Source organism: Urocitellus parryii, chromosome 4, assembly GCF_045843805.1.
Source record: "Urocitellus parryii isolate mUroPar1 chromosome 4, mUroPar1.hap1, whole genome shotgun sequence".
Lineage (NCBI taxonomy): Eukaryota > Metazoa > Chordata > Mammalia > Rodentia > Sciuridae > Urocitellus > Urocitellus parryii.
Window position 1 is genome coordinate 5,059,691 of NC_135534.1, and position 69,280 is coordinate 5,128,970.

Below are 69,280 nucleotides of genomic sequence, written 5' to 3' on the forward strand. Positions count from 1 at the left end.
AACTCAGAGGGCTGCTCTGTATGGCACCGTGGCCTGTCTTTGAGGACACAGCCAACTTCTATTTGTTCAAAGAAAAGAAAGCTACATTGAAAGAGCAGAATAATTTTTTTTTCATCTGCTTTAATGGAACAGAGATGGAAAACATTGATTCATGGAAAAATGGCCCCAAAAAGCTGATTCTGGGTGATTTCTGTTCCCTTCCTAGTGTTGCTCTTCATCAGCACAAAGAGTGGACAGCGCCGTCCCCCACCCGCCGGGTCCCCTGGGAGATGGTGTATCTTGGAAGCCAACAGAGGGCATGAGGCCCGGCTCCGGGCAGGGGACGGAGAACATTCCCTGGGAGCCGGCCTCGGGCAGGGGCCCTCCTGCAGGTGCCCACTGCTCCCCTTACTGAATAAACTACCCCCGAAGCTGCACATGGGGCTGTGCTCCTGCAGGGTCCTGGGGTGGGGGGAGGGTGTCACAGAGACTGTCCACTTACACAGGAAATTGCTCACCGTCAGGCCCTGGGGTGGCTCTCTGGGGCAGGGGTGAGTACCGACCACAGGTGGACGAGAGGCTCCACGCACTGGCCGCTCACACGTTTCCTACCTCATGAGGACGACACTGCCCTGGACTGGACCATCGTCCCCAAAACCTTCATCCACGTCCCAATCCCCAGGACCTGCGAATGTGGCCAAGTAGCTGGTACCACGTGATTGGTGGTGTGTTGGGAGGGTGTTTCTGGAAGAGCACTGGAGTTGGTGGAGGAGGAGAGAAGACCTGACCCGTCCTAGTTGAGGTGGGTGGGCCTCGTCTAACCACCGAGGGCTAGACCCACTTCACGCTGACCTCACATGGAGAGGGGGACAGTGGGATTGGGCTGTGTCTGGGGACAGGTCCTAGGAGTAAATCCTGAGGGAGACCTTGTCCCACCATTTCCCCCAAGTCAGAGGCGGACGGCCACTTGCCAGCACCGCTGTCTGTTCCAGGGCTGGGCAGTGCTTGGCCTCCAGGTGCCTGGGTGACTCACCTGTAAGACCATGCAGAGGCCAGCAGCCTCCAGTCAGCGCTGCTCCTGGGCTGCAGGAGGGCAGCGTGCGGGCAGGGACGAGGACACCGCTCCCTGGCGCTCTCACCGCCAGGCCCTGCGCCTGCTGAGAATCACCGGCTCCTTGGCCACCGGGGAACGACTGTTCCACGTTACAGAGGGGAAACTGGGGGGACCACAGGGGGCCCCTCTGCTCAACGGACCCTCATCTGTGACCACCGGCAACCAGGACCAGCATGCAGGGCTCTGCTCCAGGAAGGTCCCCTGCCGGGGCGGGTCCCCCAGGAGGCCACCTGTGCCCAGCACCCACGCCCACCCCAGGCTCCCACACATCACCTGTCAGCGGCCAGCAAGCCTCGTCCTCCCCGTGTGAGCCTCCACAGAGGCCTCCTCCTTTTCCTCCTGCCCATTTCAGTGGACGCTCACAGGAGGCCAGGAGGTGGGGGAGGCGCTAGGAGGCGCATGGCACCAGGACAAGGCCCTTCAGTGGTGGAGTCTACAGCGTCACTCAGGGGCAGGGCTGGGACTTGCCGTGGTCCCCACTCCAGGCCAGAGCTCTTCCAGGTCAGCCCCAGGGGACGTTCCAACCCCAGCTGCCCCAATATTGCTTCGCCCTCTGTCCCCTCCACGAGGCCAGGGACTCAGCTTCAGGCGAAGCCAGGCAATGGCAGGTGCCCGCCCAGTCCTCTCTGGCCTCTGAGCCCCTGACCCGCCATCGTGCTGCAGCCGAGCCCCCCTGGTGGCCTTCCTGGCGCTCCCTTGCTGGGGAGGCCCTGGCTGGCCACACCCCTACCCTGCCCAGGGAGGCCAGCAGGGCTCTCACTAGGTCCCAAGGGCAGGCACACAGTCAGGAGGGGCTCCACCTGCTCCAGCCTAGCTCGGGGTCCACCTCCCACCAGGAGGACGGAGGCCACCCAAGGCCTGGTGCACGGTGCTCACGGTGTGCTGCTTACAACATCCAGGACGACCGCAGACCGTCCAGGAAAACACGTGGTGGTCTATGGAGCCTTGGAATACCACGTGGCCATGAAAAGGGAAGAGGTTCTGAACTTGCACCCAAGCACTGGTGGTCACAGATGAGGATCCGTTGAGCAGAGGGGGCCCCTCCGGTCCCCCCAGTTTCCCCTCTGGGCACTGGGGTGGCACTGACAGCTCCCATGGAAGGACGCCGCGTCCCCCCCCCCCAGCCCCAGGAGCTGGTGTGCTACAGCTGGTCTCCGGTCTCTGTAGACGCCTCAAGGTCCCCCTCAGTCACACGACAGCGGCGGCCCACGCGGGCTTCGTCCAGTCGGGGGATTCCCAGGCTGGAGCCCCTCTCTTCGGACACCCCTCCCTTCCTGGGAGAAGCTTCAGGAAACCAGAAGTTTCCACGGAGCAGACACCCAGCTCCTGCTGCCCGCTGCGGGGCGAGCCTCGTGGCCCTTGCCCGTGGCCAGAGCTGGTGGCCAGGGACCCTGCCCACAGTGGCAGTCCCTGTCCCCTGGGCAGCTTTCCTGGGGAGGTCAGGCCAGGTGAGGCACCAGCCTCTGGGGCATGTCGCCCCCACCCTGTGGGGCCAGGAGTGAGAGCACGGGCCTCCTCTGAGGTCCAACGGTGCCAAGGACAGCAGAGCAGGCCAGGCCTGGCCAGGGGCAGCCCTCCAACACGGATCCTCCAAGAGAGGACCACGCCTGCAGGCCAGGCCACAGGACCTCCGAGTCCCGGAGCCGAGGGCTGAGGCCCACGGCCACCCCCTCCTGCCCTGGCCTGTTTTGCATCTGGGAGACGGGAACAGAGACCCCGGGCGGAGGGCTGTAGGGGGGTGCCTCAAGCTGTGAGTGTGGCCCCTCCTCCCTGGACCCCTCCTCCCCGGGACAGAGTAGCCCAGACCCCAGGCCCAGGCTGTGGGAAGGAGGCCGAGAGGCCAGCCTGCAGGCCCAGCCGCGTTTCCCTCTGGTGGGTCCAGGCCGGAGGGACCGCGGCTGTCCTTGAGGGCTAGGAGCAGCTCGGGCAGAGTGGGTCCCCCAGTCAGGAGGGAGCCAGGGCCACTCTCAGTGCCTGGTCCCTAAAGCTGCCTTAGAGAGTGGGCAGGACAGGAGGGACCCAACGGTGCTGCGACCCCAGCTCCCTCCCCCGGGGCTGTCCCTGGAAACCTCCTGTCACATGCAGTGCCATCCCGGGACATCCAGGGCGAGAAGCCCTCCTGGGGTGCTGGGGCTGACCGGCCTCCGGTGTCCCATGTCCCCACCCTGATGACCACGTGCAGCTCCAAACGCGGAGGGGCCTGGAGGAGACCAGGGCGGGGCCAGAGGCAGGCAGGACTCGGCACCCTCCTCCCTGGAAGCGGGCGCTGGGACGGGTGGTGCTGGCATCCAGTGAGAGAGGCCCCTGGGGTGGCCGGGGGCAGGAGGCGCTGGGTGACACCAGCCGGAAGGGCGCCCTGCGCGGGGCTCTGCAGGCCAGCCCGGGCCTTTGCTGTTGGCCAAGCTGTCCTGACGCCACCACGTCCCTCCCCAGGCTGAGAGGTCAGATGCCCCGAGGGTCCTGGCTGCGCCCTTGTCCAGGAAGGCAGCCAGGTGGGCGGGCGGCTGCGGCCTCCTCCTGCAGGGGGCCAAGGCTGTCTGGCTTCTGGTTTCCGTCTGGACCCTCTCTCAGGAAGGGCTCTGCGTCCCACACGCCCTGGGAGTCCCCAGGCCGAGAGGTGACTGGTCAGGCTGCATCCCCACCCCACGCAGGCCTGTGCTGAGGGGCCAGGGACCAGCCAGCTCAGTGGAACCGACTCATCGTGGGGGCCTGCAGCAAGTGACCCAGGGGGTTCCATCGCTGGTACAGAGAAGCAGCCTTGGCCTGGGCTCGGCCATCCTCGCGGTCAGGAAGGGAAAGGCCGGGCCACCCTGAGGTCCCTGCTCACAACCTGAATTTGGGGTGCGGAGGGACCTGGGGTGCACTGACAGCTCCCGGGAGGGGAGAGGGGTCTGGCCAGAGGAGAGGCCAGAGGGTCTGGGCCAGGCCAAGGAGGGGCTGGGCGTGTGGGAAAACCCGGCAGCTGTCCGGAGGCTCCTGGGGAGGGGCCGCTGAGCAGGAGGAGGAAGGAGCTGCTCAGAACAGGGCAGTGCCCAGGCCGGGGGCCTTGACCCTCACCCCCAGAGAGTGCCGCTGGGTGGGGACAGATGAGAAACTGCACCCTTGGTCACTAGAGACGTCAGCCTCTGAGGGGGACAGCTGTGCCCGAAGCCCCCATCCCGACCTTCACCGGGACGCGGCACTGTGCAGGGCTGGGGACACCGGCAGAGCAGGAGCCCTGCACTGCCCGCCCGGCCAGGACCTCACTTCTCTCTCCTTCCCCGGGATGGCAGACGCCCTGCTCCACCGTCCTGAGGAGAAGCCCTCCCACCTGGCCCAGGGGCGGCCCCGCCCTGGCCATTTTCACCTGTGTGGGGCGCAGTGGGCAGTGGTCAGCTGGTGTGGCTGCTGGGCTTCTGCATGCAGAGGAGCACTGAGCATCCAGGTCCTCAACCTGGCGATGGCCGACCCCCTCCTCCTCTGCAGTCACCCTGACATGCCACACGCCAGCCCGGTGGGGGCCTGTCCCCCACCCCCGGGCAGTGAGAAGCACTTTGCCCACATGGAGAGTCCGTTGGTGGCCCTCAGGGCCCGGCGCTGTCTCTGCATCCTCTTCCCTGCCCACCTGGTACCACCAGCTGGCTGTGCGTGCCCGTGGGCCCTGGTGTGCACCAGGCCCTGGCCGCTGTCCCTCCTGCTGACCACACTGGCCTTGTACTTCCACAAGGAGCCCTGGAGCCTCCCTGCAGCAGGACTCCACCATGGACACCACCTTCCAGACCTCATGCTGGTGGCCTTCACATCCACCATGACCTGTCTAGCGTGGTCCTCTAGGTCCGGTGGCCCACGCGACTGTCCACAGTCATCCTGCCATCCCCTGTGTTCCCGTCTGTCCCTCTCCCTGGGCGTCTCCAGGCTCGTCCTCCACAGGGTGGACCCACCCCAGTGGACACAGCCTCTACTCAGCAACTGCAGACACCCAGCCTGGGCCCTGGACAGCAGCAGGCCCGCCGTCCACTTCCTCAGGGCACTCGGGGCAGGCAGAGGCTGGGGGAGCCCTGGTGCTGAGCTTGGCCGAGCCCTTCAGGAGGTGCCCGCGCTGGAGGGAAGGGAGTCAGCCTCCTTGGGCCTCCACGAGGGGGGTGGTGGGCAGCACCCAACACCCTGGCCCTGAGACCCACCCTCTCCTGCTCTGGGGCCTGAGCCCGTGGCTCCCCCTTTCCTCTCGGAGCATCCAGTGGTCACTTCACTGGCCAATAGTGTGGCTGGGCGTGGGGTGAAGGAGAGCGAGACCTGGTGAGGGTGCGCGGGGTACTGGGGTGGTTTCAAGTCTCAGCAGCCAGGCGGGCATGGGGACCCACACCTGTCATCCCAGCACCTCGGAGGCTGAGGCAGGAGGACTACCAGGTCAAGGGCAGCCTCGGCCACTGAGAGAGACCCTGACTCCAACTCAAGTAAGAAGGACCGGGCTGAAGCCCAGAGTGGGCTCCCGGGATCAGTCTCAATGTCCAGGAGGTGGGGGCCAAGCCCTGGAGGCGGCTGTCCGAGCCTGACACTGGCCCCGTACCAGGCGCCAGCCCTGAGCCTGCTGGAGCCCGAGAGAGGTCCTGGGCTTGGGGGAGGGGCCCTGGGGAAAGGGCTGGTCACAACCAGGGCAGAGAGCTCCATATGCGGGGTATGTCACACTGAGTCCAGCACAGTGACCAGCTGAGAGCTGGCAATGTGGCTCCACCATCTGAGCCACACAGATGGTCTGCACAGGGCACAGCGGGGCCGGGAGGGGCAGGGGCGTGGCCGTGAGCGGGCGGCACTGGCCTCTTCTCCTGGCTGAGTGGTGGCAGAGGGAGGCAGGGCGAGGTCTGGTGGCCTGGAGGGGAGGGCACCAGGCCACGGGGTCCGTCAGGACCAGGCAGGGCTGCACTGGCCCTCTCCACCCAGAGGCAGGCCAGGAATGTGTAGCTGGGTGTGCCCTCAGTGACCACCGCCACACTGGGCCAGTGTCCCCAGGAGACACTCCCTAACCTTCGTGGGTAGCCAGCTCCGGGCACAGACCACGCATACAGCAGGCATTTAATATGTGCTTGATGATGTAAGAGTAGCACTCCCTGGTGTGGGGCCCGATGGCTCACTGTGCCCTGTGCATGCAGGGTGACTTTGTTCCTCCTGCCTTGGGGACCTCTTTCTGCCTTTCTGCGTGGACTCCTGTGCATCTCTGAGCCTGGTCTCCTCACCTTCCTTCCACCACTCCCTCCCTCCACCACACCTCGGGGCCTTTGCACTTGCTGTTCCACCCAGAATGCTCCTTCCCCAGCATGCACAGCCCTGCCCTCACCCCCTCAGGTCACGGCTCAGATGCTACCTCCTCAGAGGCCTTTCCTGCCCACGGTCCAAGAGACAGGTGGTGTGCGCACACACACACACACACACAAGCACACACACGCACACAGGCACACAGATGTGCCCTCCTGGGCCCTCCCACTTGCTTCAATCCCAGGGTATCACTGAGAGGTACATGCTCCTGTGTTCACCACCAGGGCAGGGACCACACCTGTACTGGTCACTGTGCTGCCTGGGTCTGGGAAAATGACCAGCAAAGAGGGCTCAGGACACATCTGCAGAACACCCACGTGGCAGGCAGTCCCTGAGGCCGAGGTCTGGGAGGTGGAGCAGCCCTGCAGGCGGCTCCAAGGGACCCCCTGGACAGCGCAGCCCTGCAGGGACTCTGGGGTCTGTGTGCACACGGGTGTGAAGACGAAGGACGGTCTGCCTGTGTGCGTGCTGCCCACCGCCCTCCTCGGCCAGCACTGGCCTTCGGTCTCCAGCTGTTGAGGGATTCTGAGGTCCCCCCTCCCCTCCCCCTCCCAGCCCTCCCCCCCACTCCCTGGCGCTATTCAACCTGGACAAAGAACACGATCCATTAGAAACAACCCGGCTTCTGGCATGAGAAAGAAGGTCCCCTCACGCTGCCACTCTGCTTTACTCGTCTGGAGACAATGTCATTAGGACGCACAAATGCAGCTGTGTCTTCTGGAGGAGCTGGAGCTCTGGCGGCAGGTCCAGGACCTCCCCTCATTAGCCCTGTGTCCACCTCGCCCGACTGGTACCACCTGCCTGCTCCCTCGGTTGGCACCTGCCGGTGCCTCCTCTGGCCGCCTTGACTCCCGGCTGTTCCACACCCTCGCCTGGGAGTGGGTCTCTGGTCAACATTCCACCTCGGGCTGCGCTGTGACCTGCGGTAAGCAGGTGCCCACTGCCCGGGCCACCCAGAGTCGGCCATGGGTGGTACAGGTGCAGTGGGAGGGGCCACGGCCCTGGGGGAAGGTCTGACTCGGGATTGCGCCCCCTACGCAATCCAGTCCCCCTTGCCATGTGGGTGACGTATCCACAGGTCTCAGGGAAGGACGTGGACGTCACTGGGGGACACTGTCCTGTCTATCACATGGGAAATGGCCTGCCCAGGAGATGAGACCAACAGACAGCGGTGCGCAGGGCTTTCCCAAGGAGACTCCTGTCCCTGGCGACTCACCCACCCACACCAGAGCTCTGCCAGCTCTCAGTGCCGCGCCCGGGAGAGTAGGAAGCCAAGCATTTCCAGATATGCAGAGGGAAGGGAGTGCGGAGGAGTCGGCGCAGCCCGGGCAGAGGCTGGTCCCAACCAGAGCCACTCCGCCAGTCCCAGCACCAAGGGGTGGGTAAAGAGAAGGTCACCCTTCACCTTCCACTTGCTCCTGAGTGCGGGGGCCGCCTTCCCAGGAGCTGAGCACCCTCTCGGCCGTGAGCCAGGGGTGCTGGTCGGGCAGCGCAGGCCACACGCTGTGTAAAGCAAGGGGCCTCCAACTTCACTCAGCAAGGAAGCTTGCTCTGGCCCTGGACTTGGGCGTCCCCCAGTGGGGTTGGACGACCCTCTTGAGCCCTATCCCCTGCCTACTTGATGAAGAACATTCCGTCGAGGCTCCTTCGCGTGTCCCCGTACAAAAATAAAGAGATTCCGGGGGCTTCTGCCCCAGCTCATGGAGGCTGGCCTTAAGGCCTCGGAGCGTCCACCCTGGACACAAAGACTGCTTCTGGGTCTTTGCTTCTTCCCTGTTTTTCGTGGCTTAACACTGCAGCCGGCTCTTCTGAACCCAGTTCATCGCGCCAGCGTGGTCGACGGCGAGGACTGATGGCAAAAATGAAAAGAGGTCTTTCAGTTTAGGAGATTGTCTGGGTGGGAAATCAGGACAGGACCAAGAAAACCCAGCAAATAAGAAAGATCAAGGCACTTGTCCACTCTAGGAAAAACAAAGAGCTGTCCTCCATCCCAACTTGTCCACCCATGGGCTCACGGGGTAGGGTCACCTCAGAGAGTGGCTGCGGAAAGGTTGCAACAACAAAACACGTGGGAAGGAGCTGGCCTGAGGGCAGGTCCATCAACAGCCCTGTGCTCTGGCCCCTTCCATGCTCTGTGCTGTCCTCTGGGCACTGGCTTTGGTCCACTGGCGTGTTTACAGTCACAAAAGGGCTGCAGGTTTCTAGACATCACGTGTCCCAATTGCATTCAACGTCAGGAAGCATGAGAGAGGCCAGGGCCCCTAGAGCACCCCAAGTAACTCTCCTGTCAGAAAGAAGGAAGGACTTGGCCAGCTGGCCTCCTCTTATCTGTTCGTTGGACAGAACCAGGCTCCCAGCTCCCCCAGAACCAGCAGGGCTCCAGGGGACTGGGCTCGCCAAGACCAGCTCAGACCTCCGACCCTGTGCTGGAGACGCTTCTGAGCCGGGCCGGGCCTCTGACCTGGTGGTGTCAGAAGCACAGAGGGCACCACATGTCAGGGCCAGTGCGGCCCAGAAAAACACTCCCATCAGATAAACACGGGCACTGCCCGAGACGGCCGGCCCGCAGGAGGCTGCGGTGAGGACCAGGGGCTCCCACGGGTGGCACAGGCGTCCTGGCTTCTGCCCATGCTCGGGGCCACGGCAGGTCCCCGGGGAGTTGGGCAGACCCTTCGCAGGCGGATGCCGGCAGCCTGACATCACGGGAAAACCCAGAGCTCTCCCGCGCCGGCACTCTGGGGCCACAGGCCTCCCGGGCAGATCACGGTGACAGAACAGTCGTCATACAGGACGCCCTAGGCCGCCCGTCCCGGAGCCAAGAGCCAGGAACATGCAGATCTTCCAGGTCCTCGCTCCCCACGATCCCCACGGTCCCCACGGTGGGGCAGGCGGAGATTCTGACCCGTGAACACGCCGTAGCCGCCCCAGCCCCTCGTCCGCCCTGACTCTTCCTGGTGACAACTGTCCCCTCAGACGCCTCCTTCACCTATCTTCCCCTCCTCTCTACCCACCCCCTCTCCTCCACCATGAGCCCCAGGCCCACCCCAGCCCGTGGTCCCAGAACCCAGAAGGGGAAGTGGAGGACCAGGCCGGCCAGTGTGGGGCCCTCGGGGACCGGGTAGATGGGGCTGCAATTAGGAGGATGTGGAAAGAAGCCAAGAGTCGGGGACAGCAGAAGGGAGGTCGCCAGGCTGGGGAGGGGTCCTTGTGGTCCAGGGGGACTGTGTCCTCCGGGAAGACGAGAAAGTGCCACCCAGGGATGGCGGGGACGGCTGCACAGCAGTGGGGAGCGCACAGGCCCCAGAACTGTGCACTGATTTTACGTAATGTGCATCTTACTGCAATTTAAAAAGTGATCTGAGGATGCAACCCCCGTGCTACCCGGGAAGCTCCCGGACGCTGGGTTGAGCCCAGGCTGGGGCTCACGAGGAGGGGAGGGGAGGGGAGGGGCAGGGACAGCTGCAGGGTCCCCACCCAGCACCACGCCCTCCTGGGACATCGGGAGCCTGACGTTCGCGAGGAGAGAGGGAAGACAGACTTGGCAACTGCCCAGCTCCGGGCGGGGGCTCCCTCCACAGAGAAGAAGTGGACCCCGAGCCCCGGCACATGCTCCTGCTGCCTGGGTGGGAGCGCGCCCGAGGCCAGCCGGGTTGGGGACGGAGCGACACGGGATGAAGGAGGTGGCAGCTGGTGACACACCAAGGACTCCCAAGAGGGGCGCGGAGGGAGCGGAGGGCGCCTAGACTGGAGCTCAGTGGAAGGTGCTCCAACAACGGGCGGAGGTCATGGAGGCCAGGTGTGGTGGCCGACCCCAAAATAGGGCTGGGGAGCCCCTGGAAAGGAAGCAGAAGGCCCAGAGGCAGAGAGAGGAGGAAACGTGGGAAAGGGTCGGCGTCTCCGTCCAGGGGGGAACCGCGCCAGGGGACAGAGGTCGCCAGGAAGGCGGCCCAGGCTTCCCACAGGAGGAGGAGACCTGCGAGGGCCACCAGGTAGGGGATGCCTCGGCGCTGCCACTGCCCATCAGCAGGAGCCGCACGCGCAGGGCTCCTCTGGCCCCTGTGGGGGCGACTCTCATCCTAAAGACAGAAGTGACGCTGCTGGCCAGGATGCAGGAGGGCAGCCTGCGCATCCATGACCTCGACAGTCCAAGCAGAGCGGCCACCGCCGGCCCCCACGCCGGGTGCCGATGCCAACAGGAGGACATGGGGCTGTGGGAGAGGCCCGGCCACAGGCACCTTCACCACAGCCCAGAAACGGAAAGAACCGAGTGCCGGTCCCCGGGGGGACAGATCAAAACACCAGGTCACACACAAAAAACCAGGAAGATGGTCAGAGAAAGGGACACCGCACGCCCCCCGCAGCTCTCACCGGAGGCGGAGGCAGGAGTGGAGGCTGGGTGAGGACGAGGCTCCGGGCTCCGCGCCCTGGGACAGCGACAGCTGGCCAACATCCACTGTGCCTTTCAAGACAGCTCCAAGGGAGGGCTGTGGCCACTCTCCTTTCAAAGAAATAGGCCTTGAGGACCCGGGAAGGTTCACCGCCCGGCTTCACCGCCACGTCGTGAACACTGCCCCCAGCTCCCATCTTGCCCCCAGTGGATCGGCCCCAGTGAAGAGGAAAACAGGCTGGGGGCACAGCTCAGGGGACAGCACATGCCCAGCCCTAGGCCCCGAGTCTGTCCCCCGCACTGGAAGCCAGGTGTGGTGGCCCACGCCTGTTATACCAGCCCCTCGGGAGGCTGAGGCAGGAGGATCACAGGTCTGAGACCACCTCGGCAACTCAGAAAGACCCTTCTCAAAATACATCAGAAAGGGCTGGGGGTGTGCTCGGTGGTAAAGGGCCCTGGGTTCAACCAAGGACTGGGGGAAAACAGAAAAACCCCGGCTGCCACAAACCAAGGGCCAAGCCCTGAGCCGAGGGGCAGAGCTGTAAGAGGGCCACTTGCAAACCTCGCCCTGGCTCCACGGTCCTCCCTTTTCCAGTCAGCGCAGGCGGGTGGCAGTGCCCGGAGCTTGGCAGCATTTCCAAGGAGCCCTCTGACGGGGTCTCAGTGAATGGCTGGGCCTGCCCTGGGGGTAGGGCAGGACAAAGGGCAAGCTCCCCGGGAGCCTGGGGCGGGGGTCCTACAGGGAGGTCATGTGGGGCACTGCATGGGAGCCCCGGGAGGAAGGAGGGGACCCGGTTCAGGATGCAGAGCCCCGAGCACAGGCCTCAGATGAGGGCGCTGTGGAGGCCCCACGGCTTGGCAGCACAGAAGAAGCCTTTGAGAGGGGCCAACCCCAGTGTGGAAGTGACAGGGGACAGGAAAACACAGGCCCAAGTCCCTCTGCCACCCCGGGCGCCCTCTGGAGGCACAGGAGTCCAAGGACATGGCTGCAGGGTCTTGGCCCATCTTCAGAGAGGGGCAGGGAACGCCGGGTCTGCGGCAGCCGGGCAGAGGCATCGGGCAGGTGAGGGGTGGGGGCGTGGGGAGCCCAGCAAGGCCAGGGCTGAGGGGCTGAGGGGCAGCAGACCCGGCACGGGTGGAAGGCACAGCACCGGGACCTGCAGACGGGAGGGGCTGACAGAAAGCCAGGCGCACGGGACACTCAGGACGCGGACAAGCAGCGGAGACCGCTGCAGACTTGGAAGGTGTGGTCCTGCGGCTGCCGTGACGCAGGGGCCCTGGAGGTGGAGGGCCACGGAGGACCCATCCCGCCACCCCCAGCTCCGAGTGGTTCTGCGCTCCTGGCTGTGGCCACGTCACCCTGATCTCTGCCTGCGACTTCCTCTCTGAGCCTCTGGTAAGGACACCTGTCACGGGCGCAGGGCCCACCCAGGCAGTGATCTCAAGATCCCTAAGTGCAACTGCCCAGGCGCTTTCCCAATAAGGTGGCCTCCACGGCACCAGGACAGGGCGGGTCTTTGGGGCACCATTCAGTCCACTCCCCAGGGTGCTCAGGCCCTGGGTTTGGACGTGGCGAGTGTGACAAATTAAGTATCTCCGTGGGAACAGGTGCACGAAGTCAAAGCTGACCATCGTCACCTTCACGTCATCAGCAAGCAGCTGGCACCGGGCTGGGCCCAGAGCCGGGAGCGAGGAGAGGCGCCGTCCAGAGCAGAGCCCCAGCAGGACGCACTGGACTCACTGGGGACCCCCTCACTGGGCCACAGGCAGCTCCGAGCAGCCATGGTCTCCGCGGGAGACTGGGCCACTCTGGCCCCTCGGGCAGCTCCGGGCCCAAGGTGCCCTCTGCATTGGTGCCCCCTGGAAGCAGGCCGCCAGCCTTTGAGTCCTGTGTGCCCCGAGCTCTGTCCAACTCCCGAGCACGAGCCCATGAGCACGACCAATGGCCGCTTTGTGCCTGGAGTCGGGGAGGGTCATGCAGCCATGGCAGGGCACAGCCTCCTCCCTGGGTGAGTCAGAGCCCCACCCGGGCACCTGGTGCCCCCCTCCAGACGGTTCCTGCCGCCCCTGTGGCCGACCAGGCCAGGACCCAGCAGCCTCCTCGTCCCAGCTGCCCTGCCTCGTCTGGGTCTGGCACAGGGGTCCCTTTGGAGTGTGGCTCCCAACGGCTCCCTCTGTGTCCCCGCAGGGGCCACCTCCACTGGGGGACCAGGGCCCATGGTGGAGCCTGTGGCATCAGGGGGACCCACGGGTCAGGGGGGCGATACTGAGGATCTGGACAGGGTGCTCGAATGCCACCCAATGGGGAAGGACAGGTGCCGAATGCCACCATTCAGTCCACTCGGTGCTGGACCCCCAACATTGCATGCAAAGGAAAAGCCGCCACACGCGGATGTGAGCTGGGACGGATGGCAGGCCTGGATGCCCGCGCTGACCCCACGCAAGTCCACCAGGACGCGCAGCGAGCTCCAGAGCTCAGGCCCGGCCCAGAGGCACAGCCCCGAGAACAGGCCTGGGAGGTGGGACAAACTGGACCCCACGGGGTTAAAACCCTTTATGCTTCTAAAGATGGCATCAAAGTACCAACACCTGCGAGGCAGAGGACAAGGCCTGTGCCCAGGCACCGGATGGAGACTGTCACCCAGAACACAGGGACGCCCCTCAGTGACCAGGCCAACCGCCCACCCAGAGCAGGCACGGGGTGGAGCGGGCGCCAGGTGACACGGGGTCCTGGTTCGGACCTCTTCTGTGAAGTAGCCACTCACGTGGCTGCCAAAAGGGGGGGTGAAAGACGGAATGGACGCTCCGGGACAAGTGTCCTTACCAGAGGCACAGAGAGGAAGTCACCTGAGGAGACGCAGGACGCGGGGCCACTTGGGAGGTGCCCGACACCGTCCGTCTTTAAGGAAAGGCCAGTTCAGACTCCGGCTCCCCCGTCCGCCCAGCGGCCTCGCTGCTTGGCCACTCCAGAGAGCCCCACAGCTTCCTGGACAGTCACCCTGGACACGGAGACACCCCATCTAGAGCCCAGCCAAGAGAAACAGAAAGGGACCCGTTCACACCGGCACGAGGAGGCGGATGCTCACGGTGGCCTGGGTCCCCCACGGGCAGCAGCCCGCGGCTTGCCCATGCGGCAGAAAGCCCCTGACCACGACACAAGCACCCTGCGCCAGCCACGACCGAACTGCAGGCGCAGCCCCGAGTAGAGCACCAGGCCGAGGACGAAGGCCAGCAAGGCCCCAGGAGCCCCCAGGGGACGGGCTGATGGGCGCACGTGACGGATTCCACCTCACTGTCCTCAGGAGGGGTGGGGACTGGGCTCAACGAGCTGCGTGACCAGGGACTCCCAGGGAATCCCAGGAGCCCCGAGAGCCGGGCTGCGGTTCCGCCGAGAGGCCCGCGCCGCTGGACGAGGCAGGCGGCCAAGGCAGGGAAGCAGGCCTGGACAGCACATCCACGCTGGGAGCCGGCCACACGGCTGCCCGCCAGGAGAGGGCTGCTGCCCTGCTGCCCCTTTCCTCCACTCTCAGAAGTTTCCAGACCAAATAAGGCCGCAGCTCCTGCCGCGCTCCTGGCTCCCAATGAAGGTCCCCCTCGGTGCCAAGGCTGTGACAGAACCTCCCAGCAGCCCAGCAGCCCTCGGGCCGGGCCTCCGGGCAGCGCCCCGAACAACCAGGGTAAACACAGCAGGGCCGCTGCCAGCCCGGCCTTCCACGGGGGCCTCCGGCCAGGGCACCCTCGACCCTGCCACAGCAGGACGCCAGGCTGCTCGCCATAGCCCCGCATGTCACCGCAGCCTTGCAGGGTGACGAAGGCGACGGCGCTGGGCACGGTGGCCAGGGCTCTGCACAAAACCTGATCTTCAGAACCACCGTGGGACGGTCCCACTGCCGCCCGGTTTTACAGACAAGGGACCTGGGAAGTACCCAGTCCTGAAGCTGGGGCTGCGACTGTGCTCACCCTCACCACCAGGGGACACGGGCAGGTGCCTCATGGACAGGAGTCCTCAAGGGACCCCTCACCCCCATGGAGCCCAAGCAGCCCACCCCTCACAAGGGGCTGAACTTGGTCCCCAAGATCTGGGAGGCACTCCTTCTTCTGGGGCTTACCTCCCTGCCACCAGGGCACTGTCCGAGCCACCCACACGAACGCCTACCTAGCAAGGTCCCAGGAGCATGCTCCTGGTCACGGCACCCCAGCAAGCAGGGAGGGCACCTCCTATCCCTGTGCCCAACCGCCCTGCACTGAGCCTCACCGTGGACACCTCCGGCCTCCGAGGGACCCTTTGCAAACACTTTCCCCTGTTTCAGGGACACGAGCAGCACTGTGAGCCATCGGTGTGTGACGCTCAGCACCACCTGCACGTCCCAGCCCTGGGTCTTTGCTCACTGAGGCTCTTACAAAGCACAAGGAGGTGCCGCACACAGTGGTGCACCCCTGTGGCCCCGGGAAGCCACCCTGTCCCAGAGCAGTCTGAAGAGGGCCGCCGCATGGCGAGGGGCAGAGCACCCGGGCTCACTCCCCAGTGGGCCACTCAGTCCCAGGGCTACTCTGGGAGCAAGCCAGGACAGCGTCCGGCCCGGGGGAGGCCAGGCTGGGACACTGGGCGGGGCAGGATGGAGAGGGCGGCCTGCACTGGCAGAAGCAGAGTGGCTGCAGCCAGGGGCCTGGCGGGAGGGCCCTGGGGACAGCACAGCAGCCCCCTGCAGGCCCTCGGAGCCCTCCTGAGGCCCGGAGGCGGAGGAGGGAGGCAGCAGCTTGACAGAGCTCAACTCTCCAGTCAAGCCAGGGGCGCCCTGACCTGCGGGCTGCACACCCTGCCCCGCTGCAGCCCCCGCCTGAGGTGCGGTTGGCTCCTCCCACCCCAGGACAGGGACATCGGAGCCAGAAAGAGAAGAGGCTCCTCTCAGACAGAGCAGGCATGCCGGCCGGTGCACAGGTTTTATTTCATCTTTAAATAACTTACACGCCTCGGAAACAAAAACCCGGGTCTTAATGACATCAATGAGATTCTGGCACCAATGAGATTCTGGCAAATAGAGTACGTGGCAGAGAACAGCGGAGCGCGCTCAGAGCGGGCGTCGGCCACGCAGGTGGTCTGGGACGCTCCTCCTGGACCGTCAACCGGGAGCAGCCATTTCACCCAGTCCCCAAGCCCAGCGAGAGGAAGGGCAGGAGCAGGCCAGGAGCCTTCCTGACAGACGGGGGCCCCAAGGTCGCTGCAGGCACAAGGAACAGAGCCAGGAGGAAGGCCCTGGCCAGCGGCTGACAGGACCCACCTCAGCAGCCTCCCCAGCTCTGCAGCTGACAGCTCGAGGTCCAAGCCACTCATCAGGGACATGCTGCTGTCCCAGCCCTGCCCCAGGTCACAGCCAGCCTGGGGACGCAGCGTGGGCCCGTGCAGGTGCTCCCTGGGGCAGGCCGGGTCACGTGCCCCTCTCCTTCCTCCTGCTCGTCCTCTGGCTGCTGAGCTCGTCCAGCTTCTTGTCCAGCTTGCTCTGCAGCTGAGCCCTCTTGGCTGGATCCAGGGACCTGTCCTTGGTCCCGCTGCCCGCATAGAGGACGCCTTCGCGGCTGATTCTCTGCCGGGCGTGGGCACGAGCCTTCTCGCCACAGCCGTGAACCTGAGAGGGACATGAAAGTCAGGGTGGGACAGGAGCCTACAGACCTGCTGCCCAAGGGCTAGGGACCTTGGGAGCCCCATGTGAGGCCCTGGACAGGTTCCCTCCTCCCGGCAGGTCTGGCCTTCACTCTGGAGGCTACAAGCCACCTGGGGCTGGCAGCAGGCCCGTCAAAGTGTGTGGACAGCAAATGGCACCCCTGCTTGACCACACGGTCCCCACGGCCACTTCCTGCTGCCTCCAGCCTCTCCAGGCCGCAGTCTTGCTGCCCAACTTCTCCAGGCCGGCCTGGCCTCTACCTCCCACCTCCACCCAGCCTCAGCCCACCCCGGCACCCCTACTGGTGGGGGCCGCCCACTGCCTCCGTGGCTCCTAGAGTGCTGGGCACTGGCACTGACCCCTGTGCTATTCTTGTTCCCAAGCCAGCACCAGGCCCAGCACCTCCCGAGGCCCCTGCCTGGCCTGGTGCCCACAGCCCCCACATCTGGTGGGGCTTCCTCACCCAGTCGCGCTCAAGGAACAAAATGCAAGTCACCAGGGCCACCGCGGGCCCCACCACACATCCCATGTCCCCCTCCTCTGAAGCAGACTGTCCCATGGAGGAACCAAGTCCCCACCAGCATGGCCATGACTCAGCAGGACGGCCTCTGACCTGGCCCAGGTGTCCACGAGTCTGAGTCCAGGTCTGACTGTTGTAAAGAAAGCACCCCCAGGACAGTGGGGGCTGGGGGAGCAGGCATTTCCACGGGGTGGGTCCCCAAGCTGCCCCCCACAAGAGGGCCACAGACCTCGGGCAGGTGGTGGCTGAGGCAGTAGCGGTGGCCACAAAGCTGGCAGAGCTGGCCGAGGGTCACGACGCTGGCCGAGCACTTGGCGAAGGCACAGGTGCTATCGGCCTTCACGACAGCCGACAGCAGGGCGTCAAAGTCCTCCTCGGCAGGAGCTGCTGGGGCCGCACGTCCTGGGGACAGAGGGGTCACTGAGGCAAGTGGGAAAGACAGGCAGAACAGCCTGCTGGGCACCCAGGCAGAGTGGCCGCGCCCATCCCACCCTGAGCACGGGCTCCTGCCTCCAGGTTTGGCACGGCGCCGACCGTGCTCAGCAGAACCCGCTGGGTACAGGCCACGGGCCCCGCGACTCCACTGGCCCTCGCTCCTTGCTGACCAGTGGCCTGAGCCCTCCTCCTGCTGAACACCCACACAGCAGGGCTGGGAGCGGCGGCCAGCACAGATGGAGTCCTCAGAGGGCCTCACCAGAGGACCCTGCCCCAGGGAGTGCAGCCCGGGCCAGCATGCAAGCCAACTCCAGGGGCAGCGGGGTGACCACGCAGGGCACAGGTGGCAAGACCACGAGACCCTCGACACTCTAACAGGAAGAAACACTCTGAGGTTAAAGGAAGATGTGCACGAGTAGAAAAAGACACCAAGTTACACGTGGGCACAGCCCCGAAAAACACGCGTGTGCCTGACATACCTCCACACTCGGGGACACTGAGTGCTGGCCCCGCAGGCTCTGGGCAACCAGGCAGGCCTGGCCTCCCTGTCCCTGTGCCCCACATTGTTCCCTACTGGCAGGTGGGTGCCCTAAGGTGACCAGGCTCCCAGGGTCAGGATGGTCAGCCTCAGAGGTGGGCGGCACAGGAGACCGTGACCTCAGCTAGAGCCTCACTCGCCAGTGGCTGGTCCCTGGCAGCTGTGCACACCCCCAGGTGCTGCCTGTGCGTGCCCCCTCCTTGCCCACCTCCCCGAGAAAGGGCCGCATCAAGGTTCGCTCTGCTGTGCTCCCACATGGCCCAGTGGCCACCCAATCAGGGGAGAGACAGCGCTGACCTTGGCTAGTCCCAAGGAGCAGAAGCGACTTGGCCTGGAGAGGCCTGGGGAGCCCCGCTGACCTCAGGCTCCCCCTCCCTGCAATGTCCCGTGGCACAGGTGTCCTTGGGAGACCAGGAGGGCAGGGCTGGGAGAGCCCATTCAGGCCCCAGTGGGGGTGACGTGGCAGGGAGCAGTGGGTCACAGAGGACAGCCTGAGGGACCACGGACCACCCAAAGCCAAGGGCACAGCCTGTGCAGATGGCCAGCGCCACCTCTGTCACGGGGGTGGCCCAGGCCTGGCTCCGGCCGCCTCTGCGTCTGGCAAAGCGGGGGCTGAAGACACGCTCCCAGGGAGAGCGGCCAGTGTCCTGGAAAGCGGGCCGTTGAAGCATGGGTGGGCACACGGGGCTCCCCCAGCAGGCAGCTGCCATGCTGCCCCAGGGCCTGGTGCCTGCCCTCAGGGGGGGCCCTTGCTGGAAGGTCGCGCCTGCGGGGCAGGAGCACAGAGCCAGGTCCAGATGAGCTGGACATGCCACGGCCTCCGGCTCCAGCCCCAGGAGGCCGCTCCACACCCATACGCTGAGCACGTGCGGCCTTGCTTCTGGGAACAGGAGGACCGCCAACGAGAAGAACTGTCACCTCCCTGCTGACAGGGATGTGGCTGTGACACGCGGCCCGAGGTGCCCACAAAACCCAGGCTGAGCCAGGCACGCCTGACCACCTAGGGGCCGGTCACCCAGTGGAAGCGGGAGCAGTGCAGGACGGACAGAGCGCAGGGCCATCCTGGGGCTTCAGCGGGGCCACACACACTCCTCCAGGGTGTGTGCTGTGGGTGGGCCTGGCCCCCATGCCCCGGCCTGCAGCGTGGCAGCCCCTGCTGGGGTTCACAGTGAACCCAGGGGCGCCCTCTACTGGGCACTGCCGAGGCTCGGGGACAAGAAGGTGCCTGTGACAGTCACTGCCCCAGGGGAGCCAGACCCGGCTAAAGATGCAACACCTGCAGAACTGCCCAGAGCACTAACTCCCCCAGGGGGTCGGGGTGAGTGGGGACGTGGCTGCTGCACCCCACGGACACCACTCACCCTTCTTCTTCCTCTTGTCTGGAGCCTTCGGCAGCCCCACACCCACGGCTGGTGGCCCCTTCCCGGCTGGTGGCGCCTTCCTGGCTGGCTGCTCGTGGCCACTCTTCTCCAGGGGGGTACTCTCCAGGGACAGCGCCTTCAGATCCAGCTGAACCTGGCTGTGCGGCTGCCTGGGGGGCTGCTCTGTTTGGGAGGCGGGCTGGGGGGCTCTGCGGCCAGCCCCCGCCTTGCGCAGGGTGACTCGCCGCGCCCTGCCCTCCCCGGAGCTCTCGTGCCGCAGCCCGAGCTCCTCGGCTATCTGGTGGACGCGCAGCCGGTCGTGAGAGCTCAGGGAGGCGGGAAACTCCAGCTGCGTCTCCTCGCTGCCCAGGAACTCCATGATCGTGGCCCTGAAGCGCTCCGTGCCCCCTGCGCCTCCTGCTGCCCCCGGGTCCTCACCGTTGAGGTGGGGCTGGGGACAGGCTTCAGGGCCCCCAGGCTTCGGGCCCCGCCTCCGGCGGCTGGCAGCTTGTGGGCCTCCCTCCTGCCGCCCACCTGGTGGGCGTCCAGGTGGCCTGGCTGAGGCGGGGCCCCGGGGCTTCGCAGCCTGGCTGTGGCTCTGGGAACCCTCGTGGGAATAGTTTTCGGGGACGATGTCGTCGAGGTACTCGAAGGCCGTGCGCACCTCCCCGTGCTCTGTGAAATAGTCCACCAAGGTCTTCAGAAAGGCGTGGTTGTGGACGGTCCGGGAATCGCAGACCACAGCCACGTGGCGCCGTGCGCGGGTGACGGCCACGTTGATCCGCCGGTCCTCGGCCAGGAAGCCCACTTCACCTGCAAAGGGCCAGCTCTGAGGGAGGATGGAAGGCCGCCCCCGCGGTCCAGTCGCAGGGCCACGGGCACCCCGCCCTTCGCCTGCCCTCAGCTGGGCTGGGGACGGCCACACTGCTCACCGGCCACGCTCCCCCACAGGCACCCCTCCTCCAGGCCTAGCCAGCCACCGCGTCCCCAGGCCACCTCCATATCTGCTCCCACGCCTCTGGTGAGGACGCTTCACCCAGCCGCTGGCCAACACTGCGCCACCACCAACAAACCCAGCCACAGAAACCTGCCTTGAGGCGGTGACTAGCAGGCCACTGTGACGGCCAGCCCAGCCACCTACCCTCCACCGGCTCCCTGACCCCGCGCTGGGCTCCCTCTGCCCATGACACACGCCCCGTTCTCCAGGCTGACAGGGCTCTTTGTGGAGAGCTCCGCTCAGAAGTCCCCTGCCCAGGCCTCTGCCCCAGGCCTCTGCCCGGCCCCTTCCTGGCGGGTGGTTTGGTCCTCCTGAGCTTCCTGAGGGCAGAGGCTGCCCGGCCACGCCCTGGGACCCGACTCCTTCTGCACGGTCCCCACAGGACTCTGGGGAGGCCTCGCACCTTTCCTATTGGACCTGACGAGGGACAGGACCACGGCCTCCTTCTCGCGGCCCTGGAAGCCATCCACAGACCTGATCTCCAGCCCCGGGTGCCTCGGCGCCAGGCTCTGCCTGAGCAGGTCCACCTGCAACCAAGCAGGCGCGGCCTCAGCGCCCCAAGCCCAGCGGCCTCGGGACCCAGCCCCCGCTCAGCCAGGGCTCCTGCTGCAGAACTACCCCCCCAGGGAGCCCCGCAGAAGCCCAGGAGGTGGTGCCCGCCTCCCCTGCCCGGGCATGGCGTGAACAGACGGGAGCCATCTGCTGGCAGATGCCCTGCCACTGGATGCTGTCATTTTTCCTGGCTCATAACAGCCACCAGCCTCAGCGGTGTGGACACTGTGAGGGGGAAGGGGCACCTGCTTCCTGGGCACTGCCCCACATGGCCAGCAGCTTCTACAGGGCGGGCACAACCTGGCCAGAGACTCGGCCACGGCTGGAGAGGCGGCAGGGGGGCCTGTCCAGCCAGGGCCACTGTGGAAGGCAGCGTCCGCGGAGGCTGCTGGCCACCTGGAGGCCACCTGAGAGCCAGACCCACTCTGGGGACTCAGGAGGAGTGACATGTGGGGAGGGCAGAGTGAGGTGACACAGACAGGCAGCTCTTGCTGAAGTCCTCTGCCTGGCCTCTAGTCAAGCGAGGCCAGGACTAGCCAACTCACAGGCCACTACGTCACCCTTCTCTTTGGGCTTGTGAGTTGGCTGAGTCCCTAGGGACAGAAGGAGAGCAGGGCCCTCACACCTGGAGGTTGTAAGGCGTGATGACAGCAATGTCCCCTGCCTGGACGCCAGCATCCACCAGAGCCTGCACGTGGAGGGTGACGAGGCGGACTTCACCTGGAGGGAGGAGAGCGGCTCACAGAGGGGGGACGAGCCTGGGCACCGGGCCTGCGTGACGCACTCCCCTGCCAGCTGTCCACAGGGCGCATCCTGGGGGCCGGCTCTGGCCACAGGCTCCAGGACTCCGGCTAACCCGCCCTTCACGCCACGGTGACCGCAGCCCATCAGCACCTCGAGGAGCATGGGCTGCCTGAGACTCACCTTCAGGGCGAGACGGGAAGATGTGCCGCCCATGGACGAGGAGCCATCCGCCTGCCCTTGGGAAGAGCAACCACGCTGCCCCCCAGGCATGACCACTCCAAACCCCTGCAGCCCACGGGAGCCTGCTGTCGCCCATCAGCACCTCCAGGCGCTAGGCCATCTGAGTGACCAGCTGGCCCAGACGGCACGCTCACCTGGGTTCCCCCTCGACTGCTCGTCATCGTCCTCCAGCTCCAGCAGCCCACAGCCGGCAGTGTCCACAAGCAGCAGAGGGATGCCCGTCTCCTCCGTGGCCGCCACGCCTGGGAGGTCCCTGGCACACGGGGGATGAGAGCTGTGCTGGACTCCCACACCACAGCACTGGCCCTTCCCACCGGGAAACACAGGGGCTGACCCCTGGAGCCTGTGCTGGGCGCCAAGAGCATGAGGCTGGGCAGACGCAGTCCAGCTCCTGGGCAAGGCCACAGCCCCTTCTAGAAAATCAGTCCCTGGCTGACCTGAGCTACAATCCCCAGGACACGTTCCAGTGGGAGGAGCTTGAGGGGGGACACTCACCTCAGGAGGTGGCCGGCCACGGAGGGGTGGGCGTCGAGCTGCCCGCCGTACATGACCTCGGAGGCCCAGCCCATGATGGCCTGGTGCATGCGGTACTGCACGGTCAGCATCCGCACCGCGCTCGCCCCCTGCTCCTCGGCCAGGCGCTCCATCAGGCTGCGGGACAGCCCAGCCTGCGCGGCCCTGCACGAGGGGGGGAGGGAAGCAGGGCCCAAGCCACCGTGAAGCCACGTGAGCCACCCATCATCCCGTGACTCCTACCCAGGGGGACCTGGGGGTGGGCAGTCAGACCCCAGGATGTCCCCAGAACACGCCCCTCACAGGACCAGAGGAGTTCTGTGGACAGGGAAGGACCCTGGGTCACCGGGCAAGAGCCACAGGGCCAGGCTGCAGAGAGGCAGGAGGGCCAGAGTCACAGGTGCCATGTGACAGGGGCCGGAAGATGCCACACTGAAGACCGGGGGCCACACTGCGGCCCCCAGGGGAGAGAGCCTTGCCACACTCCAGTGTGAGCCAGGAAGGCTACCTGGGACACTGGACCTCCAGAATGGGAAACCACAAACCTAGGCCAGCAGTCACCACCAAGGTGTGCCCAGCTGTCACAGCAACAACAGGAAACCAGTGCAGACGCACCCCAACATCTAGGTGCGCCAGCAGCCGACCCCACAGGGCACCGCCTGTGAGCCAACCCCTCATCCTCACTGGACCTTCCGATCCCCACATCACACAAAGGAGGGGGAGACTGGAGAAGCCAAGGCCCGAGCCTGCCCAGCCAGCTGGCCGAGAGCCAGAACCCACCTGGCCACCCGGCTCCGAGCCTATCCTCTGGCCCCCACATCGACTGGCAGAACCACTGGGCAAGTGCCCAGTCCCTGGGGGTGACTTGAGAGCTGCCCTCTGGGAATGCAGCGGGCCTCTGCGTCCTTAACCACTGCTCCCCAAGGGACTGTCACCAGGAAGTGAGCCTAGGTGAGCTCTGGCCCTGCAAACGCCGCAGGGCCCCACCAGAGCCCCCCAGGTCTCCTTGTCTCTCTGGGGACACACAGGGACCCACTCCCACGGAGGTAGTTCCAGCCTGTCCATCTGATGGCACCCTGGAGGACAGAGCCCCTCTCAGGATGCCTGGAGACCCCTGCAGGACAATGAGCCTCCTCGCCCAGCTTCACCGACTCCCACTTCCGCATTCCCCTGTGCCCCCATCCCACCGTGACGCGCCTGGAGGGGACGACGTCAGTCAGTCCCCGTTTCTCTGAGGCTCCTGGCCGGAGGTCCCAGCCCATCAGCAGGCCCCAGAGGTCCGACCCCTCCTGGCACAGCGTCTGGCCTCCAGCTCCAGGCTGGTAGTGACTGCACCAGAGAAGCCCCAGGTCCAGACAGCAGCCCAGACCAGCCGCAGATGGGGATCTCGGCCCTCTGAAGGACTCGCTCCTGGGCGGCCTCGCTGGACATGGCCTGCCTCCTGGAGCCGGCCACTCAGGGCCGCCTTCACGGCCGACTCTAGGGAGACCCAGCGAGCCGGGGAGGCCCCGTGCAGCATTCTGATGGGCAGCTGCGGTTGGGGCTGCCAGACACCCTGGGGACCGTAGTCTAGGAGGAGTGGGCAGGGAGGCCCACGGAGGCCAGGGTGAGGAGGGGACGAGGAGGGTGGACAGACGGCACCTCCCCACCAGCAGGGCCTGTGTGGGGTCCCGGCACCTGCACCCCTCCATAGGGAGAGGCAGGGTCCCCAGGGCCTCTGCGTTCTCTGTCCAGGGCACCTACCAAGTGGCCTGCTACCCCACCAGGCCACACTCGATGAGCACCAGGGACATGCAGGCCCTGAGCATCATGCCGAGGCCATCAGGCTGGGGCACCCCTTCCCTGCCAAGGAGCACAGTCCAGCGGGTCAGCTGTAGAAGCCAGCGAAGGCATAGCACGGGACGCAGGGAGAGGAGGTGTGACCCTGCACAGATGTCCTGCTGGACCTGGAAGGGGCCCTGGGCCCGGGGCTCCGGGGAGCGGCCTTACTTGTGAGAGACTATAGTGGGCGGCAGCTGCTTGTGATCTCCGGCCAGGATGCACTTTCTAGCCTTCAGCAGGGGGATCCAGCAGCTGGCCTCGAGGGCCTGGGCACACTCGTCAATGACCACCACGTCAAAGTAGCTCTCGGGCAGCAGCTTCAGGGGGCCGTCGGCAGAAGCTCCTGGTTGGGACAGAGACCTTCGGTCTACAGGGTGTGGTGGCAGCTGATCTGGTCCAGCCACAGCTGACAGATGCCCAGCAGCACCTCGCCGGCCAGCCTTGCACAGCACTGTGTGCAGCAGGCTGGCCCCGGGAACACCAGCCGGGGGGACTCGGGACCCCTGTCCCAGCCACCTGGTGCTGATACAGCAGCAAGTGTGAGCTCTGAGCACCGGCCATTCCAGCCTCCGGTCGCTGACACTACCCGCCCTGGACCGTCTCAAGCCACAGAAGGCCCCCGTCTCCGCAGGCCCTGGCTGCAGCGTCTGACAGGAGGCCTTTTTCCTTAGCCACACAGAGGAACTCGTGACTGGCGCCTCCACACGAGGCCGCTGCACAGCTGCTCCTTCCAGGGGCCAGGAGCAGCACAGTGGGAAGGGTCCAGGCTGTGAGCGGGAGGCCCCATGGCAGCCCTGGCACTCGGCAGCAGGCCCCTTCCCCGAGCCACACCCAGGCCTCATCCAACTGTTACCAGAACAGGGTGACAAGTGTGGAAAGTCCCGGAAGGAGGTGGTGGTCCATGCTGGCCCTGCTCCTCCCAGCCTGAGTGCACCACGCTAAAGACACGTGGGTGAGCTTAACACCAAGAACCTTCCTGCACGGACCTTCCAGAGATGGGCGGGACACCCGACTGCACAGGACAGAGCTCCGCTGGCCTTTGGACCACTAAGGATGTGTGCAAATCACGGCTGTGACTCACAGTGCCAAGAGGAACCAGAACTCATTCATTCTTTCTTTCCTTTTCCCTCCCTCCCTTCTTTCTTCCTTCCTCTCTCTCTCTCTCCCTCTCTCTCTCTCTGGTGCTGGGGATGGAACCCAGGGCCTCAAACATGCTAGGCAAGTGCTGACCACTGGGCCTATTGCCCGCCTAAAACCAGACACCTTGATGGACACAGCTCCAGGACCCCATCCCAGTTCCCTTCCCAGCCAGGAGAGGCCTAAAAGGCCACTCAGCCACCAGTGGCCTGTTTGACCTCCAGCAAGTGTAAAGCCAGAGGTGTCTGTGCAAAGGGCAGAGCCACGGCCTCTGGGGACTCTACTCCACTCTGCAGAAAGAGCGCTGGAGGATGGTCAGGACCGGTCTGCCAGACCCCTGGAGATGCACCCATCCTCTCGCAATCCAGGGAGCAAACGTTCATTCAAGGAAAATGGCCGCATCTCAGCAAGGTGGCCCTGTGCAGTTAACCACCCTCTCCACGCCCTGACCCTTGAGACCAGCAGCCTGGCAGCCACTCCTGCAAATCCCCTTCCCAGAGGCTGGCCATCCAGCCTGCCCAGCAGACCCCACTCCAAGAACACCCTGATCCGACCCAGCCCCCCAGACCAACGGCTTCTCCCGCTGTGTCATCCCACGAGCAGATAGTGGGTGCATGTCCTGAGGCAGGGGACCCCAGCAGGAGAAAACAATGGCCTGCAATGGCCAGAGAGCTGGGCCCATGCCCAGCCATGACCTGGAGACCCAGGCTCTGCCCGGGGTTCCCCTTGAGGTTCAGCACAGCAGGAAGGAAGACTAGGAGCTGCACCCAGCCTGGTTCAGAGAGGAGCCCTCGCACAGACGGGGAGGCTGTTCCAGGAGGCCGGAGGCATCTCTGATCACTAGCTGGCCACCAAGAGACTTTAGTGGCCACAAAGGACCACAAACGCGGGCTGTAGGTAGTTCAGAGGTGACTCACCCGACCCCAACGTCAGAGCTGCCTCACTGCTGTGCCTCCAACACTGTTTCCAACAAGAACGCGCCAGAAGAGAGGGTCAAGAAGAGGGCCAGACGCGGGGAAAGGCAGCCAGAGGCCAGCCGGGGCGGGGCGCGGGTCTTACTAGACGAGAACTCTGAACACCAGCTCTTTTAAATACGTTCAAGGAAAAAAGGAACCAAATTCAAAGAAGTATGAGACTCTATTTCACTAAACAGAGTAAAAGCGAAGAAACAAAAATGATTAAAAAAGAGAAGAACCAAGTAGACCCGCCAGCCGAAACGCACACGCGCAGTTCCCCGAGGCCTCAGCAGCAACCGCGCAGGACAGGAGGCGAGGCCACTCAGCCTGAGGAGCACAAAGGGGCTCAGGCGAGTGACAGAGCCACATACGCGTAACACCGGAGAAAGGTGCCGGAAAAATATTTGAAAAAAAATAATGGCTGAAAATTCTCCAAAATTTATAAAAACATGAATCCACACATCCACGGGGCTCCACAAATTCCATACAGTTTTCTCAAAGACATCCACACCTCGACCAAACTGTCCACGTCATGACCAAACCGTCAGAAAAACAAAGACCAAGACTCTTGGAAGAAGAAAGAGCACCGTCCCTCACAGGGGTCCTCAGTGATGTCGGCAGTCGGGGTCTCGGAGGCAGCAGGACGAGCGATGGGACCAAGTGGGGAAAGGAGCCTGTCCACCAGCCAACCACCTCCAGACCCGGACGGAGACAAGAAGACATGGCCAAGCAGGGAAGAGCTGGAATGACCCGTGACTCGCGGCCCCACCCTTCTAGAACACTAGAGTCCGTCCAGTTGAAATGAAAGAACGCTGGACAGCAGCGCAGACACACGTAAAGAAGAGCACCAACGGGGCTCCACAGAGATGGTGTCAAAGTGAGTGTGAGTCGGTGTGAACTTACTTTCATAAGTTAAAGTAAGAACTCACTTTCCTGCAACCTGGTCTGAAAAGACCTCTGGGTAAAGCAGTGACCACGACGCCTGCGAGAGCCTGGCCTCTGCTCCTCAGAGCGCCCATCACCGACAGACGTGACCAAGAGACCCCGGGCAGCCCAGGACCCTGGGTCCCACCGTCACACCTTGCACGACCCTTCCCCTTGGGTGCAGTGGACCTGGCACTTGCTGATAGCCAACAGAACACGGCAACAGTGATGAGCTGCCCCGTCCTCAACGCCAGACAAGATTTGCGCCTTCCTGCTAGGAGACTGTCCTTACGTTCTTCTGAAGGAGCGCCATGTAGTGAGGTCCGCTAGTCAGGTTTTCGTCACTGTAATCAAAGTGCCCAACAAAAACAACGCAGAGGAGGAAAAGTTCATTTTGGCTCACAGATTCAGAGGGCCCACGGTGAGCAGACATCATGGTGGAAGAGCAAGGTGGTGAAGTGCTGCCCCATCATGGAGGCCAGGAAGCAGAGGGCGAGCAAGGGAAGGGGCCACAGGAAAGAGGAAACTCCTGGGCACACCTCCAGTGACCACCTCCTCTGGCCCACCTGCCTATCGTCGCCGGTCAGTCCACTCAAACCAGGACGGCCTGGTGAGGTCATGCTCTCATGATCTGATCATTTCATCCCCAGATCTTCTTGCAATAACACAGAAGATCTGGGGGTCACCTCACATCTAAACCCTAAGAGCAGTGTCCAGCAAACAATCAGCAATAAACTCAGTTCCACAGCCCACAAGGAACTGAAGGCCCCAACAAGCACCTGAGCTCAGAAGCAGACCTGCCCAGGCAAGCCTCGGACGGCATGCAGCCTGCAGACCCTGAGTGGGGCTGACAAAGCTGTGCCTGGACACGGGGCCCACTGGGGGCTGCTCTAGGTTGCTACATTTGTGGTGATGTTGTCAGCAACAATAAAGACTTCAGACACACAGCCGAGCCTGAACCCCCAAATGGCAGGCTGACCGCATCCTCCACACCACCACGAGGTGCCAGGCATTGTCCCACAGCTACTCCAGGGAGCAACAGAGGACCAAGGCTCGTATTATGACCCAGGTGGAGTAACAGGAAGGGCGCGCGCGCGCGCTCTCTCTCCTCTCTCTCTCTCTCTCTCTCTCTCTCTCTCTCTCTCACTCACACGTGTACACACACACACACACACACACACACACACACACAGTCACACACAAAAAAAGAAAACCCGAAATAACACTTCAAGACCCCGGACAAAGGAGGTGGGTGACCCGAGGCTGCCTCCCTCAGCCATCCTCAACACCAAAACAAGTGAGCCCTAGAAATCTCCTGCACAACACTGTGCTGACAGCTACGTATGCCGTATTGTGCACTATGAAGACAGAGCTCAAGACAGGAGTTCTCATCACAACTTTAAAACAGCAACAAAAACACCTATAGCAAAAGAAGCTACCCAAAATGAGAACCTGGCACCCACCCATAATCCCAGGAGGCCAAGAAAGGAGGATCACAGATTCAAGGCTGTTCTCAGCAGCTTAGTGAGACCTTATCTCAAAAAGTTGAAAGGGCTGAGATGTGGTAGAGCAGCCCTGGGTTCAATCCCCAGTAGCAAAAAATAAATGAATGAATAATAAAACACAAAAGAAAGAACACAAAAATATGAAAAAAAAAAAAAAAAAGAATCAGTGAGCTACAGAGAGGTCTCAAGCAAGGAAACTAGAATCTCCCAAACACACGGGAGACAAGGCCAGAATAAGGGGACTGACGACAGATGGCCAGATACACGAAGAAGATGCACTGAAGCACATCAAAATCACCTCACTTGAAACCAGGGACGAGGACAAAAATCTTTAAAGTAGACAAAAAATGACATTATGTACAGAGGAGCAAAGAGGAGGAGGATGCAGGATTTGTCTTCAGAATCCCCCATGCAGATGACGGTGCACAGCTTTAGAACACCGGGAGAACACGTGTCAAGCTAGAATTCACACCTAGCAAAGGATCTCACTCAAAAAGCAGGCCAGATCAAGGTACTGCCAGACACCGCGAAGTCCAAAGAGTAGCAGGCGCGGTGGCCCACACCTGTCACCCCAGCACAGTGGGAGGCTGAGGCAGGAGGATCGCGAGCTCAAAGCCAGCCTCAGCAATGGCAAGGTGCTAAGCAACTCAGTGAGCCCCTGTCTCTAAATAAAAATAAAATAGGGCTGGGGATGTGGCTCAGTGGTCAAGTGCCCCAAGTTCAATCCCCAGTACCCCCACAAAAAAACCTCAGAGTCCACTGAACGCAGACACACACTACTAAGAAACAAAGGGAAGGAGAGCTCGAGAAACCTGGGTCTAAACCGAGGAATGCAGAGCCCCAGGCGGTAGCCGGGTTCTTATTGTCTGAATCTCTTTAAAGGAAACACCCCTAGAGCAGTACCCAGTATCACAGGTTTGTGACAGGCATGTAACAGGACAGGAAGAGCACTCGCACCAGGAGGGGCGCTGTCAGTCCCCACCACAAGGGTCTCGGGCTCCGTGACGACAGGGGGAAGCCCCGGGGTCGGAGCAGCACTGCGGCCGCAGCCCCGGCAACACGGAGGCCCAGCTCGCACGCCCTCCAAGACAGGAGCAGAGACTGGGAACCGCCCCTTGACTCAAAAGCAACCAGAGAGGAGGGAAAGGACTCAGGGCCAAATGGGACACATAGACAACAGAGAGCACAACAAGAGGCTTCAGCTCCTGTACCAGATGCAAGTGCTCGGAACACCGCGGGGGCAGAAAGGACCGCACAGGACAGAAGAGAAAGCCCAACGCGTGCCTGCCAGGGACACCAGCGGCCCCCACGAACTCAGAGACTGCAAAGACACCTGGAAAACTCCACTGTTTAAAAACCACGTGGCAAAAAAGAAACCAAGATTTCAGGAGGGAAAAAAAAGAAAGCAAAAACCAAATCAGCATTTGGAAAGGAATGGAAATGAAAACACAAGATTTCAGAACTTGTGGGAAGCCACAAAGACAGTAGCTAAGCGCTTATGTCAGGAAAGAAGAAAGGCCTCAGACCACGAGCCACTCCCACCTAAGACGCCCGAGGAGAAGAGCAGACGGAGCCCAAGTCACCAGAAAGGAACAAACGGGGAAGGTCGGAGCGCAACCCACAGAACGCAAAGGGAAATGGGGAACCGGAGCCGGCTAGCGGGCGGGGGCACGAAAACCACGGCCTGCAGGTCACCGTCACCGCGTTCTGCAGAGGGTCTTCAAGGAACAGAGAAGTCGCACCCTCCAGAGAGCCCCAGGGCCAGAGGCCACCAGCCCTCAGGCAGGGGGCGCTGCAATGCCACATAGGCACTCAGCACACCCAGCGCCACACACCCAGTGCCACACGGGCACATCAGCACACGCAGCGCCACACACTCAGTGCCAGGTGGGCACACTCAGCACACGCAGCGCCACACACTCAGTGCCAGGTGGGCACACTCAGCACACGCAGCGCCACACACTCAGTGCCATGTGGGCACATTTAGCCCAGCCTGCCCGCCCCGTTCAGGCCGGGGCCGCACCTGTGTTGGTGGCCAGGACCACACTGGCCTGCGTGAGGCTCTCCACCATGGCGGCCTCTTCCCGCTGCTTCAGCTCCTTCCTTAGCAGCTTGATTTCATTCCAAAAATTACCCCTCTCTCTCTTGTCCTGGGTCTTTCTGTTTTTTACCTGCAAACGGAAGCAAAGAGCCCATGACTTGCCTGCTTCGCACTCCCTGCGCTCCGAGCGCCGTCCCCACCTGCTCCAGCACAGCGAGCTCCTCAAGAGGCAGGGAAGGGCGAGGCCCTCTCTGAGGGGCCACAACACTCGGCCTCACACTCCACTGCACAGGGAGGAGAGGGACGCCCATGTCCTGGGGAGACGCGGTGGGGACAGGACGGCCGCCTGCAGGGACCAGCTGTTGCTGCCGGGGCACCACCCACGTTTCTCAAGATCCACGTGTTTCAGCCCATCATCACCCAACCACGCCCACGTTCGGCTGCTCTGCTTATCTGGAATACGCAGCGGGAGGAGGTCCTCCACCGCCTGATTCACTAAGTAGCCAGGCCCGAAGCGCTGGCTTCAGCAGGTACAAGGACACGACATCGTCCACACCAGACAGAGCGAGAACCATCAAGCACGTCCCACCCCACCTTATCCAGCCTCCGTCCACCAGCAGCCAGAGCTGTCCATCTGCACCAGGGCCGCCTCACCTGGGCTGTGGGGCTGGACGGACAGCCTCCCAGCCCCTCCCTGCGGCCATCACTGCTGGGCACAGGGGGCGCTGAGGAGACGGCTGCTGGGGGCAGCAAATGCGGCCAGGGCAGAAACTAGACCAGAAGGCAGAGACCTGGGGCCCTGCCACCCCAAGGGGACCTGCACCCCGGATGCCCCCTGCTCCTGGCTCCGGCCACCAGAGAAGGTGGTGTGGACCAGGACTCCGGAGGTTCACTGCTTTCCTCTTTCTCCTCGGCTGCTTCCCGCCGGTGCCAACACTCTCTGCCAGGCAACGGGAGCAGGAGGGGCACCTAGGAAACGCTGCTTCCTGATGGGTTCCTCGCCCCCGGCAACGCCTGGAGCAGGGCACCCCGTAAATGCCGAGTGCAGCTCGCTGTCAAAGACGAGCATGGCGGGAGAGGGCAGCCCACTTTTTAATGATTCAACGGTGGATGGAGGCGAGAGACCAGGAGGAACAGACTGCAGGCCGAGCCACACGGGGACGCCAGGACGCACCAGGATCCGGTCGATGTCCTTCCTGATGTCTGCGACGATCTGGGTGCTGTCGCTCTGCGCCAACACCGCGTCCAGAGAGTGCTGCTGAATGGACTCCAGCAGGCGGGCAGGGTGCCCCAGGCGCAGGATCCGCTGCTTCCAGCGGGCCAGTCGCTCCACCAGATTGTCCACCGCGATGTTCGAGGGGGCACAGCACAGAACCTGGGCGACGCAGTGGAATCAGGGCTGGGCGACCTTTCCTGAGTCTGTGCTACAAGACAGGAAGGCTTCGGCCACAGAGGAAGGAGCAGAGCGTGCGACAGCCAACCTGCAGCCCCTGGGCCACGGAGGATGGAGCCCTCAGCACCGCACCCAGCACGTCTGCCGCCCGGACCCAGGCCCCCGAAACCTGTCAGTCTTCAAAGCACCAAAACGTCACGTGACTTGCAACTGCAGAAGAAGGCCCTAAGATTCAAGTATGCACTGGAAGACCAGCCACCAAATCCCACCAAGTCATTTTTACATCTGACCAACACAGGGTACAGTGGAATTTCCACTCCACTGCAGGAACCCAAGGCGGCCAGCAGAGGGAGACCCACAGCCCCCACCCGTCCCCCAATCCCCAGGGATGTGCAGGGCACACCCAGCCTCGCTGCTCGATGAGCACAAGGAGCCTGCCAGGCGTGGTGGCGCACACTTACGACCCCAGCTACACCGAAGGCTGAGGCAGCAGGATCGTGTCTGAGGACGGCCTCAGCAATTCAGTGAGACCCTATCTCAATATAAAGAATTAATTAAAAGGGCTGCCGATGTGGCTCAGTGGCAGAATGACCCTGGATTCAATCCTCAGTGTTGCACGCACAAAAAAAGACACTCAATGATAAGCCACCAAAGCCGCTACTTGTTCAGTAAGTACCTTTTCTTGCCAGTTTTTAAACAGCTGCGTAGACACCCATCCACAGGGAGGAAACTTTGGACACTGATTTAACTAAGTGGCAACAACCCTTGCAGCTCTGAAAAGCAGCAGCTCAGGTAGGCACGGTGGTGCACACCTGTGATCCCAGCTACTCAGGAGGCAGAGGCAAGAGGATTGCAACTTTGAGGCCAGCCTCAGCAACTGAGCAAGACTGTGTCAAAATTTAAAAAGGGCTGGGGATGTGGCTGGTGTTGAGTCACTTGCCCTGTATGTGCAAGGCCCTAGGTTCTGCCCCCGGCACTGCAAACAGCATAAGGTAGCAGCTCTGCCAGTCAGTGCTGGCTTTGCTTCTCACTGGCGTGATGGCAGGTGACCCTGTCTGGGTTTCCTTGCCTACACCTGGGCTGCTAACAGTCCCCAGCAAGCAGGGTAGAAGACACCTAGAAGGCCGTGGGTTGGAAGCGGCACCAGCACAGGCCGACCTACCAATGCCGACCACTGCCACGCCAGCTCTTGCCCGGACCATGCTGCCACGTGCCAGGAGGGACTGTCTAACACACGTCCTGTGTCCTCGGGTCAGGATGACTCAGTGCATGTGAAGACCAAAGACCCTTTCTGGACCACAGCAAAGGCAAGGGAGCGAGGACGCGCACCCTGGACAGCCCGCCACCCATGCACTGCGCATGCATCCTGTCCACTAACCAGGCACAGGGTCAAGGGCCTGGTCAGCCACACACCCCAGTATGGGCCTGAACACAGCTGGAGCCAAGGAGCTTGGGCAGGGACACCCACGGGTGGCTTCTGCAGCGGGAAGGGCTCCGGGAGCCTGAGCCACACTGTCCACACAGGGGCTCCTGGGCACTCCCCTGACCCGAGGGGCTGTCAGACATCAGAAGGGCCCTGCCAGCCCGCTGTGTGTGTATGGTCTTGGGGACTGAACCCAGGGTCACTCTACCTGAGCTACACTGGACCTCAGCCCCCCCTTTTTTTAAAATCTTTGTTTTGTTTATTTGTTTATTTTACATGGAGCTGAGGATCAAACCCAGTGCCTCCCGCATGCCAGGCCAGCGCTCTACCGCTGAGCCCCAGCCCCAGCCCCACCCCTCAGCCCTTTTACTTTGAGACGGGGTCTCACTAAGTTGCCCACGGTGGCCTTGGACTTGCCATCCTCCTGCCTCAGCCTCCTGTCTCTGGGATTACAGGTGAGGGCCAGGACACCAGCTCCAACCCTCACTCCTAAAGGTCCAGGGAGGTTCCTGACCAACCCTACCAGAACTGTGGCTGGGATCCCGCCAAGCGCCCACTGAGCACGGCGGGGACCCGCAGACAGTGCCCCACCTTCAGGCCCTGCTTCACAGCCTGCAGGATGATCTCGACCAAGGTCGTGGTTTTCCCAGTGCCCGGCGGTCCGTGGATGATGGCGAGCTCTTTCTGGGACAGCGCAAACAAGACGGCTTCCTTCTGGGAGGGGTCCAGGGTGGCATTGAAGAGCACCAGGGGGCCTGCGGGGCAGCAGCTGTCAGGCCCGGCCCTGCCACCCGCCTGCCAACCTCCTCACAGGGCACACACGGGTAGCACGCTGGACTCGGCTGTCTACGGAGGACTTCCAGTACGGGCCACGGCTATTCAGTTACATGCTGCTGGTGGCTGCCACAGCAGAGGCAAGGCATGGCCCACATGGAAAAGGTCCCCGACCCACCGTCTGGGATAACAGGCAAGAAAGAAAGGTTTTTGGAGACGCGCCGATTTCCGTCATCTCACCCCTTTTAGTTAAATGACAAAAAAAAGAAAGAAAGAAATGCTAACGAATTCCAGAGTGGTGTCTCTACTCTAGATTGGAAAACTAACAAGCTTCTTATGCTCTGTGCCCACTGTGCCCACCTGTGCCAAGTACTGCCCCGTGCCTGTGGCAAAGCCCCTGACTGACACACAAGCACACTGAGCCTGCTGGCCAGGGGCACTGGGGCACTCATGAGAACAAAATGATTTGAGAACAGTCCAGGGGGGTCATGGACAATGAACCCACCACCAAATCTGAAGTCCCCTGCAGAGTCCACTACCCCACACCAAATCCCCTTTCCCTGGGCAACAGCCATGATCAGGACATGCCACAATCCTCACACAGATAAATAAGCCATGAGGGTGGCCGTGGCTGCCATCCCAGAGGCTAAGGCAGGAGGATCGCAGATTCAAGGCTAGCTTGGGCAGCTTGGCAAGGCCTTAGGCTACTCAGCGAGACCCCGTCTCAAAAACTCTAAAGGGCGGGGGATGTGGCTCAGTGGTTTAGTGCCTCTGGGTTCAATTCACAGTACTGAAAAAAAAAAAAAAAAAACTATAGTAAACAAATTTCTGGTTCAGTTTCCAGCCCACAGTGCCCTGCACAAAACATCTGACAGAAATAAAGTATCATTGAAATACGAGTACCTTTAGAATTTCCAAAAAAAAAATGTGGAGAGAAAACGAGTATCCATAAAGCCGTGCCATGAGGAGTGCGGACTGAAGCAGCCGGGTCTGGGCTCTCAGTCTGCTCTGCTTGGCGCTGGGTGAAACCTCGGGGCCGCGCCACCCCACCCATGTAGGTTTTTATTTCGAGATGGTCTTGCTAAGTTGCCCAGGCTGGCCTGGAACTAGGGATCCTCCTGCCCGAGCCTCCGGAGCCCCTGGAGTCACAGCATGTGCCACCGCACCCGGCAGCCCTGTTTCCAAGCTACTCAACAATGGAGTTGTTAGCGGGTACAATGACAGACGGGGCTGGCGCGTGGCTCAGCAGAGGAGCGCATGCCAAGCAGGCGCAGGGCCCTGGGCTGCTGGTGACGTGGCACTGGACCTGACCAAAGCCACCGCTTCACAATCGACAGAAGCCCCCCCCAGTCTTCAGCAGCCGTGCCGAGTAAAGCCCCCTGACAGTGGGCTTCCGGGACGTGCTCCTAATCGCACCCTCACACTCAGGCCCACGGTCAGAGCCTGCTCGACAGCTTTAGCAACAATGAAAGAAGAAAAGTCCTCACCTATGTCACCGGCAGGGCTGGGGGCGGATCCGTGGAAGATCAGCTCTATGAGCGGGGACGCCGGCCCCGAGTGGAACTTCTTCAGAGCCACCAGAGCCCTGTGGGGGAGAGGGCACCGAGAGCTGGGGGAAGGCTGTGAGAGGCTCAGGCCAGCCTCTCACACGGGGCCCGGCCAGGGCCGCAGCCCGGGAGCCCACCTGCCTCCACACTCACGCCTTCAGCCGCTTGTACGTGACGTCATTGGCGAGCTTCAGCAGCCTGTAGGAACTCTCTCGATCCAAGTCCAACTGGAGGTCCTGGGACTCGTCAAAGGCCACAGTGACAGACTTCTGGGTGATACGGGTCAGGATCCCAGAGGCCAGCTGACCACCTTCGTGGGCAGCACCATACAGACCCACAATGTCACCTGTGAAACCCAAGCCACATCGCATAAGAACTGGAAAAAGCGAGGTACTGTTTTGTGTGATAAATTCCAAGACATTTCAAATGTGACGCCGTCGTGACTTTCTCCTCCTGCCTTTGTTCCCTGTGCTCCAGTCTCTGCCTCCCCCGCCACACCCCTGGCCACAGATGGGTCCACAGATCCACCGGGGCCCCAACTGGGCACCTGGACAGAGACCCACAGCCATCAGCTGGGCCAGGCACTGAGGGCGCAGGGGGAAAGCCACGTCTGCGGCCCCAACAACAGGACAAGGGCCCAAGACCTCAGCCTGCCGGGGCTCCCCCAGCTGTGCCCGCATCGCCTCCTCTCTCCAACCCAGCCAGGACCCCAACAACCACTGGGGCCAGGGTCGATCACAGCACTGTCCCCACAGAACAAGGAGAGACTGACCGTGCAAAGGACGTCGTGACAGCCCCCTCCGGGTTCCCTGGGCTGCGGCGTCAGGCAGCAACGACTGACTGTCCCTCCTGTCAGGCTGTGACTCCGCAGAGCCTGCCCAGCAGGGGAAAGTCTAGGAGTCCACAGCTGCCCACCCTGCACACCCGGCCATGGGGACCAAGGCCAAAGCCACCCCTATATGACAAGAGTCACAGGTGACTTCTGGGCCGCCCCTGTGTGACAACGGTCACGGGTGACTCCAGGACACCCCTGTGACAACAGTCACGGGTGACTCCTGGGCCGCCCCTGTGTGACCACGGTCATGGTGACTCCAGCGCTGCCCCATGTGACAACGGTCACGGTGACTCCAGAGCTGCCCCTGTGTGACAACAGTCATGAGTAACCAAATTTCCTAGTAGCTACACTAAAACGTGAAGGAAGCTGAGCATGGTGGGCACGCTGTAATCCAGCTGCTCAGGAGGGAGGCAGGGGACCAAAGCTCAAGGCCAGCCTCAGCCACTGAGCAGGACCCCGTGCCCAGGTAAAATAAGAAGGGCTGGGGGCGGCGTCTGGTCGGCATCAAGATACACACCAGAAGTGAAGCTGTTGCTGGGAAGCACCCCGGCAGAGCCACCCCGCCTGGGCTCCAGGGTGACCAGCAGCCGTCCGTACAGCCCCGTGCGCTGGCTGGACACCTGAAGCTTCAGCAGACACACGCCCCGGCTCTGGAGCTCCTTCAGAGAGATGCTCTCCTGCCAGGACCTGCAAGACACCCAGGTCAGGGCTTCGGGCTGTCCCTCACCAGCTTCTGCTTCCCCGCCCACGTGAGAGAGGGGACAGAGACAGGAAGATAAGCGTCTGCACAGGCACGACTTCTCAGAGAGCCGAGCCTGCCCCACCCCAACTGGCCCCCCCATCCTCCAGGGCAGCTGACGCCAGGACCTCTGGGCTTTGGCTCCCACCACGCCCTGGTCCCCATCAACACTAGGTCCCACTGGTGCCCTCGCCGCCTCTCATCGGCCATCGCTGGCACCACCTAGGGCCACTACTGCTAACCTGGACGAAACTTGGCTCCTAACTGCTTATCTCTGGGCTCTCCCTGCCCAGCTGCCCCAGGGCAGCGCAGTGCCCACCGACCCATCCCCTCAGCTGCCCTCCCTCGCCAAGAGCCATCCCCGGTGCACAGTGGCAGGATGAGCCCCTCGCAGGCCCTCCTGAGCCTGGCCCTTCCCTACTTTCCCTGATGGTCGGCAACAGCCGGGGCCACGTGCAGCCTCTGTGCTTGATGCTGAGCACCTGACGCAAAAGGATGGGTTTGCTCTCAGACAAGGTGTGGGGTGGAGTCCTGCCGTTTCGCAATGAGGTGAGGCAGGCTCAGAGACCACCTGCGAAGCCTACCCACCGTAGTGCAAGAGCAGGGATCCCACCGAGCTCCCAGCCAGCAGGGTCAGAGGCCTCTCAAGCAGATCCTGCCAAGGGATGGGTCTGGAGGCAGACTGCCCCGATCCGCGTCACCCTGGGCAAGCTCCATGGCCCCTCTGTCCCTCCTTGGACAGGACAAGTCACAGCTCTGTAGGGCTGGCAGGAGGTCTTAAGGAGACTGACACCAGGTACTGCTCATCTTGCTTCAAGCAAAGGGATCCCCAACCAAGGCCCACCATCAGGTTGTCCACACCTCCTTCACCACCTCTCCTGGGCACCACCCAACGCTCACTCCTCCTGTGCTCAGCACCGTCCTCCAGGAAGCCCCCCTGATGTCCTCCTAGGGCTCTCCAGCCAGCAGTGGCCATGCTGCTTGGGCACAGGGCTGTTTCTGGTCATGCTTTCTGTGCAGACACTCTAACTTCCTCATCTTCTTCTTTGCTTGGTGGGGAGCAGGAAGGGGACAGGGGTTCCTGGGGTTGGCCAGAGACGGACACACATGTGCCTGCCCTAGTGACTCCATGGTGTGCGGAACAGCAGTCCCCAGGCTGCGCCTGCCCTGAGTGACTCCATGGTGTGTAGGACAGTGGTCCTTAGGCTGTGTCTGCCCTGAGCGACTCCATGGTGTGTAGGACAGCAGTCCTCAGGCTGCGCCTGCCCTGAGTGACTCCGTGGTGTGTAGAACAGCAGTCCCCAGGCTGCGCCTGCCCTGAGTGACTCCATGGTGTATAGGACAGTGGTCCTTAGTCTGTGTCTGCCCTGAGTGACTCCATGGTGTGTAGAAGAGCAGTCCTCAGGCTGTGCCTGCCCTAGTGACTCCATGGTGTGCAGGACAGCAGCTCTCAGGCTGTGCCTGCCCTGAGTGACTCCATGGTGTGTAGGACAGCAGTCCTCAGGCTGCTCCTGCCCTGGTGACTCCATGGTGTGTAGAACAACAGTCCTCAGGCTGCGCCTGCCCTAGTGACTCCATGGTGTGTAGAACAGCAGTCCTCAGGCTGCGCCTGCCCTGGTGACTCCATGGTGTGTAGAACAGGAGTCCTCAGGCTGCGCCTGCCCTAGTGACTCCATGGTGTGTAGGACAGCAGCTCTCAGGCTGTGCCTGCCCTGAATGACTCCATGGTGTGTAGAACAGCAGTCCTCAGGCTGCGCCTGCCCTAGTGACTCCATGGTGTGTAGGACAGCAGTCCTCAGGCTGCGCCTGCCCTAGTGACTCCATGGTGTGTAGGACAGCAGTCCTCAGGCGGTGCCTGCCCTAGTGACTCCATGGTGTGTAGAACAGCAGTCCTCAGGCTGCGCCTGCCCTAGTGACTCCATGGTGTGTAGGACAGCAGTCCTCAGGCTGTGCCTGCCCTAGTGACTCCATGGTGTGTAGAACAGCAGTCCTCAGGCTGTGCCTGCCCTGGTGACTCCATGGTGTGTAGGACAGCAGTCCTCAGGCTGTGCCTGCCCTGAGTGACTCCATGGTGTGTAGAACAGCAGCCCTCAGGCTGCGCCTGCCCTAGTGACTCCATGGTGTACAGAACAGGCTGTGCCTACATCTGCTACTCCATTTTGTAAAGCAATAGTTTGCCATGAGCTGCTCTGTTTTGAATTTAAGTGCACACCTTGTTTGTACAACTAAACACCCACCCTCTGCCTGGCACGAAGTAATCATGCTAATAAGAATGAATGCCCATGAAATCATCAAATTAATTGGAAGCACTTGGATGCACGGGTATATCAAACTCAAACGGGAAAAACCTGACCCACGAGCTTATGGAGCACACTAGACCACCAAGTGACATAAAACCCCTCCCTTAAGACCCTTAAAAAAAGGAGTGTCCCAAGACTGGACACGGTGGCACCCTGACCCCATCACCTGGTCACTTGTGAAGGGCCTTATGCAGGAAATTCTCCACAGGAAGGAGCTTGGGAATCTCTGCCCTCTGCCTTTAGCAGAGCCCGGTGCCTCCTGCCCGTGATGACCACTCAGGCCCACTCACGCTTCCATTGCATGTGCACTGTGAGACTGCGTCCATCAGGACCTGGGCCTAGAACAAACTCCTGTGCTCCTGAAGCCAGAATTAGGCAGGCAGGCAGTAGAGACAGGTAAATTGAGTCTGGTCGGATCAAGGAGGCTAATTTTGAGTGAGTGGGGGAAGTCGGAGAATGTCCCCTGAGGGATTGAAATGTTAGTTCCCGGGAGCCCTTCCTCCACCCTGATCCAGACCCTGCCCCTGCCTGTTGCTGAGGTCACCTGTCCCAAGAGGCCCTCTCTACTGGAAGTCCTGAAGCTGTGGGTGACTGTGTCCAGGCCTGTCCACCCTGCCCTTCCCCCTACCTTTAGGCCACCCCACCAGCACTTCCTAGGCCTAGTCACACCCGCAGGAAGGAGGAAGAGAAGAGGAGGAGAGCAGGAGGACAAAGGACCCCAGGACAGAGAGGGCAGCCTCCCTTCTTGGCACACCAGGGTACAGCCATGGCCCCTTCTCCCTCCAGGAGGAGTCTGTGTTAGGAGTCCAGTGCTTTTTACATAAACCCTGCTTTATGTCCTTGCCTGGCCTGCTGCTCTAAGGTTCAGACTTCAACACGGGGGTGGGGGGAGCAGGGCTCGAACCGGTAACCGGCGGTATCACTCCGCGTCTGGCCGAGTTCTGGGGCCGGTCCTCTCTCTTACCTGACCACCTGCCTTCTGAGCCCTGCGTCGCCCTGACCCCGTCCTACAGCTCCGTAGCCTGCACCTGCCCCCCTGGGGTGTGCCGCGTGAATGGGGTTTGGAGACCACAAACTGAGGCTGGAAGCAGACAGCTGCGCGCGCCGCCGCCAGAGCCCGCGGCCGGGACTCCGCGGCCACCGGCAGGTGCCCACGCTGAGGAGACGCGCACCTGCGGACCGGGTGACACGGCGGGCTCCCCACAGCGGCCTGGCGCCCGCCGCCTACCTGCGCTCCTCCACCTCCGCGTTCCTCTCCAGTTCCAGCAAGTCCAGCTGCTTGGTCACGAACCTCTCCACAGTGGCCGAAGCCATGGCCGCACCGCCACGGACCCGCTGCCGCGCAGCAGCCGCGTTCCCCGCCGGGCTGGTGCGTCGCCGCACAGGGTCCGCGCCGCTTCCACTTCCGCTTCCGGCCGGACCACGCGAAGATGGCGGCGGCCGCGGCGCTCACGGGCCCCCTCGGGCGGCTGGCGTTGGCCTGCGGCCGCAGCATTCTAACACCCTGGCGGCCCGGAGCGGGTGAGGCCCGGACGGCCTGGTGCAGGGAGGGGGCGGCCTGGGCAGGCGACGTCCCCTTGGCTTCCGAGTAGGCCCGGGAGTTGGTGGCTGGCCCCGGCGGCGGCGGGGAGGGACAGGCCGCGGAGCCCGAGCGGGGTCGCCGGCGGCCGGTCCGGGTCGCCGGGTTTCGAGGCCCTGCTGCGGCCGCTGCGCGCGGCAGACGCCCCTGCGTTCCCTCGCCCTGGTGACCGCGCTCTCTTCTTCCCGCAGCCGCGCTCGGGCCCGCCGCGCGGAGACTCGGTTCGCAGAGCCCGTCGCCTCCAGCAGGGTAATAGCCAGATGGGGTCTGCGCCTCGCCTCCCCCTCGAGCCAGGACTCCCCTCGCCCGAGTGTCGGAGAGCGCTTAAGCTCTGACCTTTTGACAGTTTTCTCAGGCCTTAGATTAGTTCTCAGCTCCGCAGAACACCTGGTAGGGAGAATACCAGACCCGGCCACTGAAGGAGACCCCGTCGTCCCAAAGTAAAAAGAGAAGGGGCTGGGATCGAGTTCAGTGGGCGAGCCCCCAGCTCCCCTCCCCAGGCTGCGGGTGTGGGGAGGAGGGAGAAATACACACAGATGTGCCTGCCTCCCGCCAGAATGCTCAGCAGCAGCAGGAGCAGAAGTTGAAAAACTCAATCTGAACCTAGGAAGAAATCCGAAGTGGCGTTTTACTAGAAGTGTCCTGTTATTCCCATATCGCACATGAAAGGTTCTGGCTGTCTTTGCCAGGCCCCATTTATCTGTGTTGTTTTCTTTATGAATATCACACAGGACAGAGACTTAAGAGACTGCTCCTCAAAGTCACTGCCCACCCGCAGATCATGGTGTGTTGTTCCTAGCACCCCTGAAACCAAGCATGGTGGGAAAATGCCCATTAATTTCAGATTTGTGTCAAGTTCCCCTGTGCTCCATCCTGGGCCTAGACATTGGCATGTTTTCCCGTGGAACAGAATGCTTAGGACATTCTCGTTACTAATGATTGATCAGCCACTGCCCATTGAAGTACATCATAGCCCTCGGGGTATGTAGGAGACTCTTCTCAGTATTTGACCAGAGAGGTGGGAGTGGTCCTAAAGGGGCAGTGTTACTGTTGCTCAAGCCCCTCTCCCTCTCCATAGCAGGTTTGCACACACACGCCCACAGCTCTGTAACTCCCAGCACCCGCCACCGGCCAGTACGGCAGTCTCTTTGCTGTGGTGCACATCAATACAGATGTCCAGTGCCTGTGAGAGGATAGCTCATCTTGACCACAAGCGCAGCATCTCTTTCTTGGGGATTCTGAGCTGCTTTTCATGTGCATATGGTACACATTTATGAAATGTTTTCACAGGTATGTTCCTAAAACGTCTCTGAGTTCACCACCATGGCCAGAAGTTGTTCTGCCAGACCCAGTTGAGGAGACCAGACACCACACAGGTAAAGACTTGCAGGGAGGGGGCTGGGGTTGCGGCTCAGCGGTAGAGCACTTGCCTAGCACACACGAAATGCTTCAATCGATTCTCAGCACCACATAAAAATACATAAAATAAAGGTATTGTGTCTAACTACAGCTAAGAAAAAAATATATATATTTTTTTTAAAAATCCTTGCAGGGAGTCAAAACAAGGGGAGGCACCCAACACTGCTCTGGCCAGCAATCAAGGTGGCCACTGCCACAAAGCAGGGTTTCACATCCCAGGTGCTCAAGGGCATAGCATGGTGTGGATCCTCATGTCCATTTTTGCCAGTAAACACCAAAATTCTAAATGCTCGTTCATAACCACACACAGTGGTGCATGCCTGTAATCCCATGACTCAGGAGGCTGAGGTAGGAAGATTGGTAATTCAAGGCCAGCCTTGGCAACTCAGCCAGACCCTGTCTCAAAACAAAAAGGCTTGGGATGTGCTCAGTGGTAGAGCACCCCTAGGTTCAATCCCTGGTACAAAACAACAACCTCAAAACCACCAAATGTTCAAAATGTTGATTCATTCATTCAGCAAATAGCTCTGGAGCAGCTGTCACGAGGCAGGTCCCAGTACCTGCCCTGGCTCCCACCTGTCTCCGTGGATTCAGGAGCAGCTTCTCCCCTGTCTGAAGAGTAACGTTGATGAGCAGAAGTGCTGCCCTGGGTGCTGGAGAAACGTTCAGGGTGTGGGGAATTGCAGCAACCCAGAGCCCACATCAGGAGGAGGAACACCATGGCTGCCACTGTGGTCAGGAAGGAGCCAGATCCTCAGTTTTCCAGAAAGCTGGAAACCTGTGTTGTTGAATAGACCCTTCTGGTATTTTAAAGTATGTTTAGGGTATTATACAGGATAGCCATGCATGGTGGTGCATGCCTGTAATCCCAGCAACTTGGGAGGCTGAGGCAGGAGGATGGCCATTTGGAAGCCAGACTCAGCAGCTTAGCATGACCAGATCTCAAAGATGGGCTGGGGATGTAGCTCAGGAGTAGAGTGCTTATCTAGCATGGGCAAGGCCCTGGGTTCCATTACCAGGTCCACAAAGGAAAAAAGACGGCATACAAGGTGAAAGTAGTCATTCCCCAGTGTCTGTGGGGGATGGGCCTCAGGCTGCCTGCGGGTTCAGAATCCTCAGATGCCCAAGCCCTGAAGTCTGAAATGGCTAAGGGTTCACATGTCACCTACACATGTCCTCCTGAATATGTAAGTCATCTCTAGGCAACTTATAATGTCCAGTGTAACATAAATGCCACGTTAATTCTTCTGTCACTTAGGGAGTAACGGCAAGAGAAAAGGTCCATTATCTGTTCAATACAGATGCAGCTTTTTTCCCTGAATTTTTTCAATCTGAAGTTGATTGAATCCAGGGATTCGAAGGGCTGACTGCACACCAAGACTTCTGCCCTCGCTGCCAGGTGCAGCTTCTGGCTTTGACTCTGTGTCCAGGGCAGGAACTGCCTTGTCCATCCTGTGTGTCCAGCTGCAGGCCAAGCTGGGTGTCTGCTCAGTGAGCCCCTATTCAGAGCAGACCTCAGGGTCTAGCACACGGTGGCCTGAGTTCGAGTCAGGGCTGTGAAGATGGCAGAGGAGCCAAGTCCGAGAGGTGTGGCTGGAGTCTGCCTGCCCCCAGAATGTGATTCTGGGTGCTCCTTGTTGGGAAAGGCTGTCCTTCCCTTCTTGGTTTGGCCGCCCCCTGCCACTGCTCCTTAATGAACAGCAGTGGAAAGATGAGGGTTCTTCCCACCCAGAGCCGTGGACAGGCAGGGGGCTCATGCTCAGGCCAGAGAACCGCAAGAGGCAGTTTGGGCCTGCTGTGGGGCCTGAGGGCACCACCATCTGTCGACCCCACACCCAAGGGGCCGGTGCCTCTGGGAGCAGCAGCTGGGCCTCCTCCTTGGCACCTGTGCTTACAGGGTGGACAAGACAGGGTTAGGCCGCCTGCGGTGAGCTGCCCTCACCAGGTGCCCGCGGGCAGCAAGTGCTCCGCATCACCCTGCGGTGGGGGGTGAGGGTGGGCCACCTGTGCCTTTCCAGTTGGGTGACTGCCGTGCTCTTCCCCAGATGTCGTGAGGAAGGTGAACGAGCTGATCGCCACCGGCCAGTATGGCCGTCTCTTTGCTGTGGTGCACTTTGCCAGCCACCAGTGGAAGGTGACCTCCGAAGACCTGATTTTAATCCATAATGAACTAGATGTCAAGTGTGGGGAGAGGATTCGATTGGAGAAGGTGAGGCTGTTGATTTCTCTGTCTATTCAGGGACTTGCCACCAAACATGCAGTCCCACCCGCTGGGCCAGAATGAGCAGAAGGCCAGCTAGACCGTGGCGCGGGGTGCCCGGGCGGGGCTCAGGGAGGGAGGGCAGTCCCTGGCGGTCTCACTCACAATCTCACAGATGCTCGCTGTCTGGGGTCGAGCAGCCCGTGTGGGGGCATGAGCTCGCCAGGCCCTGATCGTGGGCAGGAATGGCAGCTCCAGGTAGAGTGCTGCCCTGGCGTCAGCTCTGGCTGCCAGGGTGGTCCCCAGCCTTTGCCTGGCTGTGGTGCACCTTGCACTCGGACGGCTGGTCCACCCAGGTGGCTGAGCACATCTCGCCTTTGGTTCTAATTCTGCCTGCTGTGTTTGGGGGGCATTTGTTTGATTTTTGCCTTCTCCGTTTATAAAACTATAAAGGCTGCAATAGACATTTTTCTAGGGTTTCGTCTGGGTTTTCTGCGCTACGGGGGATTGAACTCAGGGCCTCACATGCTAGGCAAGTGCTCCACCACTGAGCTGCATCTCCAGCCCTTTGTATTTTTAATTTTGAGACAGGTTCTCACCAAGTTGCCTGGGCTGCCCTTGAGTGTGGGATTTTCCTGCCTCAGCCTCCCAAGCAGCCGAGATCACAGGCGTGGCCACTGCATTCACCTCTAGGTGACTTACAGTACCTAATACGATATAAACGTGTGCAAGTGGCCAATCTGCTGTGTTGATTGAAGAACAATGACAAGAAAAAACTCAAGAGCTCAATGAAGACAGGGTCATCTTTCCAAGTTTTTCAGTCCTCAGTGACCGACCTGCCTCTGCTGAGGTAGCACCCAGTTCCTTTACCTTGAAATGTTTCCTATAACCAAAAAACGGTGGAAACCCCACCTAGTGGAGGCTGTTTGTATGACTTAGGAAGTCCAGTAGCAAAGAGCACTTCATGCTGAAATTAGTTCAGAAGCTACTTTTGTGATTTGTCATTGTCTGACCTGTGTCATTCGTTGTACTCTCGTGGAACTTTGTCTTCATGTGTTTGCCCCAGCACGCCTGGACCTCTTTCTGATCAGCAAGGTCTTCCAGCATCTAATGCAGACTCCGCTGCTCCTGGAATGCAGAGCACTCCCCACAGCCACACCTTGGCATGGCTGTCCCCATGTGGAACGGGGCCTGTGTGCAGCTCTGCAGTGGTTGAAAGATCACCGCTGGCCTGAGTCTTGGCGCTGTTGGCAGCACTGAGAACCGCCTCCACAGACCCGTGGCACGATGGGGTGCAGTTCAGTGGTGGCCCCTGGACTAGAACGTGTGAGACCAGAGTCAGTGTAGGTGAAGTTTAGACAAGAGCTTAGCAGTTGTCTGGGACGTAACTGTTGCATCAGATGACTAGACTCTCTGCATGCGGCTTCCAAGGGCCCAGGCATTTCACTGGGCAGCCCCACCTGGCTGGCCAGCCCCCACTGTTTAAGTTAAGGCGATATTAGCAGTCAGATCCAACCCGGGACTGCTCCCGCAGTTCCAGGTAACTAGTGCTCCGTGTTCTGCGGGCCCTGGTGCCCACTCCTGTTTGGGTGACTGTGTGCCACATGGTATGATGACTATTCCTCCTTAACTTTTTCAGGTCCTGCTGGTTGGGGCGGACAACTTCACGCTTATTGGCAAGCCTCTCCTTGGGTAATGCAACACTGAGCGCTGGGCAGGGGGGCTGGGGTACAGGCAGGACAGGTGGGCTGGGCCAGGTGGGGGGTGTGCATGCTCACCGTCACAGCTGAACGCAGCAAATTTCTGTCACAATCTGGCTGTCCCATGTCTCATGAGGAGTTGTCCAGCCCAGACTGCCAGCCCATTACCAGTTCGTCATAGCACAAAGGCGTGCAGATGTATTTGAAGCCAGGTGTGGTGGCACACACCTGTCGCACTAGCTACTCAGGAGGCAGAGGGAGGAGGAGCAAGAGTTCAGGGCCAGCCTCGCAACTCACCAAGACCCTGTCACAGAAGACAAAATAGAGGACTACGGACGTGGCTCAGTGGTAGAGCACTTGCCCAGCACACACGAGGTCCTAGGTTTGATCCCAGCACCACAAAATATAGTAATAATAATAAAAGTAAAAGTAAAATTTTAAAAATCAAACCAACACACTCCACAGAAAGTTCTTTTTGTGCTTTTTTATGGTTTTCTGAATGTTTACAGTGAGGGCATATTGCCTTTATAATCAGGAAGGAAGGTAACTCTTCGGGAACTTTGTTAAAGTGTTAATAAAATTTTAGGAATTTTCATTTTAGGAATTTTGCTAAAGTGTTAGTAAAATATTAAAAATAATCAAGAAGCACACGAGGGCTGGTAGGGCACTTGCTTGGCACGTGGGAGGCACTGGGTTCCATCCTCAGTACCACACAATGATAATGTTTTGTGTCCCTGTATACCTAAAACAATAAACATGAAAAATGATTTTCATGGTTGTTTACTTTCCTTCTAGAAAAGACCTCGTTCGAGTGGAAGCCACAGTCATTGAGAAGACAGAATCATGGCCTAAAGTCAACATGAAATTCAAGAAAAGGAAAAACTACAGGAGGAAGAGAAGTGAGTGGGGGGCATGGCCTGCACTCCCCTGCCGTGGCTGTCCCTGGGCGCCCCTGCTCCCTCCTGCAGCTGGGAGAGGCCCTGCCCACCCAGGCCAGGGTGCTTACTGGGCCTCGCTTGGCCAGTCACAGCAGCAACTGACCTGAGGGACATCAGTGGCATCTGGGGTCACGTGGAACCCTGGAAACAGGTCACATCCACTGTGGAGAAAGCTGGAGCTGGTCCCTTGGTGGGGTGTCATCCCGCCTGCAGGGAGTGCGCGAGCAGGGTCTCGGGCTGTGGCAGGACAGAGCCACCCCAGGAGTCTCAGCGGGGGCAGACCTTGGCACCGTCTGTGCACAGCACACACAGCACAAGACGGCCTGGGGGAGCTCAGTGAACCCAGCGTCCACGCTGTGGCCACCCCTGCAGGAGGCCAGGGGAACCGGCAGTAAAGGAGTGGGCAGGAGGAGGAGGGGCTGGTGCCTGTTTCAAGGTGGCTGGTCCCAAAGGCCAGCTGTCTGGCTAGTTGTCAGCTTGTGTCTTACCTAGTGGGCGCTGCTGGGCGTGTCCCTAGCCTTGCCTGTGGGCTATGCTCTGCCCCAACCCAGCTGTAGCCAAGCGCAGCGCCCTCTAGAGGCCATCAGAGAGGGGCTGAGAAGGGCCCCGGGTGGGCCCGAGTGGGTCAAGGGGCTGGGTCAAGTAGCATGGGGGCTCCCCTGGAGGAGGAAGCACTTCTGGGCCTGGAGGTGGGAGAGGCCCAGGCAGTGGCCACCAAAGGGCGCTTAGAGAAGGACGAGGCCAGGGACGTGGATGCCCACGGTGGGGAGCTATGAGGGTGGCTTTGGCACAGGTTGGGGGGGTTGGAGCAGAGCAGCTGGAGACATCAGCAGGTGTCCTGCAGGTGACCAGACAACAGCAGTAAAATAGCTGCAGGGGAGGGGAGGCTGCTGGTGGTGAGACAAGGGCAGGTGGGGTCTGGGGATGACTTCACAGGGTGCCAGCCTTGCCCAGGGCTGCCACATGTTTCCCCATGGGCATGCACAGGACAGGTCACTGAGAGCACAGAGATGACCAGGGCGTGGTTAGTAAGAAGTCCCCAGGACGATGGTCAGCCAGGCTGGAGGGGAAGGGCTGCTGTTGGGCGGCTTTCACAGGCTGCAGAGGGGGGGTGTGGCCAGGGGACAGGAGAGGCACCAGGCTCCTGCATGCCGGTGAGAATGGGCCCCTGGCAGCAGAGCTGGTGTCCCTGTCCTGCTCTGAGGGGCAGTGGGCCATGGAATGGACAGGATGACCTCCCCTGCATCCCAGGCCTGGCCTTGCTGTCCCACTGTCTGCCACCTGCCTTGTTCCGATTATAGGCGCCCGGCATTGCCCTGAGCAGCAGACAGGAGCGTCCACAGGACACCCCATCCCCACAAGATAGCCACCTGAAGGATGGCACCACAGGGCCTGGGACAGCCAGGGCTCTGGCTCTAAATGGTGTCACTCACAGTTCTGTTGGGACAGCTGCTGGTGCTGCTCCATTACTAGTCGAGGATGTGATCATATGTGCTTGTGGGACAGTCTCTCCTGTCTCTCTGACACTCCCAGGTGGCCACAGAATTAGCATTTCACTCCTCATGGTCCAGACCCGCAGTGGATGTGGGGCAGAGGTGGCCACTCTGTCCTAAGGCCTCAGCCTTCCAGCTCTGCTCCTGCTGATGCAGCCACGGAGCAGTCAGCAGCCATGATGGCCCAGATAACCTGACCAGGCGTGGCGGGGCCGCAGCCAAGGCCTGCCTAGGGAGTGCGAGCCAGGACAGAGCCCTGTGCACAGGGCAGCCGCACCGGGCAGGCAAAGCTCATTCCTGGTGGCCAGCCTGGTTGGGCCTGTGACAGTGTCTTCTCTCTCTTCCAGTCATTGTGGTCCCACAGACCGTCCTCCGGATCAACACCATTGAGATCGCTCCATGTTTGCTGTGATTGCCAAGCCAGCGTTGAACCCAGTACCAAATAAGCTCCTGGTGACCTGGGGTGCATGCCTGTCATCCCAGCCACTCAGGAGGCTGAGACAGGAGGATCCAAGATCAAGGCCAGCCTGGGCGACTTATCAAGACTGTGTCTCAAAATAAAAAGGACTGGGAGTGCAGTTCAGTGGGAGAGCACTGTGGAACCCAGCACTGCAAAAAATAAAAATAAAAAATACACTTGTTTCCGAGGAGCCCAAGCTTCTGCTTTGATGTGCAGGGCTGTGCATGCCGGGAAGGTGAGGTCTTGGCCCAAGTGCCTTCTCCACTAGTGGCCACCTTCCTGAGCCAAGGAAGGCCCCTGGGGCGAGTGCCTGTGGAAAATAGTAGTCTCTGCAGCCCTGCCCCCACCACGGTGGGCCTGGGGAACACGCTGAGGTGAGCCGAGGGCAGGGGGAGCACCTGGGTTCCCAGGGGTGGGATGACAGGAGCAAGCCCTCCTCTGAGTCACCCAACACCTGTCCTGATGATTGGCTGCTGAACTCCTCCTTCCTCAGCTTTTTTTTCCTCCCGTGATCCAGCAGGAGGCGCCACCACACAGCATGGGACACTGCAGTGCATGTAGTGGCAGCCAGGAGGGCCAGGCAGGCCAAGGCCCCAGGATGGAGAGGGACAGCTCAGAGACGGGCACAGCACCTTCTGGGGACTGGACACAACAGGAACGAGGACAGAGCAGTGGGCACAGGGGATCCTGGACTTGAGACAGCTGCAAACTACCTGGAAAGTCTTCCAGGGCTGCCAGGTCCAGTGCTGCCAGGGTCAGGCCACTGGGAGGACCTGTTGGGAAGCTAATCCAGGCAAGAAGGGATGAGGTGGTGACCCAGAGTAACCGAGGGGACCAGCAAGAGGGAGGGGTTCTGGGTGTGGGGAGGGCCACCCTTGAGGAGAGAAGCCTGGCCTTCTAGTGGCACAAAAGAACCTGGGCTCGAGCTGGCAAGTACTTCCCTCCACGTTCCCCAAGCGCCCTTGAGGAGCCACCCTGAGCTCTGGACATGAGCAAAGAGGGCAGCCTTCCCACCAGGGCCTCTCTGGTCAGGTGCCCGCGTGCCCTGCTGGTCACTGGCCCTGATCACCCAGAGACAGGAGGATCCAAGTTCAAGGCCAGCCTGGGCAACTTATCAAGACTGTCTCAAAAAGGACTGGGAGTGCAGTTCAGTGGGAGAGCACTGTGGGACCCAGTACTGCAAAAAATAAAAATAAAAAATACTCTTGTTTCCTAGGAGACCTGTGTGTGCAGCAGAGGGCAGGACCCCAGGGCATGGCTCGTCCCTGCAGCCTGAATGTGGAGTTGCTGGGGAGCCAATGGGCTCCCCGTTGACCATGGTGACTCTGGGGCAGCTGCAGGCAGCGCAGCCTGGTATAGAATGGACCCCTGTAACCCAGCCACCTCTGGAACTCGTAAGTTTCCAAGGCTGTGGCACGTGCTATCCTTGCTCCTCTAGACGGCCACCTTCCCTCTCTCGGCCACTCACAGGATGCTGCCACCATGCAGCAGGAGTGACCTAGAACCTTCCTCGGAGTGTGCTGTGCGGCTGGATGAGCTAACGCGGCCCTGGGCTTGGCAATGTGGCCAGTATGGCACTACTGAATGGTGCTGAAGGCCGCCCACCCTCCGCCCCGCAACTTCCCACCCCTCAGTTTTCCATCTCCCATCCTCACCCCCCAGCCCTAGCACCCACCTGCCATTTTTGTTCAAATGAGCCACCACTGGCTGCAGGGGTCAGCTGTGGCCACCCTCCCGTGATCCCCTTAGGCCTCGTGGGGCAGGAGTGTGGCTGCCTGCCCATGTCACCTGTGCACATTTATGGCCCTGGTACATTTGTTCCTGTGATCTTGGGAAAGCCACACAAAGAATCCCAGCATGACCCTAGTTATTACTAATCAGTCTATTAATTACACGGTGGGCTTAATGCGATGAGAAAGGTGTCCAGCAGCCATTGGTCGGGTCTGTAACAAGGTGGCTGCCTGGACAGATGGGCAGATGCTTTGGCCAGTGACAGTCGGCAGAGCCACAGCCAGCTCCGGTGGCAGAGCTGAGGTAGGTCTGCTGTTCCAGCAAGGTGCCATCTGGTCCCCTTCTCTCTTTCCTCCTGCCGTCAGCTGCCAGACAGGGGCCCTCTGTCAGGGCGCAGGACAACTGGTCATAAAGTTCAAGACTAGCAGTGCCCTTATCAGATGTCTCTGGAAATGGCCTCGGAAGAGCAAAGGTCACTTCATCAAGGGATCATTTTAAAGTAAAGTCGGGCTGTTCAGGGGCTGCCACACGTCCCACAGGACACAGTGGGAGAGAGAAGAGGCAGTTCCAGGACACGGCAGGTGCTGCCCGGGGTCTGGGAGCCCAGCTGGGCTCGTCTCCTGGGGCTCGGGTACTGTTGACTGAGCATGTCCTTTGGGCTCTGGGCCAGGACAGCAAACACACACTGTTCCTCCAAACTCCCTGCCCAGAAGCCCCAGGAGAGGGGCCTGGTGACCTGCCACGTGGAGAGAACCCAGGGGACGGCTCGGCCAGCTCACCTCTGGCCGTACTTCAGAGCCCTCCACCTGTCCTGTGCAAACCCCTCTCCGCTGCCACAGCAAATAAGCCCTATTCCCAGGGGCTCAGGGAAACCTGGTGCAGGTTAGGCAACTGTGGCATGATCCAGGTTTCCTGGCGCAGAGCTCCTACCCTTGGGAATTCCTGAGTGACTGGGGTGTCTTTGTTATTTATAACGAGCCCCTGATCAGACCTGAGTTTGTGCTACTGAGGTGACTTGGAGGGGACAGCCAGCCGCAGGATGGGGCCCCTCAGCAGAAAATCAAGTGATTCGAGGGTGTTCGCAGCACCCCCTCAACCCCTGGGAAGGATGGGGCTGGAGCTGAAGCTCTGTTAAACTCTATAAACTCTCCCACAGCAAGCTTGGAAGAGCTCCCAGGGGCAAGACCACGGAAGTCCAGGCCCCTTCACAATGACTGCCGTGTCCCTCTTCCTGGGATACTTGTGAACTGTGTGCCTGGTAACAAACCAGTTGACAGAAGTGAAGTCCTTCCCTGAGTTCTGTGAGCTGCTCCAGCAGATCACCTAACGTGAGGAGGGGCGGCGGGACCCTCTGTTTCCAGCCAGCCAGGGGCAAGCCCTGAGGACGGGGCCGGGGGCTGGCATGTGCAGGGGACAGGCTTGTGGGATGGCGCCCGCCACCTGTGGGTCTGCTCCAAGACCAAGTCCCTAGGACGTGGATCTAGCTGTAGGACACCCAGTGGGTTCTCAGGGGTTGCTTCGTGTGGACAGCCACACATCTGGTGTCAGGTGCGTTGTGTGGGGAACAGAGAGTGGCTTCTCAGACTTACTAGAAGAGCCCCGACTACCAGAAATGTGGCCGGGGGAAAACAGGGTAAAGAGAGAGGCGGAGAGACCTTTGATTCCTGGGCAGCCACATGGTCACCCGGCTGTAGCAGCTATTGGTGAGGTCACTTCTGAAGGTGAAAATTGCTGTGGAATCTAGAGGTGACCCAACTCCCAGGGAGGTGGCTCACTGGGTACATAAGGAGATGCAAACTGGGCAGAAAGCAGTGAAATATCCAGCCCCGCAGTCATTCTTCCAGGGAAAAAGTGAAGCAAAGGTAGAGGAGCGCCCGTCAGGGCGAGGCCGGACCACACCTGGAGACCAGGAGTCTGCGCACTCGGCCTTGGCCTGGGAGCACCGCCACCCCCAAGGCAGATATCAGACAGGACCACAGCAAGTGCATCCAGGACCTCTAGTCGCCAAGGTCCCTTGCAGGAGGGCCAGGAAGAAGGTGACACGAGAGGGCAGGGCGCCAGGAGCCTTGCGCTTGGTCGAGGTGTGCAGGGCTCTGGAGAGCCTCTGTGGACACTGTGGCTGAGGTGGCTCTGGGTGGAGAGCCTGGCACCACCCACATAAGTAAATGAATAAGATGGGTCCTGAGGGGACTAACTGAGGGTCAGCGGTGGGGGACACCGCTGTGAGCTGAAGAGCCTGTGTGGGCGGAGGCAGGAACCACGCTCACCCTCGACCTTCACAGCAGCTGCACACAATGCGGACTCCAAGGTGGCTCTAGGGCCCAGCCAGCCTGGTGCACTAGACAGACACCACTGTGGGTCCATGGACCTGTCAGGCAGGACTGTCCCCTTCCTTGTCAATGCCAAGTGGCTTTCTACGCAGGCCACATGGGGCCTATGATGCCCCAGAGCCACGAGGAATAGGCCATTCCCACATGAAGGCCGCAGCGGGGGCCCTCGCCCAGGCGCCCAGTGACTCCGCAGCCGCAATGGAGCTGCTTCTAATCCAGGAGCTGTGGAAAGGGCCTCTGCTTCCCCGTGGGCAGAAATCAAATGAACAGCAAGAGTCAGGTTAGCCAGGGAGTGGGGAAAGGGCAAAGGGCACTGGGGGTGAGAGAGAGGGAGGGCGCTGAGCCCGCGAGGCCACACATCCCAGACCCAAGTTCCAGGCAGCCTCCGCCACACACAGACCCGGCTCAGAACCAGGAATTGCTCAAGGGGCCCTGGGGTGGCTCCCAGCACAGGGAGAAGAGAAAGGTGTGGAGGAACACAATGGACATGGATAAGATCAAGGCAGATCTGATTCAAGGGTACAGGGACTGTCACCTGGACAGTCGGATGGGATGGCACTCGGGATGGGGGAGGCGGAGCTACAGCTGTAGTCGCAGGATCCCCTAGACAAAGTCACAAAGCAGCCCTCTTCTACCTCGGGGCTACAAGTTGGGGAGAGCGCTGGAGACCCCAGGGGTGTTCCCCAGGGCTGGGCCCGTGGGTTTTCACCAGGCATGTGGCCTCAACCAGCTGCACGGGGGCTGGGAAGGGCCGTGAGGAGAGCCAGGGTGGAGGACGGTTTCCGCCGCACACAGGCGCTCTTCACACCACGGCTGGGTTGGATCACAACCATTGCCCAGGGCCCAGATCTGATTCACTGGGCAGGAGGAAGCCCTCACGGGCCCTTCCCAGCACTGGACCCTTGAAAGCAGTCTACCCACCTGGCGAGGATGTGTCCCCACTTCCGCTTCCCCCGCCCCCCTCCCTGAACCCTGAGCAGATTCACCTCACAGGCCTCCATTTCCTTATCTGCAAAGTGGGTATACAAACGGAACCCGCCCCGACTGGCCACCATCGTCATTGTCCTCCTGACGGTGTGTTCCCAGAGCACACAGTTTTGCAGAGCTGATGGCTTCTTGCCTTCCAGGAAATGCCCTTCACAGATGAGCCGCGCACACCAGGGGGAAGCAGCAGAGACCCGACTTCCTGCTCTTTAACAGCAGACTCCTGGATCCTCAAACTGTCCTCCAGGTGAAAACTGGCATCTCACCAGTTTCTGATGGAACTAAAGAGAACATGTTCTCCTGGAGGCCAGCCCAAGGCCGACCAGAAGCCCAGGGCACACTGCCGGACCCAGCTTGGCACTGCCTGAGGCCGTGGCCCAACTTCTGTAGTTTAGGATGCTGTGCCTCCAGGATTGTTCAAATCAGATTTTAAAAAAATGCTTGATGCTCAAAGAGAAGCATCCAAAATGGAATTATTTCTGGGCTCGGTAGCGCACACGTGCCACCCCAGCTGCTTGGGAGGCTGGGGCAGGAGGATTGGAAGTTCAAGGCCAACCTGGGCAAGTTAGTCAACTTAGTGAGACTCTGTCTCAAAACACAACCAAAAAGAGCAAAGTGGGATTATTCCAGGAGGTGGAACCCGAGGCTGAGGTGTGGAGCCATCCCCGACCTCCTATAATTACCCACCACATGTACAGTTGCCCACAAGATCTTTCGACCCCTCCCCAATTATTATTAATTTTTTTTTTTTTTTGGTGCCGGGGATTGAACCCTGGGTGCTTAACCACAGAGCCACATCCCCATCCCTTTTTTTTTATTTTGAGACAGGGCCTCACTAGTCGCTAGGATCTCGCTAAGTTGCTGAGGCTGACTTTGAACTTGTGATCCACCTGCCTCCGGGTCTGGAGTCACTGGGATTACATGCGTGTGCCACGGTGCCCGGCTCAGACGACTGCATCTTTAATGTTACTATATTCCTTAGTCCATTTTGTGTTTCTCTAACTGAATAACACAGGCCAGGTGATTTATAAGGAAAAGAACCTTCTGGAGGCAGGGGAGGCCCGGATCAAGAGCTGCACCTGGTGAGGGCCTTCATGCCGGTCGACTCCTCAGAGCCTCAAGGTGACGCAGGCACCGTGTGGCAAGACGGAGCAAGGTGGTGGCTGGGATCTCTCTTCCTCTTCTCCTAAAGCCACCTCCGTGACCTCTTCTGCATCCAATTACCTAAGGCCTGCCTCCAAGTTCCACTACCATGTGACTTGGAGAATTAAGTTTCAATTTGAGTTTGGGGGCAAACCCCTAGATGAGGCTCTGCATCGGGGCTGTACGAGGCTCCCCCAGACCCCTCCACACCGCGAGGCAGCTGAGCGGCTCCACTCCCCCCTCAACGCGTGGCCCTGAGCCAGTGGTCCCACCCTCCAAGCTCCAGCTTCCTCCAGCGGTGACACCAGCACAGCCCCATCACGTGCCCTGTGGTGTCTGCCATTGGCTTCATCACCCAGGAAGGCCACCTGTCCCTGGGCACCCTTGATGCTTCTCCAAACCCTGGCCACCTTGTCGGCTGGCCACCGGGGTTCGTCCCCTCCTGGCCTGCAGGAACGCCACTGTTTTCCTTGTGTGATGTGCCATAGTTATTCAGGAAGAGCCAGGCCAGCAGCACCAGGTGCCCGGGGACAAATTAATAAAGAGAGTGCTGAGAACAGCGGCCCAGACACAGTGGGGAGGGACAGAGCCGTCCCCTAGAAGGCCGGCCAGGCAGCGCCTGGCTGCAGACGGGACGTGGGTGGTGGCTCCTGGCATGGGACGAGCTGGGGGCAGAGTTCCCAGCAGAGGAAATCAAAGGCACAGCTTCTCCGTCTCTAGCTGCAGGAGGGAGCTCAGAGCACCAGAGGGACTGTGCTGGGAGAGGTGACCCAGGTGGCCACAGAGATAACTGCCCCTCAGATGGCTCCAGCCCAGTGAGCTGGACGGCATAGACTCCCTGTGGTTAGAGCGGACCTGGGCCACCTTGCACCTGTCCTTGGCGTGCTGGGCTGATTCCTCTATCTTGGGTGGCATCTGAGTAACTCGGAGCCCACGTAACCCAAGGGGCAACCTGGGGCCAGTGACGCCAGCAGAGCCAGCCAGGGCCTCGGGGAGCGTCCAGAGGGTCCGGCTCCCGCTGAGGTCCAGGCCTCAGGACTGAAGTCTAAGAATCTAGTGGACACGCAGGACCCGGGGGCATAACCAAGCTGAAGAGCATGTGGCTCCTGGTCTTGTAACCAAGGTGACAGGCAGGAGTCTCAGACTCTTGCTGAGCCTCTGGGTGCTGCACACAGCCACCCAGTGGAAAGCCACGGGCGAGCCCCGACTGTGTCCTGGTGGGGACGCTCGCTTCTGCTCCTTCTGCTAGCCCAGCCCCGGCACCGCCCCACCCCAGGAGCTGCATCCAAGGCCTCTGGCTACTCAAGCCTAGGGCTCAGGAGGGGACGTCACAGCCCCCTCACCTGAGCATCCAGAGTGGACAGAACCCTGGTGCTCCAGGGCCACCCAGGAAAGGAAGCCACCAACCAGACGTCTTGACAAAGGACCATGGGCTCTGTGGCCCACACCTGCGATCCCAGAGCTGGGAGGCTGAGGCAGGAGGATCACAAGTTCAAGGCCAATCTGGGCAATTTAGTGAGATCCTGTCTCAAAATGAAAATAATAAAGACTGGGGATGTAACTCAGTGACAGGGTGTCCCTTGGCTCAATCCCAGTGTCCCACCCCAAGAAAAGGACAGTGCGGGATGTTGTAGCGGCTTGGCTTCCCCTTGACTCCTGGGTTGAGGTGCTGACCCCAGTCCTCAGGGTGCCACTCTGGTCACTGCAAACACGAAAAGTTCAAATGAGGTCATGGTCAGGTGGGGTGGGTGGCCAGCGTGGCTCGAAGCCTTCTCCAAGCTGGGACCACAGCAGGGACAAGGCCATGCGAAGACAAGTTCCGTTCCACAAGCCCAGGATCTGCCGGAGGGGCCGGCACAGACCCTTCCTCAGCCTCCAGAGGTGGTGGAGCCCTGGCCACTCACTCTTGGGCTTCTGGCCCCCAGCGCTGCAGTGGGTACTTAGTGCAGCCGGGTTGTGGTCCTTTGGGACAGCAACCTTGGAAACCAAGAGGGAGGTGAGAGGAGTCGGGTGACCCCAAGGCCCAGTCTCAGGTCTGCCTTGAACTTGAGCCCAAGCCACAAGGTGTGCCCAGCCCCAGGCGTGGAGGCGAGCCGGGCTAGCTTGTGGGCTCCACCCGGGTGCAGTTTGGTTCCCTGGAGACCGGGTTCCCCTTTGTCCTGGTGGCCTGCCTGACACAGGGCCGCCCCGGGCAAGCCTGCACGCGAAGGGCCGGCCAAGGCAGCCCGAGGCTCTTCCGCCAAGCCACACGGCCCTGGCGCTTGGTCCTGACTTGGGCCCTGGTTCTCAGAAGAAACTTCCACCACAGGAGGAACCTGAATCCTCTTGTCCGACGCCCTAAGGGCAGGTAAGAGCAACTGAAAAAGGACTGACTGGCTGGGTGAGCCGGTAACCGCAGCCACGGGAGGCAGGGGGAAGGAGGATCACAATTCAAGGCCGGCCTCGGCAACTTAGTGAGCCCTGTCTCAAAATAAAATAAAGGTGCTGGGGATACAGCTCGATGTTCGAGTGCCCCTGGTTCAATCCCCAGTACCAAAAACACGGCCTGTGTGTGTGTGTGTGTGTGTGTGTGTGTGTGTGTGTGTGGCTGGGGTCGAACCCAGGGCCTTGTGCATGTGAGGCCAGCACTCTACCAACTGAGCTCTATCCCCAGCCCTCTGTGTTTTTTAAATAAATTACTGTAATTACTGTAACCACTTCCTGTCCCGACAGCTTTGGGGACTTCTGACCCCATCCCTGTGAAAACCATCCTCACTGGGTGGAGTTGGCGGGCGCCAGACTCTCTGGCGCATTTTGGCCTCATTCTAATCACACTGTTTGGGAAGGAACGTCACTCTTCAGATGTCGGAGGCCTTGGGTAGCTAAGGACCCCAGGAACCTCGGGGGTTCTTCCTGAAGCCCTCCTCTCCCCCGAGCTGGCCGCCGGCCATCACTGAGCCCCTCCCCCGTGGTCCCTGAACCTGTCAGTGCTGAGTTCAGCCCCTGGTTTCTCTCTCTGCATCATTTGGTCTCCTCATCCCTGCGTGATCGTCCATCCAAGGCCCTGTCCTGAGCCTGTCCTCCATGCCCAACCCACAGGGGCGCAGACACACCCAGGATCCCTTGGTCTTTCTGTTTAGTGCCTGGTGAGGCCGAGGGGAGCTCACGACCTGCAGGTCCTGCACAGAGCTTGGCCCAGGGCCCCCACAAGACATGAGAGGGACGCGGGGGCCAGTCTCTGACCAGGGCCAGGGAACACCGCTGAGCCGGCACGGAGGTGCTCGCCCAGGCCCTGCCTCCAAGCCCTGCCGCGCCAGCCCGTGGCCCAGGACAAAGCCGAGAGCTCCTCTCCACCCGAGCCTCCTCGTCCGCAGTCAGCATCCCAGAGGAGATGAGGCACCACACAGAGAACGGTAAGTCACACACACAGTGAGACGCACATGCAGATAAACGGGAGCATGAGCGAGCGAAGGAAGGTTGGCAAAGAGAATGGCACACGCTGGTGTTCCCAACAAATGACGTCTGGAATAACACGGAGACCAAGGTCCCCAGCGGTGGTCCCAGCTCTGTCACTGTGTCCAAGCAGAGGCAGAGCCTGTGGCTGGGACAGGCTGCTCTGAAACCAGTGCCCGGCACAGACAGGTGACAGTGCTGCGTACTTTCATTGTCACCAACAGACACAGGATACCTGGGAACCCAGGCTGGCTGCGGAGAGGATGGCGTGGACCTGTTACCTGGGCAGGTGTTACCTGTGCAAGCAAATAAACGAGACTGGCCAAAACTGCTCACCTTCAGATTCTACTTGACACAGAGTCTCGGGTCACAACTCCCAGGGTCTCTGCAGAGCTGCGTGAACCTCCCACGCAAAGGACAGGCGGGGAAGAAGAGGGACAGAAACACAGCCCCCCAGAGCTCAGTGGCTCTGGGCAGGGGGAGGGGAGTATTCCCAGGGACCCCCGGCAGGATGGGTTCAGAGAGCAGAAGGAAGAGGCCAGGCAAATTTGCCCCAGGAAGTAACCATCCCAGGAACGAGCAGAGGTGTGCGCCTGGTGCTCAGAATGGCGGCCCCAGCAGGGGGCTCGTCAAGTACAGGACAGCACGGCTGTGACGCGGAGTATCACGCAACCAGTAAAAAGGACCAGGAGAGGTCAGCGACACCACTGCCACCAATGCCACTGCAGCCTCCGACTACTGCTGCTGCCCCAAGGCCACCACCACCCAGAGGTCCGCTGCCAGGGAGACCCCAGATGTGGTGACACGTGGCCACATCCACCTTGGGATGCCATCCAGGGCCAGGGGCCGGGTTGCCCACAGGTTTGCCACCACCACCACCTCAGGGCACAGCCACCTCTGTTTGGGACTCTGGCCAGGGCCTGGAGTGTCGGGTACCTGGGGAGTGCTGGTGGCCGCCATCTTGCTACCGTCTCCCAGGGTGGCCCTCTGTGCCAGCACATCCCTGGTGTCTCTGCAAGTTGGAGCGGCGTTGAGATCTTGGGACTGCAGCGTGGCCGAGCCTCGGGTATCTGAAGCCCAGATCCACGGGACAGCGGCGGTGTGTGAGAGCCTGTCTGGGCCTGATGGTTCCCCTGGAAGGCAGAGACGGGGCTGAGAAACTTGTGAGCAGACAGAGGCAGAGGCAGCTCGATTTTCCATTGAGATTTATTTTATTTTATCTTTCTATTTGCCATCATCTCTACCATATCTGGAGCAAGGTATTTTTTCTGTGTCAGTTTGTGGAGGACAATGATCCGTGAACAATGTTTCCAATTTTGTTGAATTCTTAGATTTTTAATTTTCCCTTGGTGAGTATTCTTCCTCTCACTTGTCTGTTTTCCTGGACTCTCTTTCTAACTTCAACAGCCAGTCTCTGTCGGCTCCTCTTCCCCCTCGTGAACATCCTGTCCTGCACTACTTCTGTTCTGTCCTTGTCCACCATTTGAAATTGTGAACCCTTTCAGCAATTCTTCTGTTTATATCGTGGACAGTGATGGGACTCATCATTTCTGTTTATTGAAAGTCAGCCCTAGAAACCTGAGTGGGAGCTTTAGGGTTAAGGCTGTATATTGTTTACGATGGGTGCTGTTGATATTGGTCTCCCCCTCAAAGGCGAAGACCTGGAGAACTTCAGGGACAACACAAGTCTACAGGGTGGACTCTGTACAGCCTCAGATCCATACCGCTAGGAGGGAAAACACACAAACAACGAGAAAAAACAAACAAACCAGGATGCTCCAATAACAGAATCCACTGACAGCACAGTAGAAGAAATGTCAGGAGTTCACAGCGTACATAGTTAAGCTGATCTCTGAAGTAAAGGATAGTATAAGAAGTGAAATCAAAGAAAAATACAGGAAATGAAAGATCACCTCAAAAAGAGTTAGAGATTCTAAAAAAAAAGAAGTAGAAATCCTCAAAATGAAGGAATTAATAAACCAAATTATAAATTCAATGGAAAGCATCACCAATAGACTAGACCACTGGGAAGATAGAACTTCAGGCAATGAAGACAAAATATATAATCTTGAAAATAAAGCTGACCATACAGAGAAGATAAGAATCCATAAACAGAACTTCCAAGAATTATGGATAACATGAAAAGATCCAACTTAAGAGTTGATGAGAGATGAAGGAGCAGAGATACAAACCAAAGGAATGCACCATCTTTTCAGTGACATAATATCAGAAAATTTCCCAACCCTCAAAAATGAAATGGAAAATCAAACACACGAGGCTTCTAGGACCCAAAATGTACAAAGTCCTGGTAGGCCCCCACCAAGACCACTCATACTGAGAATGACTCAAATACAGGGTACGGATAAAGTCTTAAAGGCTGCGAGAGAAACAAAACAGATTACATACAGGGGGAAGCCAACTCGGATCTCTACAGATTCCTCAGCTCAGATCCTCAAAGCGAGGCGTTTCTGAAATAGTGTAGTTCACCTCTGAAAGACAACGGAGGCCAACCAAGAGCTTTATATCCCCCAAAACTGAGTATCAGATTTGAAGATGAAATAAAACCCTTCCACGATAAACAAAAGTTCAGGGAATTCTCACGTGGAAGTCCTGCACTGTTGAGAGCCACAGCCAAAGGGGCCCCAGCAAACTTCCAGCTGCCAGCTGATGATTGGCTCACAGCGGCCCCAGCAAACTTCTAGCTGCCAACTGATTGGCTCCTCTGTGGTGATGCTCATTGAGCTGTTTCCCCGCCCTTTCAGACTGCCAGCTGATGATTGGCTCACTGTGGCCCCAGCAACATCTAGCTGATTGGCTCCTCTGCAGTGATGCTCATTGGGCTGTTTCCCTGCCCTTTCAGACCACGGAGCTGCTCATTGGGGGACTTCTTTGGCTCTGCCCACAAGACCCAGCCAATCGGCCTCAAGAGCAGGAGGATATTGGGAGGTGGTGAGGCTTGTGTTGGGGGAGTGGCTTGTGGGAAGCTGGTGGTGGCAGTTGGGCTCTGAGGGTTTTTTCCTTTGGAGCTGTTTTGTTTGGCGTTTGTAGTTCTAAAAATAAAGTTAGTTTCTTTTGACAAGTGGCTCCTGAATTGTGCCCAGCCAGACTGCGGCACTGCACTATGGAATATTCTCAGCAAAATATTCCATGAGAATGGAGCAAGGGAAAAAAAGTAAAAACCAGCAAAGGGAGGAGTGACACCATGAAACAGCCAACCAAAGGAGAGACCACGTTGGATTAAAACCAGAAATAAACCAGAATACAGGGAACGCAGATCATGTCTCACAACAACCCCGACGTTAACGACCTGGACTCACCAATCCCAAGACACAGCCTGGCAGCCTGGATTCAGAAACATCACCCAACAATCCGCTGCCTTCCAGAGACTCATCTCACAGACAAAGACATCCCCGGACTGAGGTGAGAGGGTGGGAAGAACACCCCACTCGTGTGGGAGTACAAACGAGCAGGGGTCTCCACCCTCATTCCAGTAAAGGTGGCTTCAAGCCCAAGCTAATCAAAAGGGACAAAGAAGGGCATTCCCTACTGCTTAAGGGAATTATAGATCAGTGAGACGTAACAATTGTGAATATTTATGCCCCAAACAAGGGAGCATCTGTGTACGTCAAACAAACCCTCCTCAATTTCAAGAGTCAAAGGGACCACAAAACAATAACACTGAGTAGATTTAACATGCCTCTACCACTACTGACAGATCTTCCAAACGAAAACTAAAGAAAGAAACTATAGAAATAAATAATATGATCAATAATTTAGACTTAACAGGCATATTTTAAATATTTCATCCATCAATGGGCAAATATACTTTCTTCTCAGCAGCACACGGATCATTCTTTAAATAGACCATATCTTATGCCTCAAGCAACTCTTAGTAAATACAGAAAGTAAATAAAAAAGGAGCTAAGGCCCAGCATTCTATCAGATCATCAAGGAATGAAATTAGAAATGAACAATAAAATAAAAAATGGAAGCTACTGTAACAAATGGAGACTAAATAATACACTATTGCATGAAGAATGGTTAGTAGAAGAAATCAGAGATGAAATAAAAAAATACCTAGAGATAAATAAGAACACTGATGTGACATATCAAAATCTCTAGGGCACTATGAAGACAGTGCTGAGGAAAGTTTATTGCATTGAGCTCATTTATTAAAAGAATAAAAAGTCAACAAAGAAATGACCTAACATTACATCTCAAAGCCCTAGAAAAATAACAAATTAATACAGGAAATAATGAAAATCAGAGCTGAAGTCAATGAAATTGAAACAAAAGAAACAATTGAAAAAATTGACAAAACAAAAAGTTGGTTCTTTGAAAAAAAATTATAATAGACACCTATCTGTGCTAATGAAGAGAAAACTCAAATTACTAAAATATGTGATGAAAAAGGAAATATCATGACTGACAAGACTGAAATACAGAGGATAATTAGAAACTACTTTGAAAGTTTATACTCCAAAAAAATAGAAAATACCAAAAACAGGGGCTGGGGTTGTGGCTCAGTGGTAGAGGGCTCACCTAGCATGCATGGAGCCCTGGGTTCAATTCTCAGCACCACATAAAAATGAAATAAAGATATTGTGGGGAAAAAAGAAAAAAAAATATCAAAGACACTGACAAATTTCTAGAGAATATGATCTACTCAAACTACGTCAGGAGGACACACGAAATTTAAACAGATCAATTTCAAGTAATGAAATAGAAGATCCCATAAATTGCCAACCAACCAGAGCTGTGGCTGTGGTCCAGTGAGGCACTGAGTTCGATTTTCAGCACTGCGTACAAATAAACAAATAGCATAATAGTCCATCAATATCTTTAAAAAATTAAAAAAACAAAAAAGCCTACCTTCAAGAAAAGCCCAGGACCAGATGGATTCTCAGCTGAGTTCTACAAGACCTTCACAGGAGAATTAACACCAATATCCTCAAATTATTCCATGAAATAGAAAAGGAGGGAATCCTTCCAAACTCATTCTATGAGACTAAAATCATCCAGATACCAAAAACAGACAAAGACACATCAAGGAAAAAAAACTTCAGACCAATACCCCTGATGGACATAGATGCAAGAATCCTCAGAAAATTCTGGAAAATTGTATACAAAAACATATTTAAAAGATAGTGCACCACCATCAAGTGGGGTTCATCCCAGGGATGCAGGGTTGGTTCAATATTTGGAAATCAATACACATAATTCATCATATTGGTAGACTTAAAAACAAGAATCATTTGATTTTATCAATAGATGCAGAAAAAGCATTTGACAAAATACAGCACACCTTCATGTTCAAAACACTAGAAAACCTAGGGATAGCAGGAACATACCTCAACATCGCAAAAGCTATATATGCTAAATCCAAGGCCAGCATAACTCTAAATGGAGAAAAATTGAAAGCATTCCCTCTAAAAACTGGATCAAGACAAGGATGCCTTCCTTCACCACTTTTATTCAACCTCGGCCTTGAAACTCTAGCCAGAGTAATTAGACCAAAAAAAGAAATTAGAGGGATACAAATAGGTAAGGAAGAACTATTTGCTGATGACATTATTCTATATTTAGAAGATCCAAAAAATTCCACCAGAAAACTTCTAGAACTAATAAATGAATTCAGAAAAGTAGCAGGATATAAGATCAACAACCATAAATCAAACGCATTCCTATACATCAGCGATGAACCCACTGAGAGAGAAATTAGGAAAACTACCCCATTCACAGTAACCGCAAAAAAATAAAATAAAATAAAATACTTGGGAATCCATCTAACAAAAGAGAAAAGACCTCTACAGTGAAAACTAAAGAACACTAAAGAAAGAAATTGCAGAAGACAGCAAGACCTCCCATGCTCCTGGATAGGCAGAATTCATATTGTCAAAATGGCCATGGTATGAAAAGGCACTGTACATGGGCTGGGGATGTGGCTCAAGCGGTAGCGCGCTCGCCTGGCATGCGTGCGGCCCGGATTCGATCCTCAGCACCACATACCAACAAAGATGTTGTGTCCGCCGAGAACTAGAAAATAAATATTAAAAATTCTCTCTCTCTCTCTCTCTCTCTCTCTCTCTCTCTCTCTCTCTCTCTCTCTCCTCTCTCACTCTCTCTTAAAAAAAAAAAAAAAGAAAAGAAAAGGCACTGTACAGATTTAGTGCAATTCCTACTAAAGTCCCAATGACATTCTTCAGAGAACTAGAAAAAGCAATCATGAAATTCACTTTGAAAAATAAAAGACCCAGGCAAAGCCATCCTTAGTAAGAAAAGTGAAGCAGGAGACATCACAATACCAGACCTTAAACTATACCACAGAGCCACAGTAACAAAAACAGCCTGGTGTTGGCACCAAACAGACACAAAGACCGATGGTACAGAACAGAAGACACAGAGACAAACCCACACCATACAGTTTCTCATACTAGACAAATGTGCCAAAAGCATCCACTGGAGAAACCATAGCCCATTCAACAAATGGTGCTGGGACACTGGAAAGCACATGTAACAAAATGAAAATAAACCTCTCTCACCTGCATGAAAATCAACTCAAAGTGGATCAAAGACTTAGGCATGAGAACAGAGACCCTGAGCCTACTGGAAGGAAAGTCTTCACCATGTCAGCCTAGGACCTGCCTTCCTTAACAAGACTCCTAAAGCACAAGAAATAAAATCAAGAATCAATAAGTGGGATGGGTTGAAACTAAAAAGCTTCTTCTCAGCAAAAGAAACTATCAGTCAGATAAAGTACCAATCTCTGGGATATATGAAGAACTCAAAAAACTTAACACAAAAAAACAAGTAACCCAGTCAATCAATGGGCAAAGGAATTGAACAGACACTTCAAGAAGAGATACAATCAAATGAACAAATATATGAAAAAGTGTTCAACATCTCTAGCAATTAGAGAAATGCAAATTAAAACTACTCTGAAGATTTCAAATCACTCCAGTCAGAATGAACTGAATAAGAATAAGAAGAGGCCAGGTGCTGCAGTCTGGCTGGGCACAAAATAACCGGGAGGTCACGAGCCACTTGTAGGTTCAAACAGGAACTACTTTATTCCCGAACCCAGCGGGAACTCTCCAGAACTCCACGGAAACTAGGAGAGAACCAACAGGCACTCAACGGGAACTCCTCGAGAACTCAAAAGTAACATAGCGGGCACCCGAGGCAGCAGGAGCCGCCCCACTGCCGGACAGCAGAGGTTCACACACACAACTGAATACACAGCTTGCCCCAATCCAGCATCATCCAGTTCCAGCAATCAGTCACCATCCCAATAATCAGACACAGCTGAACTTAATCGCCATCATCCCAATGGCTCGCTGGCGTCACCTCCCAACCACTCCTTCTGGCAAAATGCCAGGCGCCATCCCGCCTTGGCTGTGGCTCTCAACAGCCAGGGGAATTTACCCCAGGGAAGTAGCCGTCACAGGAACGAGCCGAGGTGCGCACGGGTCAAGAACCCAGGCAACAATGACTGTTGGCGAGGATGTGGGGGAAGGGCACAGTCAGACACTGCTGGTGGGACTCAAATTGGCGCAACCACTATGGAACGCCGTCTGAGATTCCTCAGAAAACTTGGAATGGAGCCACCATCTGACCCAGCTGTCCCACTCCTCGGTTTACACCCAAAGGACCTAAAATCAGCAAACTACTTGATGCAGCCACATCAATGTTTAGAGCAGCTCAATTCACAATAGCCAAGCTATGGAACCAACCTAGGTGCCCTTCAACATATCAACGGATAAAGAAAATGTGGTGTATATATTTGATGGAATATTATCCAGCTTTAAAGAAGAATAAAAGTGGGCATTTGCCTGTAAATAGTGGAGCTGGGGAACATTATGCTAAGTGAAATAAGCCACTCCCCCAAAACAAAGGCTGAATGTTCCGTCTGGTGTTCGGATGATGATTCACAATGGACGCACCAGGGAAGAATAGAGTTACTTTAGATGAGTTGGAGGGAAGAGAAGGGAGGGGAGGGGACATAGGGACAGGAAGGACAGTAGAATGAAACAGACATTATCACCCTAGGTACATACATGACTGCGTGACCGATGCGATCCTACAACAGGTACAATCATAATAATGAGAAATGCTACCCCATCTGTGTAGGATTATCAAAGTGCATAAATGCATTCTTCTGTCATGTATGACTAATCAGCACACACACACACACACACACACACACACACACACACAAAGGGCCAGGTGACTGCAGCCCGGCAGGAGGCTCCCTGGAGCGCCCCACTCCTCGCTTGGCCAGCATTCTCCTCCCTGGGGCTGGCTGCCTGAGGGCTTTTTCCAGCCCCATGCAGGGCAGCTATGCTGGGCAGTGAGCCCCCTGGACAGCTCTCAGTCATGATGCCCTTGAGGTGCAGGGTGCAGACTGGAACATTCTGTCCCCAGGTGGCCAGAACAAGCCTTGTGCTCTATGTCTCCCAGACGTTCTCACTGGGGCTGGGCTCCGCTGCCTACTTTGGTGACCTGTTCAGTAACTGACCTGGTCTTGCTGTCCTTTCCTTGCTCTCTCACTTCCCCACCTCCCACCCCCAGATCCGAGGGCAGACCCAGAACTTTCCCTGAGATCCGTATCTTGAGGTTGGCTTTGAGGGGAACAATTTGGAAGAAGCTCTATTGACACTTAGCTCTGATGGACTGTTAAGTGAAACCAGAAGTCCCACAGCAGCATGTATTAGGATATGTGTGGCTGCTGAAACTCATACTCTGTTTACAGGTGCTCCTCAGCCTGGGATGATTCTACCTATGATACTTCCACTTTGCAAAGGTGTGACAGCAACTTGATTGTAGAAACTGTGCTTTGAATTTTTTTTCGGGGGGGGGTTGTGGGGGTGGGAGTACTGGGGATTAAACCAAAGGCACTTAACCACTGAGCCACATCCCCAGTCATATTATATCTTTATTTTGAGAAAGAAACTCACTAAGTTGCTTAGAAACTTGCTTAGTTGCTGAGGCTGGCCTTGAACTTGCAACCCTCCTGCTTATGCCTCTGTGCCTGGCTATATGCTTTGAACTTTGAATTTTGAGCCTTTTCCTAGGCTATTGATACTTTCTCCTGAGTCTCCAACGGTAGGCTACGTACTGGTTCTGAGCACATTAAACCCATTTTATCCCATAGTCCTAGATGTGGGACACTTAGAAAATCTTTTTTTTTTTTAATATTTATTTTAGTTTTCTTCGGACACAGCATCTTTGTTTGTATGTGGTGCTGAGGATCGAACCCGGGCCGCACGCATGCCAGGCGAGCGCGCTACCGCTTGAGCCACATCCCCAGCCCCTTAGAAAATCTTAAACTGACAACAAATATCTCACTGCTGGTAACTTTGAAATAACATTGGCATATCTATCGTGTTCACAGGATTGAGAACGTGAGAGTTAATAGGTAGGGTCTGTGAGCTCTTCAGTGGTCAGGGGAATTAAACTGTTTCTGAGCACAGTATTTTCACCTGACAGTGGGTCATTGGGACTTGCCCTCACACACACACACACACACCAAATACACTCAGGCTGCTGGGGTCCCAGCGGGGGCCAAAACACCTGAGGAGCCTCCCACACTGGATCCAGGCAACTCCGGGAGCTCCTGTCTCAGAATAAAATCAAGACACTGGGGATGCAGCTCGGCCATGGAGGCTCGTCCTGCCGCCCAAGACCCTGGCGGAAAGAAGAGAAAAAGAAGGAGATGGAAGCAGGGCCCAGGCCGCACAGAACAGTAACAAGAAGTGAGTGACCCACGGGTACAGAGGGACAGGCCCGAGGCTTGGAACCATGGCCCAGGTGTGCGCAGCAGGGGACGTCGGGGGGGATCAGGCTGCGCAGCCGGAGCAGTCCCCAGGAGACAGCAAGGGGGGGGGCTGGGGGGGAGCCCTGGGACCCCTTCCTCTGGGGGCCGAAGGGGCCTGTGGCAGGGCGGACTCCGCCTCCTTGCCTCACGAGGGCCCTGCTGACCCAACTGGAGGAGGCAGGCGGGCTCCCACCACCCGCAAATGCCACACCCCTCCTGCCGGCTTCTTGGGGTACCCCATCCCCCCACTTGGCCACAGGAACCTGGGGAGAGGGGAGCCTGGGGTTGGCACAGGCCGGGAGGGCAGGGCCTGTCTCGCTGCCCCAGCAG

General features: G+C 58.9%; 2 protein-coding genes across 2 annotated transcripts; one reads left to right on the forward strand and one right to left on the reverse strand.

Moving 5' to 3' along the window:
- Positions 1 to 15,701: 15,701 nt before the first annotated feature.
- Ighmbp2 (immunoglobulin mu DNA binding protein 2) lies at positions 15,702 to 41,072 on the reverse strand. The gene is made up of 15 exons (XM_026396562.2): positions 40,953 to 41,072; positions 37,203 to 37,372; positions 36,004 to 36,196; positions 35,791 to 35,888; positions 34,121 to 34,284; positions 31,888 to 32,088; positions 30,696 to 30,843; positions 24,319 to 24,493; positions 22,312 to 22,494; positions 21,951 to 22,069; positions 21,458 to 21,552; positions 20,684 to 20,807; positions 19,284 to 20,096; positions 17,179 to 17,351; positions 15,702 to 16,393 (listed from the first exon to the last, which is right to left on the reverse strand). The coding sequence occupies exons 1-15, from the start codon at positions 41,036 to 41,038 to the stop codon at positions 16,196 to 16,198; spliced, it is 2,940 nt and encodes a 979-aa protein (XP_026252347.2). The 5' UTR covers positions 41,039 to 41,072; the 3' UTR covers positions 15,702 to 16,195.
- Positions 41,073 to 41,136: 64 nt separating this feature from the next.
- On the forward strand, positions 41,137 to 49,703 carry Mrpl21 (mitochondrial ribosomal protein L21). Its single transcript, XM_026396571.2, has 7 exons — positions 41,137 to 41,245; positions 41,495 to 41,552; positions 42,594 to 42,679; positions 44,768 to 44,931; positions 46,562 to 46,614; positions 47,418 to 47,521; positions 49,401 to 49,703. Exons 1-7 carry the CDS (start codon positions 41,155 to 41,157, stop codon positions 49,463 to 49,465), a joined length of 621 nt encoding a protein of 206 aa, XP_026252356.1. The 5' UTR covers positions 41,137 to 41,154; the 3' UTR covers positions 49,466 to 49,703.
- The last annotated feature ends 19,577 nt before the right edge of the window (positions 49,704 to 69,280 follow it).

Bases quoted from the DNA above. Each gene is read 5' to 3' on its own strand.
- Mrpl21 (XM_026396571.2), top strand. From the start codon at position 41,155: ATGGCGGCGGCCGCGGCGCTCACGGGCCCCCTCGGGCGGCTGGCGTTG. The intron at 46,615-47,417 runs GTAATGCAACAC...CTTTCCTTCTAG, and splicing joins ATTGGCAAGCCTCTCCTTGG to AAAAGACCTCGTTCGAGTGG. The intron at 47,522-49,400 runs GTGAGTGGGGGG...TCTCTCTTCCAG, and splicing joins AAACTACAGGAGGAAGAGAA to TCATTGTGGTCCCACAGACC.
- Ighmbp2 (XM_026396562.2), bottom strand. From the start codon at position 41,038: ATGGCTTCGGCCACTGTGGAGAGGTTCGTGACCAAGCAGCTGGACTTG. The intron at 22,070-22,311 runs GTGAGTGTCCCC...CCCGTGTGCCAG, and splicing joins GTGGCCGGCCACCTCCTGAG to GGACCTCCCAGGCGTGGCGG. The intron at 16,394-17,178 runs GTCTGTGGCCCT...TGTCCCTCTCAG, and splicing joins TCAGCCACCACCTGCCCGAG to GTTCACGGCTGTGGCGAGAA.